This window comes from Oryctolagus cuniculus, chromosome 2 (genome assembly GCF_051225735.1).
Source record: "Oryctolagus cuniculus isolate XC-2025 breed Fujian yellow rabbit chromosome 2, ASM5122573v1, whole genome shotgun sequence".
In the NCBI taxonomy this organism is placed as follows: Eukaryota; Metazoa; Chordata; class Mammalia; order Lagomorpha; family Leporidae; genus Oryctolagus; species Oryctolagus cuniculus.
Genome location: NC_142868.1, coordinates 72,190,926 through 72,252,500, shown reverse-complemented (window position 1 = coordinate 72,252,500; position 61,575 = coordinate 72,190,926). Strand labels below are relative to the sequence as shown.

The 61,575-nt window shown below is 41.2% G+C and overlaps 1 non-coding gene and 1 pseudogene across 1 annotated transcript; one reads left to right on the top strand and one right to left on the bottom strand.

Annotated features, from left to right (window-relative positions):
* The first annotated feature begins 2,474 nt into the window (after positions 1-2,474).
* Positions 2,475-2,579, top strand: LOC127490448 (small nucleolar RNA SNORA31; annotated as a pseudogene).
* Positions 2,580-30,530: 27,951 nt separating this feature from the next.
* Positions 30,531-30,668, bottom strand: LOC127490384 (U4 spliceosomal RNA). The gene has a single exon (XR_007918349.1). It is a non-coding gene; the product is annotated as a U4 spliceosomal RNA (small nuclear RNA).
* Positions 30,669-61,575: the final 30,907 nt, after the last annotated feature.

Genomic DNA, 61,575 nt, shown 5'->3' with positions numbered 1-61,575 from the left:
TGGCCCAAGTCCTTGGACCCCTGCACTCCTGTGGGAGACCTGAATGAAGCTCCAGGCTCCTAATTTTAGCCTGGCCTCATCATAGGCATTATGGCCATCTGGAGAGTGAACCAGCTGATGGAAGATCTCTGTTTCTCCCACTCTCTGTGTAACTCTGCCTTTCAAATAAATAAATGTCTTAAACATACAAACAAAAAAGATGTGGGAAACTTAAGAGATAACTGGGCTTTGAGAGCTCTGTCGGGACCACCACATGGCCTGACTTCTGTTAAAGGCCTAGATTTCGGTGACTAGCAATTGTGCTGAATTCTACCGAGGCATGCTTGGCCAGATTGTAAAGGTGAGGTCAACTTCTGTTAACAATGGCAAAGGTCATCTGACACGATGCTGAAGCAGCTAAGGAAATGCTGTGGGCTCCTCTACATAGCAAGTGGGATTCGCCCCAGTTAATAGTTAGTCCTCCTCAAGACCCCTCCACATTGGGATTGTTCCCTTAATCCCAGCTTCCAAGCAAACACTGTAAACATAGGAACTCCCCATTGTTCCGTTTCACTATGTTTAAACTCCCTCACCATGCAATCCTCTTCTAATTGCACGTTTTTGATGATTAATCAATCACGTCACCATTGATGGTAAGTCCTTGCTGTAACCAGACATCTGGACCTCTGCTGCTGCCTCCACCTTTGGCAGTAGACAGAGTGTCCTCTGGTTTCCCCACATGAAAATCTCTAAGCTGAGTCTGCTTCCATAAACTGTGATGTGATTCCTCTTTCAGGTTAACCTGACAACCTGCCGTGTTGGCCACAGCAGAGCTGTGCTCTGATGAAGGTATCACTCATCATCAGAGAGGGAATGTGCTTGCTGCGAAAGGGCAACCTCAGCCCCACCCCCACACCCCACGCCTGCTTCGCCACCTGATCACACAGCACAAAGTCCTGCTCTAGATGCTGGGCCTTGAGCTTGGACCTTCCAGCCTCCACAGTTATAAGCCAAGAAAGTTTTATTCGTTATAAATTTCTCAGCTTCTTGTATTCCGTCATAGCAACAAAAAACAGACTGACACATATGTATACAGAATCGCATACATATCCACACAAAGAACATAAGAATAAACACTGAACCAATCAGTTTAAAAACAAACAACAGAATATCAGTAGCATCTTAGAAGCTTCCTATGGGCTTCTTCCTCTTCCCCTCAAAAATCCCTATTTTAAATTTTGTATTTATATCAATACATTACTTGTATATTTATGTTGTTGTAATTTCTTGATTTATAAACAGTGTCTATAAAGTAGTCTTTTGTTTATATTATTAGTTGCAGATTATTCTCAGCATTGCTTGTTTTGCTTCTAAAAGTTTTTGCCCTGTAGTTAAATCTGCTGTAATTTTGGAGTTGTGTCCCATGTTTAGAAAAATCTTGGAGCTGGCATTGTAAAGTTGCCACCTGCAATGCCAGCATCCCATATGGGTACCCTTTAGATCCCAGATGCTCCACTTAACAATCCAGCTCTCTGCTGTGGCCTGGGAAAGCAGCAGAAGACGACCCAACTCCTTGGGGCCCTGCACTTGCATGGGAGACGGAGAAGAAGCTCCTGGCTCCTGACTTCGGATTGGCCCAGCTCTGGCCATTGCAGCCATTTGGGAATGAACCAGAGGATGGAAGACCTCTCTCTCTCTCTCTCTCTCTCTCTCTCTCTCTCTCTCTGCCTTTCATGACTCTACATTTCAAGTAAATTAAATAAATAAATCTTTTTTAAAAAAGAAAAGTCTTGGCCGGCGCCGCGGCTCACTAGGCTAATCCTCTGCCTTGGGGCGCCGGCACACTGGGTTCTAGTCCCGGTCGGGGCACCGGATTCTGTCCCGGTTGCCCCTCTTCCAGGCCAGCTCTCTGCTGTGGCCAGGGAGTGCAGTGGAGGATGGCCCAGGTGCTTGGGCCCTGCACCCCATGGGAGACCAGGAAAAGCACCTGGCTCCTGGCTCCTGCCATCGGATCAGCGCGGTTCGCCGGCCGCAACCCGCCGGCCGCTGTGGCCATTGGAGGGTGAACCAACGGCAAAAGGTAGACCTTTCTCTCTGTCTCTCTCTCACTGTCCACTCTGCCTGTCAAAAAAAAAAAAAAAAAAAAAAAAAAAAAAAAAAAAAAGAAAAGTCTTGCCCATTGTGAGGTCGTTTTTAAAACCTGTTTTCTGTGTGTGTGTCACAGTACTCTTTTCCTCTTTTCAGTTGATATCTTCACATAGACCCTTTCTTGAACTGTGTAATTGGTGATACTTCCTTAGCACAACACTTGCAATATTGTTTGGATCCACATGGAGGCTTACACTTTCTCTTTTGCAGAATCTCCATCAATTCACAGGCCCAGTGTTAAATGATTAAACCCTCACCTTGAAATTTCTGGCTTGCTGTTGTTGCACCTATGGATTTTGCAGAAAACAGTTACTAATTCAGAATTTAAAGGATGTCTGGCTTTAAAGGTACACTCTAGGATTTGGATATGCTGTTTTCATTTTTAGAGAGTGCAAAAGAAAAATCCCTGCACTTTCTTTGTGGCAGCCCAGATTGAACTGGGGAATACATCTGTAAATAATAATAATAATAAATGTTAATAACTACTAATATAGAAAATTTGGATTAACATCATCAAATTCTACCTCCTGGAAATAAATTACTATTGTTAACATTTTAATGTATTTCCTTTCAATGTATTTCTGTGTGAATGTGTATTTTTTGTATTAAAAATAAATTAGGGGGAGCCGGCGCTGTGGCGTAGTGGGTAAAGATGCCACCTGCAGTGCCGAGCCAGCATCCCATAAAAGTGACGGTTCGAGTCTGGATGTTCCGCTTCTGATCCAGCTCTCTGCGATGGCCTGGGAGAGCAGTCCTTGGGCCACTGCAGTTGCATGGGAGACCCGGAAGAATCTCCTGGCTCTTGGCTTCAGATTGGTCCAGCTCTAGCTGTTGTCATTTATTTGGGAAGTGAACCAGCACATGGAAGATTCCTACCCTGCCCCAACATACCCTCCCCCAACTCTGCCTTTCAAATAATGAATAAATAAGGTCCTTGAACTTCTGAGTCTCCCACGTGGGCAGCAGGTACTCAAGAACTGGATCCACCATTTGCTGCCTCCCCGGATGCATATCAGCAGGAAGCTGGCACCCCGATGTAGCGTTCTGGCTTCACAAGCAGTGGCTTACGGCTCTCTGCTGCAACAGTTGTCCTAAGGAGTTTACTTCTTAAAAATTAAGCTTACTTCTGGCCAGCGCCACGGCTCACTAGGCTAATCCTCCGCCTTGCGGCGCCAGCACACCAGGTTCTAGTCCCGGTCGGGGCGCCGGATTCTGTCCCGGTTGACCCTCTTCCAGGCCAGCTCTCTGCTGTGGCCAGGGAGTACAGTGGAGGATGGCCCAAATGCTTGGGCCCTGCACCCCATGGGAGACCAGGATAAATACCTGGCTCCTGCCATCGGATCAGTGCGGTGCGCCGGCCATGGCGGCCATTGGAGGGTGAACCAACGGCAAAAGGAAGACCTTTCTGTCTGTCTCTCTCACTGTCCACTCTGCCTGTCTGTCAAAGAAAAAAAAAGAAAGAAAGAAAGAAAGAAAGAAAGAAAGAAAGAAAGAAAGAAAGAAAGAAATTAAGCTTACTTCTTAATAAATTTAAAAAAATGGGGCCAGCGCTGTGGCGCAGCTGGTTAAAGTCCTGGCCTGAAGCACCAGCATCCCATATGGGCACCGGTTCTAGTCCCGGTTGCTCCTCTTCCAATCCAGCTCTCTGCCATGGCCTGGGAAAGCAGTAGAAGATGGCCAAGTCCTTGGGCCCCAGCACCCACGTGGGAAACCCGGAAGAAGCTCCTGGCTTCAGATCAGCGCTCCTCTGGCCATTGCAGCCATCTGGGGAGTGAACCATCGGATGGAAGACCTCTCTCTCTGTCTCTACCTCTCTCTGTAACTCTTTCAAATAAATAAAATAAATCTTTAAAAAAAATTTATGTTGTATAGAATGAATACATCTTAGATGTATTCTTTTTCTCTCTTTTTTAAAAAAAATTTGTTGCCAAAGACACATTTTAAGGATGTGTACATTTATAAGCCAGTGATACCCCCTCTCCACTATCAGGATTCAAAAGAGTGTAATGTTCCACAGGTCATCCAATAACCTTCTTAGACAATACCCAACTTCCTCCTAAGAAGGCCCCATTATTCTTTTACTACAAAATGAGTTTTGTTTGTTCTGGAATTTATATCATGTAACAATTATTTATTTCTGTATATATGAAGTTTCTTTTGCTTAAAGCAATTGTCATGAGATTTTTCCATGATGTTTCTTTTTTTTTATTTGTAAAGAATTTTTTATTAAAAAAAAAAAAGAAGAAAGAAAGAAAATGAGCTCCAGGAAGGCTGTGGCCTCCCTTTAGTATTTATTCTTCCCCAACCCCAGAAACCTTTTATTTAAGGAATACAAACTTCATACATTTCATAATTACAACTTTAGGAACACAGTAATTCTTCCCACGATACCCGCCCTCCCTCCCCTCTTCCTCCTCCCTCTCCTGTTCCCACTCTTTTTTTTCTAAGACCTATTTTCTATTAACTTTATACACATAAGATTAACTCTATGTTAAGTAAAGAGTTCAACAAATAATATAAAAAAAAAAAAACTCTTCCTCAGCAGCTGAGACAAAGATTGTTCAAAGTCATTGCTTCTCAAAGCGTCAATTTCAGTTCCACACATTGCCTATTAGTAATTGTTATGAGATTTTCCCATGTTGTTCGTTTCTTTCTTTATTGACTTATTTTTTACTGCTGTCTGTGTAGTATCCCATTATATTCAAATGACAATTTATCTATTCCTATTGGTAGACATGTATGATGTTTCCAATTTTTAGTTAGTTAGTTAGTGAATGAAAGGCCTATAAATATTCTTTCACATATTTTGGTTGTTACTACATTGATTTTTCTTGAGTAGTGTAGTGGCTGGGCTTTACAGTGCTGAAATTTGTGCAAATGCAATAATGTACCCAAAAGTTTCTGTAAAGTGTACACACACACAAAGATCCACAGTGTGTTGTAGATGTTACCTTAGCAATGACTGAATTAAAGAACAGAATGGCAAAAATGATTAATTCAGTGAAATTTTTAAAAGTCTCACAATTATAAAATGCCTAGAATTAAAAAGAAATATGAAAGATTTATGAGGAAGTTAATATTAAAGGTTATTGAAAAGTTCTCAAAAGTGAAAGACAGACTGTGCTCCTAAATGGAACACTTGGTAATAGACAACGAACAATTCTCTAATTTCTAAAACTATTCCAAATGTAGTCCCTTCAGGATTCTCTTGGAACACAACAAATGGTTCTAAAGTGTATATGGGTTAATAAATGTGTGAAAAGAGCCAATAAATAATATCCAAAAAAATGATGAGTTGGGAACTGTCAACTAGATATAGACAATAAATTATTCAATAAATAGGTTGGGACAGTTGACTCTGCATTTAAGAATAAAAGGTACGTCTTTTTCCTAGTAATAAATTCCAGTTGGATTAAAGACAGAAGTGCAAATAAATTAATCCAGCCCCATGAAAGAAACTATAGAAGAAACAGTTTTATAATTTTGGAATAGAAAAGGCTTTTCCAGGAATGCCATAAACCTTAAATATCATATAGTAAAAGTTGAAATATTTGAAACTACACAAAGTTAGACAAGTGGCAGACGAGGGAAAATGTTCTGCAACATATATGACAAAATATTAATAGTCATAACATAAAGAACAAACCAATAAGGAAAAGCCAGAGTTCAACAGGAAAACAAAGAATATAAAAAGGTATTTCACTGTGGCAGAGATAAAAATAGACAATAAATACGTATTTTCCCTCACTAATAATACTTGGAATACAAATTGAAGCACAAAGAAGATGATTTTTTTTACGTGGGTGAAGTTTTTTTTTTTTTTTTAAGATTTATTTATTTATTTGAAAGGCAGAGTTTCAGAGAGGCAGAGGTAGAGAGAAAGAAAAGGGTCTTCCATCCACTGGTTCATTCCCCAAATGGCTGCAATGGCCAGAGCGAAGCTGATCTGAAGCCAGGAGCTTCTTCTGGGTCTCCTATGTGGGTGCAGGGGCCCAAGAACTTGGGCCATCCTCTACCTCTTTCCCAGGCCATGGCAGAGAGTCGGATCAGAAGTGGAGCAGCCAGGACTCAAACTGGTGCCCATAAGGGATGCAGGCACTGCAGGCAGTGGCTTTACCTGCTATGCCACAGTGCCAGCCCTCGAAGGTTTCTTCTTTTTTTTAAAGATTTTTTTAAAAATTTATTTGAAAGGCAGAGTTTTAGAGATAGAAGGAGAGATGCACACACAGAGAGAGAGAGAGAGAGAGGTCTTCCATCTGTTGGTTCACTCCCCAAATGGCCACAATAGCCAGGGCTAGACCAGGAAGAAGCCAGGAGTTTCTTCCAGGTTCCCACCTGGGTGCAGGGGCCCAACCACTTGTGCCATCCTCCGTTGCATTCCCAGGCATGTTGGCAGGGAGCTGGATTGGAAGTAGCCAGGGCTGGAACTGGCACCCATATGGGATGACAGCTTTGCACGTGGCAGCTTATTTCACTTCACTGGGATGCTGGCCCCCTGGGCAAAGGTTTTGAAAGCCTTCGTGGTATAACTATGGGGAATCAGGCTTTCTCATAACTTCTTGTGTAGGGGAGCACAATGCCTTTGAGGGCAAAGTGGAAAAATGTATTAAATGCACTGGCTTTGACACAGGAGGTCTCTTCTAGGACTAACCTCATGGAAACAGATTCACAAATATGTATTACAAGATATGCAATGTAATATTGTGACAAGAGGGGAAATGTCAGTAGGAGATTGGCTAAATAAATTATGAAACACTATGTAGCTGTTAAAAGCAAATTATGCCTAGATGATAGCTATCGATAGATATAAAATATATATCACTGTATTATATTTTGTCATAAAATCAGCTTCTGGAAAAAAAACATTTTTAGGTTTATATGTGCTGAGAATTCTGCACTAAATAATTTACATGGATCATCTCATTTAATCCCCAGATCCCTGATTGTCTAGTATATCAAAACATTTATTACAAATATGTCTCCTCAATAAGAGCCTGCCTTAAATGCACAATAAAGTAACAGCTGACGCTGTTGTGGAATAATTTCCTTACTTTTATGCTTCAGTTATTTTTCAATCTTTAATGAGTTTATATTCTTTTTATTGTTGTACTTTTATGGAATTTTCAAACATCAAAAGTAGAGAGACAATAAAATGAATCCTCATAACTGGCATTTAGTCTCAGTGAGTAGTAGCTCATTGCTAATCCTGCTTTAGCTCATACCCACTGGAACTTTCTGTATAAATCTCAGGTGCTGTGTCCGTGCACCCACAAATGCTCCAGACAGCAGGGCCAAAAGACAAGCTACATCCCCTGTCATTGTGCCACACCGCCCTCAAAACAATACCTCGTCAATTATTTTTCTGTGCTTTTAAACGTTCTCTGCATTTAACTGCTTCTTAGTATTCTCTAGTGTGGACACAGCACAGATTTTTAAAGACTACTTATTTGAAAGACAGAAAAAGAGATCTCCCTTCCACTGATTCACTCCCCAAATGCTCTTAGGAGCCCAATCTGGGCCAGGCTGAAGCCAGGAGCCAGGAACTCAACCCAGATTTCCTACAGGGGTGGCAGCGACCCAAGTATTTGAGTCATCACCTACTGCATCCCAGGGTGCACATTAGCAGAAAGCTGGAATTGGGAGCAGAGTTGGGATTCAAACCCAGGCACTATGATATGAGATGACAACATCCCAAGCATCGTCCTTTAAAAAGAATGCTTCTAAATCTTTATTTATTAATTGATTGTTTATTGTTTGAAAGGTTGAGAGAGAGAGAGAGAGAGAGAGAGAGAGAGAATCCATGCACTGGTTCATTCTCTAAATGGACGCAACAGCTAGGGCTGGCCAGGCTGAAGCCAAGAGTCAGGAAGTCCATCCTGATCTCCAAGATGGGTGGCAGGAACCCAAGCACTTTAGTCATCTTCTGTTTTCCTAGTAGCATTATCAGAAAACAATCAACGGCAGAGTAGCTGGGACTCCAACTAGCACTACAGCATTGGATGCCGACAACCCATGTGATGGTTTAACCTGCTGTGTCATAACACCCACCCCAGAAGAATTTTTTTTAAGATTTATTTATTTATTTATTTGAAAGTTAGAGTCACACAGAGAGTGAAGGAGAGGCAGAGAGAGAGAGAGAGAGAGAAAGAGAGAGGTCTTCCATCCGCTAGTTCACTCCTCAATTGGCCACAATGGCCGGAGCTTCGCCAGGAGTCAGGAGCTTCTTCCGGGTCACCCATGTGAGTGCAGGGGTTCAAGGAACTGGGCCATCTTCTACTGCTTTCCCAGGCCATAGCACAGAGCTGGGTGGGAACTGGAGCACCCAGGACTTGAACTGGCACCCATATGGGATGCCAACACTGCAGGCAGTGGCTTTACCCACTACGCCACAGTGCTGGCCCCAAGAAGAATATTTTTATAAGACTGCATTGTAGTAGACTGTTCAGACTAATGTAAACTCAAAAATGACAAAAACACAAATTGATGTAACTAAAAACATTTGAAACTTTCTACATGACCAAAAATTAAATAAATAAATAAATAAATAAATAAAAATGAAATACAAAAGACAAATTAGAAAACAACTACATGAGGCTGGCATTGTGGCCTAGTAGTAGGTTAAACCTCCACCTGCATCACTGGCTTCCTATATGGGTTTGAGTCCCAGATGCTCCTGTTCAGATCCAATTCTCTTGCTAATGGCCTGGGAAAGCATTGGAAGTTGATCCAAGTGCCTGGGCCTGGAACTCATGTGGGAGACCCAGAAGAAGCTCCTGGCTCCTGGCTTCAGATTGGACTAGCTCTGGCCATTGTGGCCATTTGTGAACCAGCGGGTGGAAGACCTCTTCTCTCTCTCTCTGTCTCCCTCTGTCTGTTTCTCCCTCTCTCTGTAACTCAACTCCTCAAATAAATAAATAAACAAGTCTTAAAAACAAAAAAGAGGGGCTGGCGCTGTGGCGCAGCCGGTTAATGCCCTGGCCTGAAGCGCCAGCATCCCATATGGGTGCCGGTTCTAATCCTGGCTGTTCTGCTTCCAATCCAGCTCTCTGCTATGGCCTGGGATAGCAGTAGAAGATGGCCCAAGTGCTTGGGCCCCTCCACCCACATGGGAGACCCAGAGGAAGCTCCTGGCTCCTGGCATCGGATGGGCGCAGTTCTGGCCGTTGCAGTCAATTGGGGTGTGAATCATCGGATGGAAGACCTCTCTCTCTGTCTCTACCTCTCCTCTCTCTGTATAACTCTGACTCTCAAGTGAAAAATAAATAAATCTTTTTTTAAAAAAGAAAACAACTACATATCTCATATATAAGAATTTATTTATAGAAAGTTTCTTTAAAAACATGAGTAAACAGGAAAACACACTGTGCGATAATTTATAGAAAAATAAAATTATATAGTTCTTATGCTTATGAAAATAGTTTAATAATAAGGAATGCAAACTGAGTCTACCTTGAGATAACTTTTCTTACTCATGAGATTCACAAAATACTATTTTTAAAAGATTCATTTATTTGAAAGGCGAGAGAAAAAAGACTTCCATCTGCTTGTTCATTCCCCAAATGATTGCAATAGGCAGCGGTGGCCAGGCTGAAGTTAGGATCCAGGAACTCCATTTGGGTCTCCCACACGGATGGCAGGGGCCCAGGTACTTGGGTCATCTGCTGCTTTCCAAGTGCACTAGCACAGAGCTAAACGGGAAGCAGAGCAGCTGGGACTGAAAGGGACACTTCATTATGCTGACATTGCCTTGCTGGCAATAGTTAACCCTTCGAGCCACAAAGCCGGGCACACAAAATTTTGACAACCGGCTCTTGGCAGGGCTGTAGAAACAGACACCTCCTATCATTTTTGCAGGACTGCAGTCTATGACTGGAGTTCATTTGTATCCTTCCTCAGGGTCTCCCCCTGAAGTTTCCGTTGTATAGTGTCAAGTTGATTCCTGTTCACTCCTCAGAGCACAATTTAACATCACCTCCTGGAGGAAGAATTCTCTGCCATTAGCTCCCACCCTTAGTCGTCTCCCTGCTCATAATACCTTTTCATGGCACCGCTCATAAATAGTATTTATTCACCTAGTGTCTGTTTTCCCTGTTCAAACTCAGAATCAGGTATCATTTCCTCCAATATTTGGCTCCTAGTGGATATGATTGTATAGCTATCGAAAAATAAATGAAAGATCTCTGCAAGTGAGATCCCAGTGGAAAGAATGGGCCATCAAAGTCACTGTGCACTTCCTCCCCATGTAGGATCTCTGTACTTAATGTATTGTACAATGTGAATTAATGCTATAACTAGTGCTCAAACAGTATTTTATACTTTGTGCTTCTGTGTGGGTGCAAACTGTTGAAATCTTTACTCAATATATACTAAATTGATCTTCTGTATATAAAGATAATTGAAGGCTGGCACCGCAGCTCACTAGGGTAATCCTCTGCCTTGTGGCGCTGGCACACCGGGTTCTAGTCCCAGTCGGGGCGCCGGATTCTGTCCCGGTTGCCCCTCTTCCAGGCCAGCTCTCTGTTGTGGCCAGGGAGTGCAGGGGAGGATGGTCCAAGTGCTTGGGCCCTGCACCCCAGGATAAGTACCTGGCTCCTGCCATCAGATCAGCACAGTGCGCCAGCCGCAGGGCACCGGCCGCGGTGGCCATTGGAGGGTGAACCAACGGCAAAGGAAGACCTTTCTCTCTGTCTCTCTCTCACTGTCCACTCTGCCTGTCAATAAATAAATAAATAAATAAAGATAATTGAAAATGAATCTTGATGTGAATGGAATGGGAGGAGGAGTGGGAGATGGGAGGGTTGTGGGTGAGAGGGAAGTTATGGGGGAGAAAAACCACTGTAATCCAAAAGCTATACTTTGGAAATTTATATTTACTAAATAAAAGTTTAAAAAAAGGAAAAAATAAGAAAAATAAGGTTTTTAATTGAGTGTGTCATTTATTAACTTCTCTTGGCCTATTTCCTCAAGAAAATACATATCTCTTTGGGATTTTGTAATTATTAGATAAGATACCATAAAGCATGTAACATAATGCTTGATATAGAATAAACCCTCAAAAAGGAAAACTATTTTCATACTTAATTGTAATTGTCATTATAGAGCCAATGTGTATGAAGTTGGAAGTAAGAAAAGCAGCTGTTGCTGTAGTACAGTGGTTAAGCCACCATTGATGACACCTACATTGCATGTCAAAGTGCTGGTTGGAGTCCAAGGTGCTACAGTTACAATCCAGCTCCCTACTAATGTTCCTGGAAAGCAGTGAATGATGGCACAAGTACTTGAGACCATGCCACTCACCCATGAGACCCAGGTGGAGTTCCTGGATCCTGGCTTCAGTGTGGCCCAGCCTGATTGTTGTGGCCATTTGGGGAGTGAACGAGCAGACAAAAAGATCACTCTCTCTCTCTCTCTCTCTGCCTGTCAAAAAGATTTATTTATTTATTTGAAAGTCACAGTTACACAGAGAGAGAAGGAAAGGCAGAGAGACAGAGAGAAAGGTCTTCCATCCACTGGTTCACTCTCCAAATGGCCACAATGGCCAGAGCTGCACTGATCCGAAGCCAGGAGCCAGGAGCCAGGAGCTTCCTTTGGTTCTCTCACATGGATGCAGGGGCCCAAGGACTTGGGCCATCCCCCGCTGCTTTCCCAGGCCACAGCAGAGAGCTGGATTGGAAGAGGAGCAGCCAAGATTCGAACTGGCACCCATATGGGATGCTGGCACTGCAGGCAGCGGCTTTACCTGGTACACCACAGCACCAGCTCCAAATAAATCTTTTTTAAAAGTTGGATTTGGGGTCCAGACTTGTGGCATAGTGGGTAAAGCCACTGCCTGTGACTGCCACCATCCCATATGGGTGCCATTTCTGTCCTGGCTGCTCTACTTAGATCCAGCTCCCTGCTAATGGCCTAGGAAAAGTGGCAGAGGATGGCCTAAGTGTCTGGGCCTCTGCCAACCATGTGGGAGACCCAGATGAAGCTCCTGTCTCCTGGCTTTGGCCTGGTCCAATGCTCGCCATTGTAGCCATCCAACAAGTGAGCCAGCAGACGGAATCTCTCTCTCTCTCTCTCATTCCTCTCTGTCTCTCTGTAACTCTGACTTTCAGAATAAACAAATCAATCTTTAAAAAAAGCTGAATGTCATCATAATTTGTCAAACTTTAGGATCCTGGCTTCGGATCAGCACCGTGTGCTGGCTGCAGCGGCCATTGGAGGGTGAACCAACAGCAAAAGGAAGACCTTTCTCTCTGTCTCTCTCTCTCACTGTCCACTCTGCCTGTCAAAAAAAAAAAAAATTCAGTCATTCTCATCTCCGCTTCATTCTGTTTCAGTGACTATGTTCTATCTGAACTCTTATTTAATATTTTTCTTTACGATGACTGAATATAAACTTGGATGTCTACTTTAACCTCATACTAAATTACTTTCTAGAATTATGAGTTGTAAAATGTATCTTCTGCAATAAGTCATTATCTAATAAAGTTCCTGATGATTACCTAAAATCACTATGAGAGGGTATTACTTGAATCAGTCCTTTGGGAAAGCTAAGATAGATATCACTTGATGTTTATCATTTCTCTTCTGTATGTGCTTCCAACTTGCACCTATTAGAACTATTTATCTCCATGTTTATCTTCATCATTAACTGGGGTCTCTAAGGGCAAGGATGGTTACTGTCAACTCTATTGCCAGTGATTATCAAGATACTTTCCCAGAACAGCAGCTCAATAAATGTTTGCTAAATGAATTAAACTGTTTTTGACCACCTACATTGATTAAGGAATGTGCTAGGCATGTTAGCAGAACTCAAAGAATAATTAGACACAGATTCCCAATCAAGAAGGTAGCAAGCAACAAAAGAAATACTTTCATTTTTCTATAAAACTGGACAAGTTATACAATGTATATACAATATGCAAAGTTAGTATATTTTTATTGGCAATTACCAGTAAAGATAAATTTCAGCTGAAAAATACCCTGAAAGAATGTGAATTGGAAATGTGTGCATGTATTTTCTTGTATATAGGTTACATATGAACTTTGTATAAAATTTAAAAGTACAGAAGGTGTTGCAGTGAAAAGCAGATCTCTTCCAAATCTCTGCTTCCATTTGCTCAATTCTTCCATGCAGAAATGATTCCTATGATCACTTGTTCCACCTCCACAACCATCTGGAGATAGTCTGTGCATGTGGAATTAAGATTGTGATTTTGGATGTATGGAAAGGCTAGAAAAAAGGCATTTCAGGAAGAGAGAATTGTTAGATGCAAAGCCAGTGAGGTAGAAAAATAAGGAAATATGTAATGAACAAAATTATGATAAAGCAGAAAATAGTCATAAAAATCAGTTGATAATTATAAGCGTTCTTTACAGTTATTGAAATGAAATCACTAATGTATTTAGAATATGAGAGTAACATATTTTACTTCATTTCTTTTGTTTAAAGACAAGAACACTGAAATTATAATGTAATATCATTTTCAGCTATAAATTATAATGATTTCAAAATTTACGAACAATGTGAAGGAAAATAGTGGTTTTTTTTTTGTTTTTTTGCGGTTTTTTTTTTTTTTTTTGACAGGCAGAGTGGACAGTGAGAGAGAGAGACAGAGAGAAAGGTCTTCCTTTTGCCGTTGGTTCACCCTCCAATGGCCGGTGTGCTGCGGCTGGCGCACCGCGCTGATCCGATGGCAGGAGCCAGGTACTTATCCTGGTCTCCCATGGGGTGCAGGGCCCAAGCACTTGGGCCATCCTCCACTGCACTCCCTGGCCACAGCAGAGAGCTGGCCTGGAAGAGGGGCAACCGGGAGAGAATCCGGCGCCCTGACTGGGACTAGAACCCGGTGTGCCAGCGCCGCAAGGCAGAGGATTAGCCTAGTGAGCCGCGACGCCGGCTGAAAATAGTGTTCTTACACATTGTTGATGGAAATATAAATTAATACTCTCCACAGAAGATGCCAATATCCATTTACGTTTTAAATGCATTTACTCTTTGATCTAGTGATTCCACTCCTGGGATACTGCTATGATTTGAATGTGTCCCTTCAAAACTTCAGGTGCTGGGGCCAGCATTGTGGCACCGTGGGTTAAGCTCACGTGACACAGCCCCAACTGTCCTGGCCACTGGGGGAGTGAACCAGCAGATGGATGATCTGCTTCTCTCTGTTTCTCCCTCTCTCTGTCACTCTGCCTTTCAAATAAATAAAATAAGTCTTTACAAAAAAAAAAAAAAAAAGCAGCTGTTGATCCTTAGTAGCCAATAAGATAGCATTTAGAAGTGGGGCTTGTAGGGAGTGATTAGGTTATGAAGACTCCTCCCCTTGTGAATGAGATTACATCCTCATGGAAGAAGCTCATGTGCCCTGCCACCCTCTCCCAGGGGAAGACTTGGTGCTCCTTGCCTCTAGATGATGCAGCATCGAGGAGCCTTCCTGAGCAGCCATCATCAAACAAGTGCTCCTGCAGTGTCTTTTTTTAAATATAAAGATTTATTTATTTATTTGAAAGGCAGACTTACAGACAGAGAGAGAAGGACAGAGACAAGGAGAAAGATCTTCCATCCACTGGTTCACTCCCTGAGTGGGCATAAGAGCTGGGAGTGGGCCAGGCTGAAGCCAGGAGCCAGGGGCTTCCTCCACGTCTCCCATGGTGGTGACAAGGGCCCAAGGATCTGGGCCATTTTCTGATGCTTTTTCCTTCACATCTTAGCATGGAGCTGGATTGGAAGTGGAGCAGACAGGACTTAAATCAGTGCCCATATGGGATGCTGGCACTGCAGGCAGTGGCTTAACCCACAGTACCACAGTGCTAGTCCTCCTGCAACGTCTTGAAGACCTTGGATTTCTCCACCTCCAGAACCATGAGAAAATAAATGTATGCTGTTCATATATTTTCCAGTCTCAGGCATTTTTTTGCAGTGGTATAAACAAAGACAGAAATGGTCCTCCAGACACTCACACATATGAACAATAGTATCCAAGCAAGAACATTTACTGAAGCATTATTTAAAATTACAGAATTCTGGAGGCCTAAATGCCACCAATAATAAACTGATTAAATACATTGAGAATATGATTAGACAAGAAATACCATTCCATCTCTGTAAAGAGGAGAGGGTGGGACCAGCATTATGGCACAGAAGGATAGGCTGCTGGCATCTCATATGGGAGTGCCTCTTTAAGTATTGGCTGCTCCACTTCTGATCTAGCTCTCTGCTAATGTGACTGGGAAGGCAGCAAAAGATGGCACAAGTGGTTGGGCCCCACCAGCTATGTAGGAGTCCAAGTTACAGTTCCTGGCTCCTGGCTTTGACCTGGCCCAGTCCCTGTTGTATGAGGGAGAATAAAATGGAAAGCTCAGTTTGGATGCATTCAATTTCAGTTTATTTTAAGACTTAAACTTAGAAATAGCTGAGAACTGTGTGGGCATTGTTGCACAACATGTTAAGTCACTGCTTTGGGATGACCACATCCCATATTGGCAGAGTGCCTATCACTGAGTCCCCCTTCTGCCTCTGCTTCCAATCTACCTTCCTCCTAATGCACTTGGAAGGCAACCGATGATGGTTCAAACACAAAGTCCCTGAGCATCATGTGGGAGGCCTGCACAGAGTTCCTGGATCCTGGCTTCAGCCTGGCCTACCCTGTGCTGTTGCAGGCATTTCAGGAGTGAACCACCAGATGGAATATGTCTCTGTCTCTCTCTTTCTCTCACTCTCACTCTGGCTTCCAAATAATTGAAATATGAATAAATTAACTTTTTTATTAAAGGGATCTTTTCAAAAAGATTTTTATTCATTTATTTATTTGAAAGGCAGAGTTACAAAGGGAGGAAGAGAGACAGAGAGAGAGATCTTCCATCAGCTTGCTACTTCACACGTCAAATGGCCGCAACAGCTGGCAGCTGGGGCTGGGCCAGTCAGAAGCCAGGAACTTCTTGAGAGTCTCCCATGTGGGTGCAGGGGCCCAAGCACTTGGGCCACATTTGGATGCTTTCCCAGGCACATTAGCAGGGAGCTGGACTGGAAGTGGAATAGCATGACATGAACCAGTGCCTATATGGAATGCCTGTGTTGCAGGTGCAGACCTAATCTGCTGTGCCACAGCACCAGCCCCAATCAATTTTTTTTTGTTGTTGTTGAAAAAAGAAAATAGCTGGGGGCAGTGTTGTGGTGTAGCTGCCACCTGGGTCTCTGGCATCCCATCTGAGAACTGGTTCCTTTCTGGTCTGCTTCATTTCTGATCTGGTTCTGTGCTAATGGCCTTGGAAAAGCAGCAGAGGATGGTCCAAGTGTTTGGGCTCCAAACACCCATGTGGGAGACCCAAATAAAGCTCCTGACTCTGGGCTTCAGCCTGGCCCAACCCTGGCTGTTGTAGCCATCTGGGGAGTAAACCAGATGATAGATCTCTTATTCTCTCTCTGTAACTGACTTTCAGTTAAATAAATAGATCTTTTAAAAAGGAAAATGAAGTAGCTGAGAAGAAGAATCAATGAGTAGGAAAAGCAGAAAGGTCTGGGTTTGAAATTAAATTTTTGGAGGTTTGCGAGGTAACTGTGATTACCAAGATACTATCACAGGAAGAAGGCACACCTTTTGGAGTAAAGCCTAGAAGAGGAGTCCTAGAGGTAGGCAATGCATGATTTAAGGGGGAAGAGTTTCTTTCAGAGACAAAGAAACCAGAGAGATGAGATGTTATTTCATCAAGGTTTATTTATTTAAAAGACTGACAGAGAGGAGAGAGATTCATCCTCCATTTGCTCATTAACTTCCTGGGTGCCCACAATAGCCAAAGACTGAGTAAGACCCAAGCCAAGATTCAGGAATCCTATCTGGGTCTCCCACATGGGTGACAGGAACTCAAGTACATCAGGGGCCAGTGCTGTAGCGAAGCAGGTTAACGCCCCAGCCTGAAGCGCCGGCATCCCATATGGGCACCAGTTCGAGTCCCAGCTGCTTCACTTATGATCCAGCTCTCTGCTATGGCTTGAGAAGGCAGTAGAAGATGGCCCAAGTCCTTGGGACCCTGCACCCATGTGGAAGATCCTGAAGAAGCTCCTGGCTCCTGGCTTTGGATCAGCACAGCTCCGGCCGTTGTGGCCAGTTGGGGAGTAAACCGTCGGATGGAAGACCTCTCTCTCTCTACTTCTCCTCTCTCTGTATAACTCTGACTTTCAAATAAATAAACTTTTAAAAAAAGAAAGTACATCAATCATCATTTTCTGCCTCCCAAATGCATTAGCAGGGAGCTGCATCAGAAGGGGAGGGGGCGCTGTGGCACAGTAGTCCTAGGTGCTCCACTTCTAATTCAGCTCCCTGCTAATGCACCTGGAAAGCTGCAGAAGATGACTCAAGTGTTTGGGCCCCTGCTACCCACATGAGGGACCCAGAAGAAGCTCCTAGCTCTTGGCTCAGCCCCAGCCATTGCTGCCATCTGGGGAGTGAGTCAGTGATGGAAGATTCTCTCTTACTGTGTGTCTCCCTCTCTCTCTGTGTGTAACTCTTTCAAATAAATAATCTTACTTTAAAAAAAATACAGGAAAAGGAAAAAGGAAAATCAGACTCAAGTTGTGACAGCATTTTGAAACAATCTAAGTGATAAGCTACAAAGGAAGATATTGTCGCTCCCCCTCTTCATGGGGGAGCAACACTAAACCCTGCCTAGGCTTCATATCCGAGTCACGGCACCATTATGTCGCTCCCCCTCTTTGTGGAGGAACGACACTAAACCCTGCCTAGGCTTCATATCCGAGTCACGGCACCACTATGTCGCTCCCCCTCTTCGTGGAGGAACGACACAGGACCCTGCGCTGTTCTTTCGTCTGCTCGGCCCTCCCCGGGTTTGCTGCTGGTTCTTCCCGGGTTGGCTACTATCCCTTCCACCTCCGTGGAAGGGCAGTTCCCCCTGGCCACATTCCCCACTTCCGCAGGGGAGCGGCACACCGCCGGCCGGCTTTCTCGGGGGCTGCACGGGTGTTCCTTCAGCTAGATGTTCCCCTTAGATGTTCCCGGTGCGTGCCGTCTCTCTCCTCCTTTATAGTCCTCCTCCGCCAATCCTAACTCGGCTGCCCACACGCCGAGTACGCTGCTCTCCAATCAGGAGCAAGTCCTACAGTTTATTAGTTGAACTGGAGGCAGCTGTGTGGAAGCTGTTTACTTCTCTCCCAGTGCCATATTGTGGGAGAGCAGATGCATAGAATAAGTCTTAATTCCAGTAACTCAGTCCAGTCCGGGCTGCTCCCCACAGATATCAAGAAAGTATGGATTTCTATGAAGTCAAAATAGGAATGCCTTAGGGAAGTTTGTTCCACACTTTTCTGGCAGATCAGTTAACTAAAATCATTAATAGATCTTAATTTGAGTATGCTCTGTGGTTCAGCTAAATATTCACAAATGCTGGCATAAGATCCCATACACTATACCCTAGTGCTGTATTTAATGTGATGGTTCGCTTTGTTCAGTTGATTGAATTAAATTTCGTTTTATCTTATTGAGTTAATTTCTCCAATATAGTTTCCATGTATTCCCCTAAAGCCTAGTTTTCTTTTGATTGAAAACAATGGAATAGCCCATAGAGATACGCAAAGTGTAGGCATATTATTCTCTTTTTCATGGAAGTAGAAATCTATTTATTTTGAATTAAAATTGGTTTGGATAGAGAAATGTATTCTATTGAATTAAACCACAAAGAAATTAGATGAGTATGGATGGAGTGCATGTTTGTTAAGTGACTTTCTGACTGCTGAAATTTCAGTGGCACAGATGCAGAGTAAAGTGGCTTCAGGAAGTGCCATGAGGGGGCCTGGGCCACCTGCAGTGTTTCTGAGCCTCAGAGTCCTGGGAAAGCAGGGAATCTGCAGGCACCCATGCAGTTGCGCTAATGTATCACACAATGGGGGTCGGCGTTTGGCATAGCAGGTTAAGCCTTTGCCTTGGATGCCGGCATTCTGTAGGGGTGCCAGTTTGAGATTCGGCTGCTCCACTTCCAATCCAGTTGCCTGCTAATGTGCCTGGGAAGACAGTGGAAGATGGCCCAAGTCCTTGGACCCTTGCACCCATGTAGGAAACAGGGGAAAGCTCTTGGCTCCTGGCTTCAGCCTGGCCCAGCCCCAGCTGTTGCAGCCATTTGGGGAGTGAACCAGAGGATGGAAGATTCTCTCTCTCTCACTCTCCCCCCAACCCCTCCCTCTCCTCCTCTTCATTCTCCTCCTCTCTCTGTAACTCTGGATTTCAAATAAATAAAATGAAATCTTTAAAAGATTATGTAAAATACAAGGAGGGTGCAATTTGGTCTGTTGCTAGGTAAATATCACTGTGAATAAGGAAGATAACTGGGCCGGCGCCATGGCTCACTAGGCTAATCCTCCGCCTGCGGCGCCGGCACCCCAGGTTCTAGTCCTGGTTGGGACGCTGGATTCTGTCCCGTTTGCTCCTCTTCCAGCCCAGCTCTCTGCTGTGGCCCAGGAAGGCAGTGGAGGATGGCCCAAGTGCTTGGGCCCTGCACCTGCATAGGAGACCAGGAGGAAGCACCTGGCTCCTGGCTTCAGATTGCCACGGAGCGCCGGCGGTAGCGGCCATTTGGGGGGTGAACCAACGGAAGGAAGACCTTTCTCTCTGTCTCTTTCACTGTCTTACTCTGCCCGTAAAAAAAAAAAAAAAAAAAAAGAAAGAAAGAAAAAAGAAAAGAAAAGGAAAAAAAAAAGAAAAGAAAAGGAAGACAACTGTGTGTATCTGGAGATAACTTAGTTGTTCAGTTTGAGTAGAGTACATTATCAAACCAGCAATCTTCGAACATAGGAACAGATTTTGCTATCTCAAGAATATCCGTGAAAAAAGAAAAGCTAGCTCCTGTTGAATAAATGTTCACTTTGTGTTTGAGAGATGGAGCCTTCAGTTAATTTGGGAAAGATGACTGAAATCAAAAGGAAACAAACAAATCTCTCTTTAATTAAAGGTGTAGTAAAAACCCAGAACTACAGGCACAGTGGGAGCTCCTCTGTCGGCAGGACCAAAGGCCCTTTTGTGTTCTCTCTTCACTTCCAGGAGTGTATGGCTCATTAAGTGTTTCCCAAAGGGAAGGGCACAAACCAATGCTGGCGCAAGTAAGCAGCAGCAGTGCCTGTAGGCGGAGAGAGCGTGCCACCCAAACAGGAAGGAGGGCTCTCCGAAATTAAACAGTTGTCAGTAGGTGTCAAATTTTGAATTAGAAAATCTTCAGAATAGAATAAAATCACAAAAACCAAAAAAGTAGTATATGCAAGAGATGCTCTCAGCAAACAATATTTTTTATTTTATTTATTTGTTTACTTATTTACTTTGGGAGTGGGTAGGGGGAATACGAATATTTAGCCCATAGGGTGTTCCTAATTTAATTATAATTTTTGTTATTGATGGTGATTATTCACCATAAACCATCCCTCGGAGGAATTGCAGTTCATTTAGTTATCATTGTTAGCTTTTCTATGTTTTTTTTTTCTATTTGTTTTTGTTGTTGTTATTGTGATTTTTGTCTCTGTGGTATCCATGTCTTCTGGTTGTAAAGTTTTCTGATTTCTGACTCAACTTATTTCTGTAACAAGATCAGATATCTTCATCTGTAATGTTAAAGTCATACTTGTATATATGATTTTAAAAGTTAGCTACAAAATAAAGATGTTTTAATTCCATTTTCCAGAACTTTTAAAAAAGATTTATATTATTTATTTGAAAGGCAAAATTACAGTGAGAGAGGGAGAGACAGAGGTAGAGAGATCTCTCTTTCATCCACTGGCTTATCCCCCAAATTCCCACAATGGCTGGGGCTGAGCCAGGCTGAAGCCAGTAGCCAGGAACTGCATTCAGGTCTTCCACGTGGGTTGTAGGGGCCCAAGCACTTGGGCAATCTTCTGATGCTTTCCCAGGAGCATTAGCAGGAAGTGGATCGGAAGCTGAGAACAAGCACTCTGATATGGGAGGCTATAGAGGACAGCTTAACCAGCTCCACTGTAATTCTGGCCCTCCATGAACTTTCTGAAGTATCTTCACATTTGCAGGTCAAATAGATTGACCAGTTGTACATTTCTTTGCTAGCTTTTCTTACATTAAATAAGTAAAACTGAATTCCTCAAAAGCCAGTTCCTTGTTCCTAAAATTTTGGAGTGTCAAACAAGGAGACATCACATAACAGATAATTAAAAATAAAGCAATGGGCTGACGCCGCGGCTCACTAGGCTAATCCTCCACCTGCGGCGCCGGTACCCCAGGTTCTAGTCCCAGGTGGGGTGCCAGATTCTGTCCCGGTTGCTCCTCTTTCAGTCCAGCTCTCTGCTGTGGCCTGGGAAGGCAGTGGAGGATGGCCCAAGTGCTTGGGCCCTGCACTTGCATAGGAGACCAGGAGGAAGCACCTGGCTCCTAGCTTAGGATTGGCATAGTGTGCCGGTCGTAGTGGCCATTTGGGGAGTAAACAAACGGAAGGAAGATCTTTCTCCCTGTCTCTCTCTCTCACTGTCTAACTCTGCCTGTCAATAAATAAATAAATAAATAAATAAATAAAGCAAGCAAGCAAGCAATGGATTGTCATAAGTGAACCTTTAAATGAATCTTCATTTAAAATGGATACTTCTTAAAAAGAAAAGCTTGGGGGCCAGTGCTGTGGCTTAGCCAGTAAAGCCGCCGCCTGCAGGGCTGGCATCCCATATGGGCTGGTTCGAGTCCCGGCTGTTCCACTTCCTATCCAGCTCTCTGCAATGGCCTGCGAAAGCAGTAAAAGATGGCCCAATTCCTTTGGCTTCTGTACTCATGGGAGACCCAGAAAAAGCTCCTGACTGCTGGCTTTGGATTGATCCAGGTCCAGCTGTTGCAGCCAACTGGGGAGTGAACCAGCAGATGGAGGACCTTTCTCTCTCTCTGCCTCTGCCTCTCTGTAATTCTGCTTTTTAAATAATAAATAAATCTTTAAAAAAAAAAGAAAAAGAAAATGGATCAACCACTTTCTTCTTGGCTCCCTTTTTTGCTGCCTTTTCATAAGGAGTTTATTCTTGCCAACCCTCATGGTGGTGCTCAGAGAGCTAAAAGACTATTCTAACATTTTCTTGTGAAATTTTCTGCTATATGCTTCCAGATATTCTCTAATCATTCCTTCAGTCATTTTATACGACTGCACTTTAAACGGGGTTGTGAAACTTTCCTTCCTCACTAGATAATTTTTCCCCAGTATTCTATATCTTTACAGAGATCTACTTGTCTTTATTAGCTGTGTAATAGTTATGTGATGAATATCCAAATTAGGTTTACTAAGACTGCTCCTTTGAAAATTTGTTGTTTCTATATTTTTGTGACTATAAATATTTCTGTCTTGAATATTTTTATATATTATCATTATAAATTTGGCAGATGCCTGTAGAATATTTCTAGAAAAGGAACTGTTAGGGTAAAAGTGAGATACCAAAGTTTTAATTTTTATTTATTTTTATGTTATTTAAAGGGCAGAGAGATAGACACAGGTACAAAAGGAGCTCCAAATATCCACAACAGCCAGGACAGGGAGGATAGGTCAGAACGCGAGAAACCAAAACTCAATATGGGTCTCTTCTAAATGTGGCAGGGACCCAAGTACTTGAGCCACCACCTACAGTTCCTAGGGTGCACATCAACAGGAAGTTGGAATTGGAAGTGGAGCTGGGACTTGAACTCAGCATTCTGATATAAGATGCAGGCCTTCCAAACAGTGTTTTAACCGCAGCAACAAATGCCTGTCCGAAGATCCTAGATTTTAAGAATCTAATTTTCAAAATTAGATGAAGTTTTTTTGTATTAGTAATGTGAGACTGGTCAACATTAAGATACTGCTAACTGTCATAATCATAGCCTTCAGGGTTTTTTGTTCATTTAAAGATTTATTTACTTATTAATTTAAAGGCAGAATTAGAATGACAGAGGGAGAGACAGAGAGAGAATGATCTTCCATTGGTTCACTCCCCAAAATGGCCTCAATGGCTGGGGCTGGGTCAGGCAGAAGCCAGAAACTTATATGGGATGTCAGCATTGCAGGTGGTGGCTCATCTGGCTACGCTACGGCAAGCCTCACCTTTCAGGGTTGTTATTGTTGTTGTTTAGAGATTTTTTTTATTTGGAAGCCAGAGATACAGAGAGAGGGAGATTTATGTATTTATTTGAGAGACAAAGTTGTAGTCAGAGAGGGAGAGACAGAGAGGTCTTCCATCCACTGGTTCAATCGAGCTGGGCAGATTCAATGCCAGGAGCCAGGAGCAGGAGTTTCTTCCAGGTCTCCCACATGGGTGCAAGGGCCCAAGCACCTGGGCCATTTCTGCTGCTTTTCCCAGGCCATTCCAGAGAGCTGCATTGGAAGTGGAACAGCCAGGACATGAACTGTCACTCATATGGGATACCGGCAATGCAAGCTACAGCTTTACCTGTTCTGCCGTATCAGGGACCCCGGCCTTTGGTTTCTTAAAGTGTTTCTATTTTGGGACTTTTGCCTATTACAATTTAGCTTTAAATTAAAATAATATAATTGCATTCATCTTTCATTTCCAATTCCTCCTGATAGTTTTCAGTCCTAAGGCATTTTTTTTTTTATGTCAAGCTGTGATTTGTCAGGTTTTATATCCCCTGAGTATTTTCAGTGTGTGTGGATGGGAAACCTCTGGGGAAAATCCAGCCTTTGCAGAAAAAGGCAGAAGAGACTCAGGAAGCGATGTTCCTTCCTCTGAGTGACCTCAGCATGAGAGGTGATGTCCTTCTGAACGTGACATGAAACAGTCTCACTTCAGCCTGAGACTCACTACGAACCTCAGCAAGCCAATCTAGTTTCGGACTTCATGGGCTGTCTTAAACTTTTTTTCACCTGTTCATAAAGGTTTTAATAGCTCAGAAGATCAGAGGAATCTAAGTTATAAACGTATCTTTATTATCTGATTGTTGTTTCACAATTATTTTTCTGCTTGTTCAAAACATTTTTGAAATGTTCAAAACATTTCAGAAATAAAAGTATAAATGAAGTGAAAACTCATAATACTCCATCTGGAGACAGAATTGTTAGTATTAATCAGTGTATTATTATTATAAGGTCTAAAAATAGGTGAAAAGAATAAAGTATTTATCTGATCTTACTGTATGAACAACACCCCAAGATTACTAAAATGTTCATTTAGGTCAAATCCTTGACTTATATGCCATTAATATTTCTTATTCCCTAATTAATACATTGAAAGTCCTATATTTCCCTGTACATACAGGGTTAGCTGTGATCTACAAACATTAACATGGGCTGTTTTCACAGTGTTTTAATTCTAAATTCTTCACGATGATATTCATTTTGCTCAGGAGTTTCTTAATATCATGTTGCTAATTTCCTAGACACAATATTTTGAATCAACCATCTGTTAATGATTTTAAACTTATTGTATTATCAGCAGATCTAATGTGCTAAAGCTTTCTTTCTATCCTAGTACATGAACATTTTTATCTTACTTTAAAGATTTATTTTATTTACTTGAAAGGTAGAATGACAGAGAGAGAGAGAGAGAAAGAGAGAGGGAGAGAGAGTGAGAGAGACCTTCCATCTATTGATTCACTTCCCAAATGATTGTAATTGCAGAAGCTGGATCAGGCCAAAGGCAGGAGCCCAGAATTCCATCCAGGTCTTCGACATGGGTACCAGAGGCCCAGGTATTTGGGCTATCTTCTGCTACTTCCCTTGGCACATTAGTAAGTAGCTGGATAAGAAGCAGAGTAACCAGGACTCAAATAGGTGCTCTAATATGGGATGCCAGTGTTTCAAAAGGGGCTTAACCAGCTGTGCCACAATGCTGGCCCCAGGACATATTTTATTTTAGTAGCTATATGTGCTCAAAAAGTTAATGTATTTTCCCTAATGGAAACAAAATTTTTTATAGCTGAATTTCAAACATGATTTGTTAGGTATTCCTTTTTAAATTTAAGACTCATCTTAAAATCTTAATTCAAGAAGTGCTTCAGGTTTACATGTAAATAAGAGTAAACTGGCCGGCGCCGCGGCTCACTAGGCTAATCCTCCGCCTTGCAGCACCGGCACACCGGGTTCTAGTCCCGGTCGGGGCGCCGGATTCTGTCCCAGTTGCCCCTCTTCCAGGTCAGCTCTCTGCTGTGGCCCAGGAGGGCAGTGGAGGATGGCCCAAGTACTTAGGCCCTGCACCCCATGGGAGACCAGGAGAAGTACCTGGCTCCTGCCTTCGGATCAGCGCGGTGCGCCGGCTGCAGCACGCTGGCCGCGGCGGCCATTGGAGGGTAAACCAACGGCAAAAGAAGACCTTTCTCTCTGTCTCTCTCTCACTGTCCACTCTGCCTGTCAAAAAAAAAAAAAAAAAAAAAAAAGAGTAAATTATATGCTTTAATGATAAAGTCCCAGTCAGAATGGAGTAAACTCCATATTCATCCTTAATTTATACTTCTTGTATTCCCACCCTTTCTGCTCTTACTTACTGGCTTTCAGAGCTAATTAAGCCTTCAATTTATCGCTTTCCTTAATTTCTTTTTATTTTTTTAAAACTTTTATTTAATAAATATAAATTTCTATAGTACAACTTTTGGATTATAGCGGTTCTTCCCCCCCATAACCACCCTCCAACCCACAAATCATCCCATCTCTTACTCCCTCTCCCATCCCATTCTTCATTAAGATTCATTTTTAATAATCTTTACATTCAGAAGATCAACTTAGAATGTACTAAGTAAAAATTTCAACAGATTGCACCCACACAGCCACACAAAGTATAAAGTACTGTTTGAATACTAGTTTTACTGTTAATTCGCATAGTACAACACATTAAGGACAGAGATCCTACATAGGGAGTAAGTGCAAAGGGACTCCCGTTGTTGATTTAACAATTGACACTCTCATTTATGACATCAGAAATCACCCGAGGCTCTTGTCATGAGCTACCAAGGTTATGGAAGCCTCTTGAGTTCACAAACTCCAACCTTATTTAGACAAGGCCATAATCAAAGTGGAAGTTCTGTCCTCCCTTCAGAGAAAGGTACCTCCTTCTTTGATGGCCCCTTCTTTCCGCTGGGATCTCACTCACAGAGATTTTTCATTTAGGTCATTTTTTTTCCAGAGTGTCTTGGCTTTCCATGCCTGAAAAATTCTCATGGGCTTTTTAGCCAGATCCGAATGCCTTAAGGGCTGATTATTAGGCCAGAGTGCTGTTTAGGACATCTGCCATTCTATGAGTCTGCTGTGTATCCTGCTTCCCGTGTTGGATCTTTCTCTCCTTTTTAGTTCTATCAGTTATTATTAGCAGACACTAGTCTTGTTTATGTGATCCCTTTGACACTTAATCTTTTTTTTTTTTTTTTTGACAGGCAGAGTGGACAGTGAGAGAGAGAGACAGAGAGAAAGGTCTTCCTTTTGCCGTCGGTTCACCCTCCAATGGCCGCTGTGGCTGGCGTGCTGGTAGGAGCCAGGTACTTATCCTGGTTTCCTATGGGGTGCAGGGCCCAAGCACTTGGGCCATCCTCCACTGCACTCCCTGGCCACAGCAGAGAGCTGGCCTGGAAGAGGGGCAACTGGGACAGAATCTGGCGCCCCGACTGGGACTAGAACCCAGTGTGCCAGCGCTGCAAGGCAGAGGATTAGCCTAGTGAGCCGCGGTGCCGGCTGACACTTAATCTTATCTTTATGATCAGTTATGAACTTAGACTGATCACTTTAACTAGTAAGATGGCATTGGTACATGCCCACTTAATGGAATTTGGAGTCCCATGGCAAGTTTCTAGCTCTAGCATTAGGGGTAAGTCCGAGTGAGCATGTGCCCTTAATGAATTCTAACCAGTTTTAACCCTCATGTGAATGAGGGGGGATCCCTCAAATCTAATTTGAACTAGTAAACTCGGGCAAAATTTAGACACCATAGCATGAGAATGATTGAATACCTAGATTTCTGAACCAAAGAGATGTTTAAAACCTGTAAGCCTATAGATTCAACTTATTGTCTAGTAACTAAATGTTTAGTTGTGATTAACTGTTGACTGTTTCTGTATTTGTGGTGGTGGTGATAGAAGTGGGAAAGAATGTACACAAGCCTGGGAAGTAGAACTTTGTGCTTTCATGTTGTTAAAGTAGCACTGATTAACATGACAGTGAACATACTTTTGAGTAACTAGGAACAAGTGGTTAGTGTAGTTGTAAATAGAATCCTTGGTAGTTATCTTTCTAATTTACCAGAGTGGGAAAAGTGATTATGCCCTCACTTTTTGAGAGAAATGAAAGACAGAAGCCCGCTTTTTTCCTTTTATTTACCTTTATGGAGCCAATGTTCCCGCTGCATCTTGGATGTGCTTCCCACCATGAGGTCTGCTGACAACATGATGAGGCATGTTCCTCATGGAGTTCCCCATGAAGAGCTCAGACAATAGTCGACGTAGTGGCAGACATGCTGGAACGAGCAGGAGGCACATACTGGGGAGCCATCCAAACCTCATTTGGTATACGGGCTCCCATCTATTCTGCTCGTAGATTTATTATTATTGGCAGCAGGCAGCCTCTGGTTGCCCTGCTTGCTGCTCCCATGCAACATGTGTTATCAGTAGTCAGATTCTAGTTGTCCTGCATGCCCACTGCTCCCTTGAAGCAGGTTCAATAAATCTAACTGCTCACTCAAAAAAAAAATAAAAATAAAAAAGACTGCTAGTCCATTCCATACCACCAATGCCAATTTCTTGCATCCTGGACTTTTCATTTAAATCTAGTGGACTCAGAGTAGGCCTTGTGTTACTGTCATAGACTTAATAGGGCTGAAATAACATTTACTGAATCACAGAATGGTATATATTTTTCTTTTGAATCTGTGTTTTCTTAAGGGCTGGGAATCAACCTACACACACTCCCCTTTCATTGGGAAGAGTTTTGGTTTTAATATAAGTTAGCTTGACTATTGCAGAGAAAAGTCACGGCATTTTCTTTTTCTAATCATAGTGACCAACTGTGATACTTTAAAGGTCGGAATCACTTGTCATCCAGATTGGGGTCAGCAGAAATATATTTCATCTTTGAAAGAAAACAACCAGATCAATTTCATCACAAAAGAATGATTTGGGAGCATAAAAGCACCCCTACCCACAACACGCACGTACACAATTGTTCAATAATAGTAAGATGGTTACAAGGGGCAATTGTCAGACCGTAAAAATCATCAATCAAGTTCTATAGGAGACTGGGTAGCCAACGAAGAGGCTTTTGGGGATAAGGTAGCAGCTATTGGGAGTATGAAACTTAGGTGAACACCAAATCTACCTTCTCAAAAAACAAAAATTAAACAATCTGCAGAAATAAAACATTATGTCTGAAACTTGAAAAACACTATGTTCCCCTCACCATTCTAAATGTATATGTGACTATCGGTTGTGTATTGCCTTGTAATAAAACATATCAAAAGTTAGCACTTAATACAACAATCGCTTATTAAGTTCATGTTTCTATACAGCATCAGTTTGGGCTGGGCTGATCAGGACATTTCTTTCATTGTTTCATTGAAGTGCACTCATGCATTTATTGTTAGTTGCTAATTCTATGGTGAGTCAGTGAACTATTTGTGGGCTGGTGTATCCAGGTGACCTCACACATCTAGCTGAGAATGAATGTCTATTGGCTAGTATGGCTCATAATGGCTGGGACTGGGCCAGTCTAAAGCCAAGAGCCTGGAACTCCATCCAGGTCTTCCTCGCTGGTGGCAAGGTCCCAAGCATTTAGGCCATCCTTTGCTGCTTTCTCAGAACATTAGCAGGGAGCCTGATAGTGGAACAGCCAGGACTCAAACTGGCACTCATATGGTATACTGGCATCCCAGGCAGTAGCTTAACCTGCTACACCACAATACCAGCCCCAGCTTACAAAATTTTTTAAAGCAGAATTTATTCATTTTCAGTTAGAAACAGTTCTTAAAAAAATGACGGGAAATGATTACAGAAGAATAAGCAGTGACACTAACAAAAGCCATAGAAATATCAGAGAAAGTAACCTCCTTAGGAAAACAGATCAGGTTTGAAAATGATGCCACATTTTCCAGTGATTGTGAGTTTTCAAAAAGTTGCAGAGCAATTAATTAAGAACTGTAAACTGATCTGAATTTACCAAAGTTATATGGACTGGTGAGACTCTGGGTACGTGGGTGATTGATATGGAATTTGCTTTTCATTGCAAATCATTTTGTGTCTCTCAAATCACATGCATTATTTACTCCTAAAATTAATTAACAGTTGGCTGTGTTTGGAAATAACAAATATAGCTAAAACCCTGTATGTGGGTGAAAATCTTCCTCTTTCAGCCAAAAATGACAAGATTGAGCCTGGTAAGCTATACAATCAGTGACCAGGTAAATTAAGCCAGAAAGTGGAATGCCATTTTATGCCTGGCTGAGTTTCAAAATTGACACCACATCAACGTCTGACTCATGCCAAATAATACATCTGAGTTTTAAAAAAATAAAAATGGTAACTGGTATAGTCTAGAAATTTTCCATTGTGGAAATTAAATTTTAACAGAATGAAATGGCAATTTGGTGATATTAATTAGCATGGTCCTCAAGCAATTAAATAAATCTTTAAAAATGTATTTTTATATTCTCAAGACAGAACCTGTCCAAAAATATCACCCTAATGATGGTGGTCTCTGAACACCAGATTAAAATACACCCAGGCTTCATGTGTTTTATAATTACAGAGTTTGGAAATTTTCATTAGCTTTCAGATTAGCAAGGAATGTTATGAACAGAAAGATTTTCCAAATTTCTCTATGTGTGATCATATTTACACAGTTTCCCAAGACCTTGTAGAAAGTCTAGTAATGTGTTGAGCTTTAGCTCTTGTCTTGAGAAGTTTCTAACCATGTAGCTATTTTATCTCCATAGTTTATCACATTCTTTTTTTTAATATTTATTTATTTATTTATTTGAAAGCAGAGTTACAGAGTAAGAGACAGAGAGAGGGAAAGAAGGAGAGAGGTAGAGAGGGAGAAGGAGAAGGAGAGGGAAAGAGTTGGAGAGGGAGAGGAAGAGGAGGGGAGGGAGAGAGAGACAGAGACAGAGACAGAGACAGAGACAATCTTCCATCCACTGGTTCAGTTCCCAAATGGCCACAACCACCAGGGCTGAGCCAGGTCAAAGCCAGGAACCTGGAGCTTTTTCTGAGTCTCCTACATAGGTTCAGGGGCTCAAGAACTTGGGCCATCCTCTGCTGCTTTCCCAGGCATATTAGCAGGGAGTTGGATCGGAAGTGGAGCAGCCACGACTAAAACTGGTACCCATATGGAATGCTGGTACTGCAGGCAGTGGCTTAACCAGCAGCAGCACAGCACTGGCCCATAGTTTGTAACATCCTTATGACGATGATAAGCAAAATCTCTGCTCTCTCATGACTATTTGCACATGAGCAAAATAAGAAAATATTTTAGAAATCTGATCTCCTCCCCCAAAACATGCAGGATACTTGTAGGATTGTGGAGTTTTCAATTAGCAATAATCGCACCTCAGATAAACCTCATTGGCTATGATACTGCCACTGCACAAAGCTAGGATTATGGAGTGGAATGGATTTTAGACATCAGTTTAGTCAAACTCCATTTTTTCATAGATGAAGAATGCTAAGGATCATAGAAGTCAGATGATCGATTCATGAACACTCAGCAAATACTCAGCAAATGGAACCAGACTGCAAGTTTCTTATCAAGTTGCCTCGCAAAGAATATGTATTTTCCTACCATTAAATGCACACTTGTTATTTCCTGATAGTCCCAGTACAGACTTTGACATAAAAATACTGGGGTAGAGAAGTATGAGAAAAGTGAACCACTAAGCCTGCATATGAGAACAGAACCCTCATGATCTCATCTTTGCCCAAAGGCCTCACCTCTTACTACTACTAGTTACCAGCACTGATTTTGGGGGAATGCTTGTATTCAGATGCTAAGAGATGGTTTGAGAACTTCAGTCCCACAAGTTCAAATTTCTCTGATCCCTACCTGAAATACCCTACCTGAAATCATATTTTTGTGCATTAGCTTTGGCTGAAACTTTCTTTATTATCTGTAGTTACCAACAGTATTTGTAAACCACTTCTTTCCAGTGCAGTCTTGCCTGATCATCATTAACTATTTGTCTGCTTTTATGATGTTTTATGCAGAATTATCCTCAAACTTTGGATTTAAAAACACAAATCATGCATTCTATTAATAACTACCTGCATATGTGAAGAATAATTTCTGAATGGAAGATGCTTGCTAAGCATCTCTGTTGTGTTTCTTTGGAACTGTTTTGTTTTGTTTTGTTTTGTTTTTTTTCTTTTAAGGAAAAAGAACTGCCCAGATTTTCTTGTTGCCCTTGCCCTTTAATTCACCAACAGGGAAATAAATGCAACCAACAATTTCTCAATAGCTCCCTACTCCAGTATCCTGCAGTGGCTACCTGACATTTTTGATATAGGCATTTTGATGTTGTCCTTTATATATGTCTATTTTCATTCTGACTAAAAAGCAAACATTAAACTTTCTCACCAGAGATAAAAGCCTTATTTTTTCTCTGCTTATAAGAATAAATGGAAATCTCCCTGTTAAAAATGGGTACTTTAATTTATCTTTTTGTTTTACATATGTTTGCAGAAATGTAACAACAACAAAAAAAAACAAAATGATGGAGAAAGGAGATAAGAGATTTCCACGAATTTTTAGAAAGAAGATAACAATGATTGAGAGCTTGGATCTAGATCTGTATAAAGCAAGGCTTTTTAATTACTCATTATCTTCAAGAAGTTTACCATATAATTGGGGAACAATCTAACAAATTGGGTATAAAAGGCAATTCATAATTAGGCGCTAAGTTGTGCTGGCACTGAGAATGTTCCCAGTTCAAAGTATTGAGGGCAAGATCAGAAAAGAAAGCTTTGTGGTGAGAAGAATGCTTCTCAACTCTCCTTCTTACCCCCTGCCTGTTTCACAGCCATATACATATCTCCAGGAAAATTACTAATTTGTTTTCATAATAGGAGTACATGAGTGTACTACAATTAAAGAAATTAATGAAAGAAGTATTTATAGGAAATTTCATTTGGAATAAATTACTGCAATGTTGCTGGGTGTGACAATGGTATTGATTCTGTTTTTAAATTTTTCTTATAAAGATGCATATTAAAATAGTTATAGATAATTTTTTCATAACAATACTCTACAAAAATTTTTTTGGTGCAATATAAATAAAAGAGCAGAATATTCATCATTAATGAAGCTGGGCAGTTGGTCTGAGAAGATGACTATTCTCTCCCTTTTTCTATGTTTTGATTTCACACAACACAAACAAAAAACCCACAGCAAATATTATACTTGTAGGCAAGATTAAATTTTGAGACAAAAACCTAAAGCCCTCTGTCACTAATACTTCTTTGGCATCTGTTGAGTTTAGCTGTGGAAGAAAACCAGTGGCTTGTGCCAATTCTCTCTCTCTTGCTCTCTCTCTTTTATTAGGTATTATTAGAGAGACAGAGAGAGAGCTCTTTTCTGCTGATTCATTCCCCACATGCCCACAGAAACCAGGAATTGACCAGGGCCAAAGCCAAGAGCTGGGAACTCCATCCAGGTCACCCACATGGATGGCAGAAGCCCAACCACTTGAGCCTCCATTACTTCCTCCAATGGTCTGCACTAGCATGAAGCTGGAGTCAGGAGCCAGAGCTGGGAATCAAACTCAAGCACTCTGATGGGGGGTGCAGGCATCTTAAGTGTAGTCTTAACTGCTAGGCTAACCATCTGCTCCCAAACCTCTGCTTTGTTACATATTGTTTATGTACACAAATGCACAGAACAATGATATAAAATCAAAGAAACATGCCAGGTGTTGAGAAGGCTGCTAACAGATGATCAAATTCCAGTTTCTTTCTTCCATAATGACAGAGGCCCCATCTTGTTAGGTATGCATGGTATTCAGTCGTTCCCACTGAGATGGGAGAGGAAGCCATTGTTGTCAACTGGAAGAAGGAGTTAGTTTTAGATTCGTTTTTCCAGATGTTATAGTTAACTTTTTATGTCAATTTGACGGGGTTAAAAGATGCCTACATAGCTGGTAAAATACTATTTCTAAGTATGTCTGCAAGAGTGTTTCCGGAAAAGTCTAGTATTTGAGTCAGTAGATTGCATAAAGACCTGCCCTGAAATGTGGAGGGACAAGAAAGGCGAATTTACCATCTACTTGAGCTGTGAATCTGTCTTGTCCCGCACTCTACCAGCAGCATTCTTGATTCTCTGGCCTTTGGACTCCTAGACACATACCAATGGACCACTCCACCCTCCCCAGGTATTAGGTCTTTGGCCTTAGACTGAGTTATACTGTCATTTCCTCTGACCTTTGGGACTTGGACTTCGACTGAACCACACAACTGGCTCTCCTGGCTCTCCAGCTTGTAAAAGGCATATTGTGGGACTTCATTGCCTCAGTAATCCCGTCAACCAATTCCCATAGTAAATATTCTCTCACTTTTAACTATATTCATCTAGTCTATTGGTTATGTTTCTATGGATAATATTGACAAACATAATAACTTTAGCAGTGAAGATGATGGAAATTTTAAAAAAAGAAAGTGAAATTTATAGGCTTTAAATATTAATACTTAATCCTTTGAAATGAGCACTCAAATGTGTAGATATATAGTTATAAAATAATTTTAGCTTCCTTTATCCTATAGATTGCAATAATTCTTTTTTATCCAAATATGTTCATGTATACCTATGTTCTTTTACAGGGATAGATACACAAAAAGGTGTTATTAAAAAGAACCCACTGGCTTGTATAAAATATAAAACTTCATTTCTCTTTGTCTATAGTTTCAAAGTAAACTGTCCAGATTATTGTAGCTCTCCTCCATGTGGTCATTCAGAAAAGTAAGATTCCATGTTGTATGTATACAAACATCTTCATATCTGGTTCCAAAGAATTTTAATGTATACCAATTTTTTTTAAAAAGTTCTTTACAATAATTTGGTGCTGGTATTATTCTAATCTTCATTGAATATGGTAAACTTTCAGTCTTTTAGCACTGTAACTGACTTTAGTAGTTAAGTTACAGAAGGAACAAGTAGTCGGTGTAGCAAGATGCTGCTTGGGATGTATGCCTCCCAAATTGGAGTGTCTAGGTTTCAGTTCCAACTCTGATTCTGTTTCCAGCTCTCTGCTAAGCATACTATGAGAGGGAGCAGATGATGACTCAAGTAGTTGGTCGTGTCGACCACATGGGAGACCTGGATTGAAATTCAGGCTCCTGGCTTTACCTGGGTTGGCCCTGGCTGTTGTGGTCATTTATGGCATGAACCAGGGATGAAAGATATCTGTCTTGGTCTCTCTGTATTCTCACCTTTGAATCAAATGAAAATGAATACATTTTTAAGGGCAAGCGTATGGTGCAGTGGTTAAGTTGCCACTTGGGACATCCACATCCCATACTGGAGTGCCTGGTTCAAGTTTCAGCTACTCTGTTTCCCACTCAGCTTCCTGCCATTATGCACTCTGGGAAGGCAGCAGATGATGGCTCAAGTATTTGAGTTTCTGCTACCCATGTGGAAGACTCAGATTGACTTCTGGGCTTCTGATTTCAGCCTGGATTAGCCCTGGCTGTTACACACATTTTGGGAGTAAAACAGCGGATAAAAGGTCTCTATTCATCTGTTTGTCTCTCTCTGTCTTTCTGCCTTTCAAATAAAATGAAAATAAAGAAATTAAAAATAAATAAATGAATTTTTAGAAAAAAGAAATTAAGCACAGGTACTTTGTTTTAATAATCTAATTTGGAATTCAGAAGAAAGATAAACTTCTTTGAAGAAACAATTTTTAATGCTGTGAAACTTAGAAAAATATATGCAAGCTTATTCTGAGCAGATAAACTTAATTGACAAATATTTTATGTTTTCTGCTACAGTGAGTAGACACAGAAAATGAATGATTTAGAAAAAGTAACAAAAAACTTCCATTAGAACATAATTTCAATTGGACTAAAACTAATTAGCCTTGCAACAACTACTTTGAAAATCCTTTTAAATTTCCATTTGTAGTGAGGCACTTTTTATTTTATTCTGTCTCAATACTACTATGAAAAAGTTAATTGTATCATGCTGGTTTTAAGTGATAAATCTACCTTGAATAGATGATAGAATTTTGAATAGAGAAGACAGTTTTACTAAACAAAACTATTTAAAATACTTAGCTAGGAAAAAATTTAAATAGGAAATAGTATTAAACATGCAAGAACCTTTTTCTGTGAACTCTGAATAATATAATTTAAGAAGTTGGAAGTAAATATTTCATGGTTATTGGGAGAAATAATGTCTAAGCCCAAATTTCTATTGGTTGGGGTCTGTTGAGCTGTTATGTATGCCCTCAAAAAGACAGAAAAAGAGGTGGGTGTTTGGGACAGTAGTAAAGACTCTGCCTGTGGTGTTTGTATCCCATATTGGAGGGCTTGGGTTCAAATTCTGGCTCTTCCTCCAATTCCAGCTTTGTGCTAATGCAAACCCCGGGGGCAGAGCGGGTGGGGGTGGGGAGGGGAGGGGTAGAAGCAGGTGATGGTACAAGGGCTCAAGTATTTGGTCCCTTCTATTCACGTGGGAGCCTTGAATGGAGCTCCCTGGCTCCTCACTGCAGCCTGGCCCAGCCACAGCTGTCTCAGGCATGAGAGGGACCAACAGATGGAAGATCTTTGTCTCTCTCTGTCTTTCAAATAACAATGAAAACAGAAAAAAAAATCACAGGATGTAGCTATACAATGAATAAGAATGCTGTCAAGAGACTAATGGCAAACAATTCTAAAACAAATCATTAGGTCAAAAGCAAGGTATAAAACAAAGTACTGAATATGTTGTATTTGTATAAAGAAAAAGAATGGAAAGGATAGTTTTTCCAGCTTTGAAGTACATGAATGAATTACTTTTATACATTAACTTTTTAAAAAACAAGAAACTGAGGGCCAGGGTTGTGGTGCAGAGAGTTAAGCCACTTTTTTTTAAAGATTTATTTTATTTATTTGAAAGACAGTTACAGAGAGAGGTAGAGACGGAGAGGTCTTCCATCCACTGGTTCACTCCCCAAATGGCTGCAACAGCCGGAGCTGCGTGGATCCAAAGACAGGAGCCAGGAGCTTCTTCCAGGTCTCCCACGTGGGTTCAGGGGCCCAAGGACTTGGGCCATTCTGCTATCCCAGGCCATAGCAGAGAGCTGGATGGGAAGAGGAGCAACCGGGACTCGAGCCGGCACCTATATGAGATGCCGGCGCTTCAGGCCAGGGCTTTAACCTGCCTTCCCACAGCGTTGGCCCTTAAGCCACTGTTTACAACACCAGCATCCCATATAAATGCTCTGGTTCAGGACCCAGCTGCTCCACTTTTGACCAAGCTTCCTGCTAAAGTGCCTGAGAAAGAAGTATAAGATAACCCAGATCTTCTGGACCTCTGCCACCCATGAGGGAGACCCAGATGGAGTTTCTGGCTCCTGGCTTCATCCTGACCTAGCCCTGACCATCATGGTCACTTGGGGGAGTGAATCAGTGGATGGAAAATCTCTTTCTGCCTCTCCCTCTCTCTGTCACCTTGCTTTTCCAATCAGTAAAATAAGTGTTTTAAAAAAAGAAAGAAGGAATTGGCTAAGACCCACCTGCAAGACAAACATTAGTTTTATGAAATTATATGTCTATTTTGCTATTGGTATTTGTTCTTTTGTGATCTTATCCAAAAAATCCTTGCCCCTTCCAATGCCCTGAAATGTTTTCCCTATGATTGATTCTAATAGTTTCATAGTTTTAGGTCTTAAATTATGCCTTTAGTTCATTAAAATAGATTTTCTACATGGTGAAAAAGAGAGGGTGTAGTTTCATTCTACTGAATGAGGATATTCAATTTTCCTACTATTGTTCATTGAAGAAACAGCTATTTCCCCAATGTGTATTCTAAGCACCTTTGTCAAAGATCAATTTACTGTTGATCCATGGTTTTATGTCTGGGCTCCTTATTGGTTCAGTGGTCTATGTGTATTCCTTTTTATTTTTTGTAAATATCATCTCTTTTTTAAAAAAAATATTTATTTACTTGAAAGACAGAGAAGAAGAGACAGAGATCATTCATCTGCTGATTCACTCCCAAATGCCTTCAATAGCCAGGGCTGGGACAGGCCAAAACCAGGAGGCAGAAATTCTTCCCAAGTCTCTCATGTCCATGGCAGGAACCCAGGTACTCAGGCCATCATCTGCTGTCTCTCAGGTATGTTAATAGGAAGCTGGATTTGAAGCAGAGTAGCCGGGACTAAACTACAAGGAATTCTAAAATGTGATGTGGTGTCCCAAGAGACAGCTTAACCATCTGTGTCACAACCCTTGCCCCCAACTTCATGCTCTTTAAGTTACCATAGTTTTGTAGTATATTGTATATTTTGAAGTTTGTTTGTTCTTTTTACTCAAGATGGCTTTTTGGTCCTATTGAATCTTAGGCACTCATTTGTAATTCATAGAATGTAGTGGAAGTGATGTTGTATGGTTTACAAGGTCATGGACAGGATAGCTTGTACTTGGCTCTCCTTCTTGCATGGCTCTGGGGAAGCCAGCCACCTTGTCATGAGGACAATCAATCAGTCTGGTAGAGAGGCCCCAGTATGGAAAGGAATCAGCTTCCCAGCACCCACCAACTGGCAGCCATGTGAGTGTGCCAACTTGGAAGCAGATGCTCCAGCCTCAGTCCAGACATTCCAGTCCTTGAATCTTCCAGCTGAGATCCCAGATGTTGTGGAACAAAGACAAAAACCACCATCATTGTGCCCTGTCTGAACTCCTCATCCACAGAAAGTGTGAGATAATGATGATGATGATTATTTTAAGCCAGTAATTTTGGTACAGTTTATTTAGAACTCTTTGTGTTTTTTTTTTAACTTTTATTTAATGAATATAAATTTCCAAAGTACAGCTTATGGATTACAATGGCTTCCCCCCCATAACGTCCCTCCCACTCGCAACCCTCCCCTTTCCCACTCCCTCTCCCCTTCCATTCACATCATGATTCATTTTCGATTCTCTTTATATACAGAAGATCAGTTTAGCATACATTAAGTAAATATTTCAACAGTTTGCTCCCACACAGAAACATAAAGGGAAAAATACTGTTTGAGTACTAGTTATAGCATTAAATCTCAATGTACGGCACACTAAGGACAAAGATCCTACATGAGGAGTAAGTGCACAGTGACTCCTGTTGTTGACTTAACAATTTGACACTCTTGTTTACGGCATCAGTAATCACCCTAGGCTCTTGTCATGAGCTGTCAAGGCTATGGAAGCCCCCTGAGTTCACCGACTCTGATCTTATTTAGACAAGGCCATGGTCAAAGTGGAAGTTCTCTCCTCCCTTCAGAGAAAGGTACCTCCTTCTTTGATGACCCGTTCTTTCCACTGGGATCTCACTCGCGGAGATCTTTCATTTAGGTTGGTTTTTTTTTTTTTTTTTTCCCCAGAGTGTCTTGGCTTTCCATGCCTGAAATACTCTCATGGGCATTTCAGCCAGATCCACATGCCTTAAGGGCTGATTCTGAGGCCAGAGTGCTGTTTAGGACATCTGCCATTCTATGGGTCTGCTGTGTATCTCACTTCCCAAGTTGGATCAGAACTCTTTGTTTTATAGTTTCAGTTTATATCTTATATATTTCATATCTAAGTTATATAACATTATTTTAGATCTTAACCATAAGATTTATTTACTAATTTGAAAGGCAGTGTTACAGAAAGGCAGAGGCAGAGAGAGAGACAGAAAAGTCTTCCATCCACTGGTTCACTCCCCAAATGGCCACAATGGCTGGATCTGGGCTGATTCTAAGCCAGGAGCCTGGAGCTTCTTTTGGGTCTCCCACGTGGGTGCAAGGGCCCAAGTACTTGAGCCATCTTCCACTACTTTCCCAGGCTATAGAAGAGAGCTGGATCAGTTGTGGGGCAGGGGGCCGGTGGTGTGATGTAACAGGTAAAACCGCTGCCTGCAATGCTAGCATCCCATATGGGCGCTGGTTCAAGTCCCAGCTGCTCCAATTTAGATCCAGCTCTCTGGTATGGCCTGGGAGAGCAGTAAAAGATGGTCCAAGTCCTTGGGCTCCTGCACTCACGTGGGAGACCTGGAAGAAGTTCCTGGCTCCTGGCTTCAGATCAGCGCAGCTCTGGCCATTGAGGTCAATTGGGGAGTGAACCAGTGGATGGGGGACATCTCTCTCTCTCTCTCTCTCTCTCTCTGTCTCTCTCTCTGCTTCTCCTTCTCTCTGTGTAACTACGACTTTCAAATAAATAAAACAAATCTTAAAAAAAGGGGGGGAAGGCTGGAGCTGTGGCATAGCAAGTAAAGCTGCCGCCTGCAGTGCCGGCATCCCATATGTCTGCCGGTTCGAGTCCTGGCTGCTCCACTTCTGATCCAGCTCTCTGCTGTGGTCTGGGAAAGCAGTGGAAGATGGCCCAAGTCCTAGGGCCCCTGCACCCGTGTGGGAGACCTGGAATAATCTCTTGTCTCTTGGCTTTGGATCGGCACAGCTCTGGCCATTATGGCCATCTGGGGAGTGAATCAGTGGATGGAAGACCTGTCTCTTGTCTCTACCTCTCTCTGTAACTCTGTCTTTCAAATAAATAAAATAAATCTTCAAAAAAAATCTTAAAAAAAAAAAAAAGAAGTGGAGCAACTGGGACTCAAACTGGCACCTATGTGGGATGCAGGCACTTCAAGAGGTGGCTTTACCTGCTATGCCACAGTGCCAGCCCCAAAACCTTAATTTTAGAAAAAGAAAACTACAAGCATATTTCAAATTTTATGCTAAACCATTTATGTTTAAAAATGTATTATTCTTTAAAAAGTACACATGTCCATTCTAAGAAATGTGTCAAAAGATAAATCTCAAAAAGAGAATAAATACACTCATGACTTTAATACAAATACAAAATAAGCATGAGAAAAGGCTTTATTAACTTACTCATTTAAGTAACAAATGTTAAGATATTACAAACAGCTCAAAGGAGAGTTAAAGTCCTGCCCACATACAAGTATATACAATTTCAAAAACTTTGTACACCAAAATAAACATATTTTTTTAATTTCATTTTTTCCTTTTATGTCAAATAAGGGATGTTGTAATTAATTTAAAAATGGGTTTAAAAATTGGTAGAATTGATCCATATCCATAGACCAAGTGCATCTCAATGGACACAATTTGTATTATTATGGACAAGGATATATTACATTACTATTAGTCCTTTTTTTGTTGGGGAGTAGAAAATGGGAATGACATTGCCATTTTTTGGCTACTGCCTTGTAAAATAGCCTCAAATATGCATTATGCTGATTGCTTCCTCAGGGTTAGATTCAAAATAAACATTTTATTAAAAAGATCCCCAAGCAGGGTTAAAACTAATGTCATTTTGTTGGATGGGTAGGTGGTGTCAAATTTTATACTTTTACGGAAAATGTGTCAATGACTCACAAAGAGATATCTGAACATCTCTTTGGGATAGTAGTTAATTTTAAATGGGAAATTCGTAAGTATCACCGGGGGAGCTTCCTGAAATTGCAAATTACCATCAACTGCAGTTGACACTAGATATACTAATTTAATACATTCTGGGTAGAGTCCAGAACTGTACATTTTCTTATTACTTCTGTAGATTTTTTAGTTAGTGCTGCACATAACAGCATACTAATCAAGAGAAAACTACTAAAGCTGGGCTTGTGGATGAAGGCTTTCAATGCTTTTAACTTTGCATGTTTTATCCAGTCTTCAATTTACCACAAGGCTCCCATTTCCTAAACCACAGCCACAGTTGTTCTTTACATTTATTTCTAATTCACTACTTGTTTTTTGCAATTTGAGTAATATTTTAATTGATTATTTTAATCAATTTTTTTAAAAATTAAAACCTAATATATTGGAATGGGCATTTGGCCCTGCATCCCACACCTGAATGTGTTGGTTTGAGTCCCAGATCCCAATTCCAGCTTCCTGCTAATGTGGATCTTGGGAGACATGAGTAATTGAGTGTTTGCTTGCCACCTATATGGGAGACCTGGATTGTGATTGTAGTTCCTGGCTCTGGCATGGCCCAGCATTGGTCACTGCAGGCATTTAAGAACTGAACCAGTAGATAAGAGCTCACTTGCTTGCTCGCTTTCTCTCTCTCTCTCCCTCACCCCCTCAAATTTTTAAAAAGTAAGTAATCCTTACTATATTATGACTAGACATCATAAAGACTATTCAAATCTATTATTGTACAATATGTCACAGAGTAAATGAATACTTCATGTCATGTCTTTAAAACTTATACTATTCAAATGTGTTAGAATGCTTTTCTTTCTAGACCAAATGGATTTTTTAAATTGGGAATTGTCACGAATCTACATAGACTCAGGTTTCAGGGAGTTGATTGAGGAGTCAGGCCAAGACGAGCTGATAATTGTAGCTAGAAATGCTAACAACACCCGATGGGGTTTAGGACATTGTACCCCAAAATGTGCACCTTGATGCTTGAGAAAACTACAGAAACAGGAATGCCTCTCTGACCTTATATCCCACTGTTACCACCTGAAGCAGGTCATAATACACTCATTGAAGAGGTCCCTTCCCTATACGTGGAGGAAATAAACATCCTTATATCTGAAGACACAGGGACACAGAGAAGAATCTGAAAAAACAGGCCTTGCTAAGTCCCCCCAGCTTACTACCACTGGATCATATCCTACTTGTCCCATAACACTTCTCCATTACTATTCACTACTTCATCAAACCCAATGTAAAAAATACACAGGTTGCCCAGGTTCTTGTTTGTTTGTTTGTTTGTTTGTTTTCCTTCCCAAATATCCAGTGACACAAAAAAGCATGCATTAGGGGCTTGCACTGTGGCATAGTGGGCTAAGCCTTCTCCTGGAGACCCTAAACAAGCTCCTGGATCCTGGCTTTGCATCGACCCGGCTCTGGCCGTTTTTGTGGTCATTTGGAGAGTGAACCAGTGATGGAAGACCTCTTTCTTTGTCTCTCTTTCTCTGTCTGCAACTCTACCTCTCAAATAAATAAATAAAAATCTAAAAAAATATAAAAAAATGTGAATTAAATAAAATTTTATACTCTTGTTAATTTGTCTTTTGTTGTAGAACTCTCAGCAGTGAACCTAAGATGGAAAGAAAAAGTGTTCTTTTCCCTTACACATCTTATTTTACACACGAGCTGGGGATAATCTTCTGACTTATAAATTGTGATTTAAAGGATTTGAGGCACCTTACTGCCTTTCAGTCTTCAATTTCACATTACCCCCAACATACCTCTACCTGTCTCAAATCTCCTATGTATTTGTTTGATGTTTTTTCTGGGCTTAAAATTATAGACTTGAACGTTTCAATGTACTAAGTCAGGTAGGGACTACCAAATTTCCACAAAATGACTTGAATGTTATTAGGTTGTGGGCAAAAATAAAATTTAACTAAATGTGGGGAGCAACTGGGAGCAACTCGGACTAGACTAAGTTACTGGAATTAAGACTTATTCTATGCATCTGCTCTCCCACAATATGGCGCTGAGAAGGGAAACAGCTTCTACACAGCTGCCTCCAGTTCAACCAATAAACTGTAGGACCTGCTCCTGATTGGAGGAGAGCAGCGTACTCGGCGTTGTGGGTAGCAGAGTTGGGATTGGTGGAAGAGGACTATAAAGGAGGAGAGAGACGACATGCACCAGGAACATCTATCTGAAGGAACACCTGTGCAGCCCCCGAGAGAGCCGGCCGGCGGTGTGCCGCTCCCCCGCGGAAGTGGGGAAAGTGGCCAGGGGGAACCGCCCCTCCACGGAGGTGGAAGGGACAGTAGCCAACCCGGGAAGAACCAGCAGCAAACCCGGGAAGGGCCGAGCAGACAAAAGAACAGCGCAGGGTCCTGTGTCGTTCCTCCGCGAAGAGGGGGAGCGACAACTAAAGAGTAAAATATTACTAGGAAAGGGTAAACCTTGGAAAGGCATGACATGGGGTAATCAGAGAGCAGTAGGATTACTCTTGGGACTTTGGAAGTGACAAGAATTGGAAAAATGCTGATGAATGAAAGATACCAAAGATGAACAACCTATTTGGCATCCAGAGACATGGTGCAGAACACAGATTATAGTATTGGCTTTGAAATATATGGCTTTGGAAAGCTTCCTAACTTGTAATTTTCGGTTTCCTGGTTAGTAAGATTGTTAAAGAAAAAAATAAATAATAATAATAAATGCTTTTTAAACAGGCATCTCATATTGCTGGTGGAAACATGACTTGGCACAGCCCTTCTGGAAATTAGTTGATCAATGTATGAGTTCATAAAATTCATATAATACCATGATATTAATTTTCCAGGAGGACATACCACTTTTTATCTTTGCTGTTTATTATTAAGGGTTCAATTTCTGTAACATTTAATGTTACTTTATACATTTGTTTCTAGTAGTAATGTAATGGAGTTCAGGGCACACTACTGCAAAATATGGCACCTTGGCATTTCAGAAAATAGCAGATGCTAGAAGGTCATTCTCCCCTTCCCTTTCCTTTATCCCATGAAGCAGATCATTAAACCTAGCAAGGATTTCCTGAACTTCTCTTCAAACAGAATATCACAAGAACTTCAAGTGAGAGGTAATTGCCATATACCCAAGGAAAGGAACTCCTTATCCGTGGAGACCCAGGAATACACAGAAGAGTCTGAGCAAATAGATCTTACTAAATTTCTACCTGTATTTTACTATTAGACTACAGTCTTTGATCACAGTTCTTCATGATTGTTCACTCTTGAACAAATGCAGCATAAAAACACACAAGCTTAACTATTTCTTCAGGTTTTTTTTTCTTATGAAGGTTCCCAAATAACATAAAAAATATATTTAAGTTTGTATACTTTTTTCTTGTTTGTTATAGGAGCCTCATACAGGAACCTAGGGTAAGAAAGGAAAATATATTTTTTCTCCCCTAAAGATGCTAATGATTTTCATTTAATAAAAGAGATAACTAAAGATTATGATTAATTGCTAATACATTAGCCATATTAAAAAACTAAACTGCCATTCTTATTCTTTCTTATTTATAAATGCCTTGTAAGTACTAAGTTTCTTACCTGCTTTCAGAGCTGCCCTCACAATCTCACTGATTCTCTTACAGAGTTAAATTTTTGATATATGCCCACTTACATGAGTCATGCTTTTAACTTTTTTTTTTTTTTTTTGACAGACAGGCAGAGTGGACAGTGAGAGAGAGAGAGAGAGAGAGAGAGAAAGGTATTCTTTTGCCGTTGGTTCACCCTCCAATGGCCGCCGCGGCCGGCGCACTGCGCTGATCAGATGGCAAGAGCCAGGTACTTCTCCTGGTCTCCCATGCGGGTGCAGGGCCCAAGGACTTGGGCCATCCTCCACTGCACTCCCTGGCCACAGCAGAGAACTGGCCTGGAAGAGGGGCAACCGGGACAGAATCCGGCGCCCCGACCGGGACTAGAACCCTGTGTGCCGGCGCTGCAAGGTTGAGGATTAGCCTAGTGAGCTGCGGAGCCGGCCTGCTTTTAACTTTTGATGATATGTTTATTGACATTTTGACATTAGGTTTATTAAAAATGTTGTTTAATATTTAAATAATAAGACAAAAAAGAAGAGAATATTAGACTAAGATAACGTCATCTCTTCCAAACACAGGAAAAACAAGCAAACTAGCATACTATTATCTCTTTCTTCAACTTCTCTCTACCGAGAATTTTCAGATTTTTTCTATCCCTGAGGTGACCACTCCACATTTACATAGTGCCCAAAGCAATGAATAATTTAAGCTTCCATGATCTAGTGATTTTTTTCCACCTCAGTCTCTTTGAACATTTACCCTTCATTTTTCCTCAATCTCAAAGAAATATTGTTCCTAAGAGATCACTATTCTTTTGTAAGATTAATTTTCATTACACATACGATAAAAAAAAAAAACATAGAATATGGTTCCTTCATATCTTTAGGATAAAATTGCAGCATGATTTGTCCTACCAAGAAATTACAAATTTATTTTTGTTCACCAATGTTTCAATATCGTATAAGATATGAAAATATTTGTTTTATTTATTTGAAAGGCAGAAGGAGAGAGAGGGAGAAATCTTCCTGCTGGTTCATTCTTCAAACAGCCACAGGGGGGCCAGTGTTGTAACACAGAGGGTTTAGCTGCCACATGTGATACTGGCATCCCCTAGGGGTGCTAGTTAATGTCCCAGCTGCCCCACTTCTGATTTAGCTCCCTGCTAATGGCCTGGGAAAAGCTCAAAAACTGGGAGAATGGCTTAGCTTCTGGTTTCAGCCTGGCCTAGCACTGGTTGTTATGGCCATCTGGGGGGTGAACCAGTGGATGGAAGAGCTTTCTTTCTGTCTCTCCCTCCCTCTCTATAACTTTGCGTGTCAAATGAATAAGTAAACTTAAAAAAAAAATAGCCACAACAGTCGAGGCTGAGCCAGGCAGAAGCCAGGAACATGAGGCTCCATCTGGCTCTGCACATTAGCAGAGAGCTGGATTAGAAGTGGAGCACCCGGCCGGCTAATCCTCTGCCTTGCGGCGCCGGCACACAGGGTTCTAGTCCCGGTCGGGGCGCCGGATTCTGTCCCGGTTGCCCCTCTTCCAGGCCAGTTCTCTGCTGTGGCCAGGGAGTGCAGTGGAGGATGGAGGATGGCCCAAGTCCTTGGGCCCTGCACCCCATGGGAGACCAAGAGACCAGGATAAGCACCTGGCTCCTGCCTTCGGATAGGCAGCACACCGGCCGCGGCGGCCATTGGAGGGTGAACCAACAGAAAAAGGAAAACCTTTCTCTCTGTCTCTCTCTCTCACTGTCCACTCTGCCTGTCAAAAAAAAAAAAAAGAAGTGGAGCACCCAGGACTCCTATTGGTGCTCTGATATGGGCCTGAATGTAGGTCACAAGATCCTCTCTCAAGAGCCAAGAAGAATCTGCACAAACAGGCCTTACTAAACTCCAAGCTCATTACCATCAGAATACATCCATTTATCCTCCACGCATATGCTCTGTGACTGTTCCTAAAAATACATGGTTTTCTCTGTTTTCTTTTTTTTAAGATTTTATTTATTTGAAAGACAGAGTTACAGAGAGAGGTAGAGACAGAGAGAAAAAGAGGTCTTCCATCCACTGATTCACTCCCCAAATGGCCACAATGGCCGAGCTGGGCTGATCCAAAGCCAGGATCCAGGAGCTCATTCCAGGTTTCCCATGTGGGTGCAGGGGCCCAAGCATTTGGACAGTCCCTCACTGCTTTCCCAAGCACATTAGCAGGGAGCTGGATTGGAAATGGAGCAGCCAGGACTCTAACAGGCACCGAGGTTTTAACGGACTGTGCCACAGCGCTGACCCGGGTCTTTGGGTCTTCATTTCTGAAGGCTCCTGTCATGTGGGAGTTATTAAATCAATACATTATGCTTTTTTTGTTAATTTGTTCTTTGTCATAGAGATGTCAGTTATGACTCTTGCAATGGTGAAAACAAGGTATTACTTTTTCTTCTACACATGGGATAAAGTAAGAGTACACATTTAAATCATTTGCTTTTCTTGAAAATCAAAATTAATTAATGACATTGAATTTATACCAGTGTTTATCAAACTAAGATGCATTTCATGCATATGTAAGTTTTAAGCTGAGTAAAAGATCATACTTCGTAAATATGGGAAGACTAATCTGAAATTTCTAAACTACATTTTTAGGAAATGAATACAAGTGGTTCAAACATATTTTATTTTCCTAACACATTGAATATTTCACTTAAAATTGCATTTTGGGGCCAGATAAAGCTGCTGCTTACATCCCATACGGGTGCCAATTTGTACCCTCTGCTCCGCTTCCAGTCAAGCTCTCTGCTAATGTGCCTGGGAAAGCAGTAGAAGATGGCCCAAGTGCTTGGCCCCTGCACCGATGTGAGAAACCCAGAAGAAGTTCCTGGCTCCTGGCTTTGGATTGGCCCAACTCTGGCCTTTGCAGCCATTTAGGGAGTGAACCAGCAGATGGAAGACACCCCCGACTCACCGCCTCTGTAACTTTGCCTTTTAAATAAATAAATAAATAAATCTTCCTTAAAAAACTGCATTTCATTCAATCAGTAAACACTCTTCTGGTATAAACATGTACTTACTTTTTCTTACTTCTTAAATCAGGCACTTGGATTTGCCCTTGGCTTTGCTTAGAGCAAAGCTTTGTTAAATAAAACAAAAGCTAGGCAATAGTCATGTTTAGAAAAAGACAGCATTGAAACTTGCACAATAAACACAAAGCAAGGTGTATGACATTTTGTTTCCACTTTATGATAAAATAAATCTTTTTTCCTCTCAATTCAATGTCAGCATAAAAAATGATCTTGAACTGAAGTACATACGTGACTTGAAAATACAAGTGTATAATGTGAAAATCTAAATGATTCACTCATTTTCTCTAATTTTTTTCATTTTCTCTAATTAAGAAAGTAAACAAACAAAAAGCAAATAGATAATCAGAACTTGAAGAAGATAATTTATATACAAAAGTGTTATTTTATTTTCAAAAGTATAAAAATAGTTTAACAGCCAGATTAACCAAAGCATTCATTTACCTTACAAACTATTTCCAACTAAAGCATTGGAATAATGAGTCTTAAAGTAAATATACCAAAAATCATCCTAACACACATATTGAAATGAAGTAGGAACCGGTGCTGTGGAATAGCTGGTAAAGCCACCGCCTGCAGTGCCAGCATCCCATATGGGTGCTGGTTCAAGACCCAGCTGCTCCATTTCTGATCCAGCTCTCTACTATGGCCTGAGAAAGCAGTAGAAGATGGCCCAAGTCCTTGAGCCCCTGAACCCACGCGGGAAACCCGGAAGAAGCTCCTGGCTCGTGGCTTCAGATCCATGCAGTTCCAGCCATTGTGGCCAGCTGGGGTGTGAACCGGCAGATGGAAGACCTCTCTCTCTCTCTCTCTCTGCCTCTCTTTCTCTCTCTAACTCTGACTTTCAAATAAATAAATAAATCTTTAAAAAAATCTATAAAAGAAGAAATGAAGTACAAGACAGCTGTGGTAATTACCAGTAATCATTTCCTACTTGGTAGTTTTGGAATTTAGAACATACATAAATAATAAATAGTTCAGTGCATACATGAGACATGAAAGTCAAAGGGAAGAATATCTTTGAAACTCAAAATATCAACTTGCCATTAATGGGTCTCAAAATTAGGCATTCAATGTAATCTCTGCATTCAAAAATTCATTACCTCACATAAGTCACTGTCACATATTTAATAGCAAGATTAGATGAAACACATATACACATACAAACAATGGTATACTGGTCATAGTAGAACCAGATACTTTAATTTTTAATGAATCTTAGATTAGGACACATAATTTTTAAATTATACAATATAGTTCACTATTGGAAATGGGAGGTGTTGATATTTCATTTGATCATGAGTGTGTACCCACAAGTAAAATAATCTGAATAAGGTAGGTATTGCAGCTCAGCAAGCTGAGTCGCTGCTTCTGTCCCGTATGGGAGCACTTGCATGAGTCCTAGATGCTCTGCTTCTCACCCATTTTCCTATGAACACATTCTGGGAGGCAAAAGATGATAGCCCATATAGTCTATATGCTATCTATATGAGAGACTAGGATGGAGTTACTGGCTCCTGGCTTCAACCAGGCCCAGTCACAGATGTGAGCATATGGAAGTGAATTAACAGATGAAGACCTCGCTCTCTTTTCCGTCTCTGTCTCTGTGTATGTGTGTGTATTGTTCTGCCTTCCAAGTAAATTAAAATAAATTAAAAAGAAATGTAAAAGAAAAAGAATCTAATCGGAGGCAAAGCATTTGGTTTAATAGTTAAGATACCGCTTAGGACACTCCATTCCATAACAGAATGTCTGAGTTTGAACAGCTTCCTGCTGAGGTACATCCTGGGAGGCATCAGTTGATGGTTCATGTAGTTGAGTCCCTGATGCCCATGTGGAAAATGCAGACTGAGTAACCTGCGCTCTGCTTCTGCATGTCTTAGCCCCAGGTTTTGTAGGCATTTCAGGAGTAAAATGGGAAATGTCTCTCTCTCTTTACCTTTCAAATAGTCTTTTTGCTTTAAAAAAAAAATCTGATCAAGTGAAATTGTATTTTTTGTTATCATTAAGATAATTTGCTTGTCATTGGATTTTCAACCAAATCATGGAATATTAGAACAACTGGGGCATATATATGACCAAAAAATGTGGAGAAAATATTATTTGAAATTGTGCCAGGAGATTTGGGTTTTGCTAAAAAGTAATTGAGATGCCACTAGCTATGACCACTCCAGTGCTTTGGTTTCTTGAGTATGCAGACTGAAATTCAATTTAAATCTTTTTTTTTTTTTTTTTTTTGACAGGCAGAGTAGACAGTGAGAGAGAGAGAGACAGAGAGAAAGGTCTTCCTTTGCTATTGGTTCACCCTCCAATGGCCGCCACGGCCGGTGCGCTGCGGCCGGCGCACTGCGCTGTTCTGATGGCAGGAGCCAGGTACTTCTCCTGGTCTCCCATGGGGTTCAGGGCCCAAGCACTTGGGCCATCCTCCACTGCACTCCCTGGCCACAGCAGAGAGCTGGCCTGGAAGAGGGGCAACCAGGACAGAATCCGGCGCCCCGACCAGGACTAGAACCCTGTGTGCCGGCGCCACAAGGCGGAGGATTAGCCTAGTGAGCCACAGCGCCGGCCTAATTTAAATCTTAAGCTTATCAATCAGAAACCACCAACCATCTCTGACTTGGATCTTCCCAGTTTAATCAATCAACTATTTCATTCTCTTCTGTAACATCTTGCAAAAAGCCCCCACCCCTTGGTGGACTCCAACTGCTTGTGTTCTCCCACTGACTGATTTGTGAACAGCTATTTACACAAATATACTTTAAAATGTTAATGTGCTTAAGTTTATCTTTAGCAGTTTCTGCCTAGGTGCCTATGAATATATGCCTCCATCCTTTGGTGCAGAGTGGAGCAGTGATTCACAAAAATATGCACGAAAAGGCCCTTTGTTGTAGATGCCACAGGACAATATGCCAATGATTATAATAAAGCCAACCTTCATGTGAATTACAAATGTATGATCTCAGACTCTTCTCTACTGAAGTAGTCAAGAAATTCTAGTAAAGCATTCAGATTTGCATTTTTGATAATTGATTTGCAGTTTTAAACCTTAGTCAACAGGATAGTATGTCATACATTATGAGAGTTAGACCTTTTGTGTCATTTGAAATGAAAATGTAGAATTGTGTAGCTGGTTGTTTAACGAAATATTTTGTTGCAGGGAAACTTCTCGATTTCATGGTTCACACTTTCCTATAATTATTAAAGAAAAATACAATTGGGGTCATCTGCTGATTTTTGGTAATTCAATTAATTCTCTTTATTCTTTTTCTTAACTGCTTCTTAGCCTAAAGAGCTTGGGAAAGTAGATATAGGTATTTTTATTTCAAATTTGCAATTTTGACTAAATGCAAATAATTTTTAGTTATTACATAAAGTAGAACCAAATTAGCTGAGTGCAAACATTCTCTAGGTTTATTTATTTATTTATTTATTTGGTGATCAGGAGAATAATGATTAATCTCATTGGTCTCCATAAACTCTTAATTCTCTAGAACTGATACTAATAAAAAATAATGAACATATATAGCACTGTTCTAAAGACTTTTATACATGTTGACATTGATTATTCACAAATAGTTTACAATGCAGTTGTGGTTCTTCATTTATTCAGAGAAAACTGAATAGATGGGAAACTTGCTCAGGATCACCAGTCAGGGAATGACAGTCAGAAGTTAACACCACAGAGTCGGGGCTTAAAGCCTTTTCAGCTTTACAGCTCCTCAGATTAAATGGCAATTGGTTTACATTTGGGAAAAGCCAATGTTAAATTTTCAGAAATGGCATGTTGTTCACAGAATTTTCAGGTACTGAAGTGATTACTTTAAGCAACTGGATATAATTTAATAGGAATATGTCTAAAATCCATAGATTTTAATATATCTTGATTTGTTTCATTATCTACTGGATGATCATAGGCAATTTTTGTTTATATTTATATATTATTTGAAAGGCAGAGTGAGAGACAGAGAGTCAGAGAGAGAGAGAGAGAGAGAACTCTTCCCTATGCTCATTCACTCCCTAGATGGCCACAATAGCCAGGGTTGGCCAAACCAAAGCCAGGCACTTCATCTTGGTCTCCTATATGGGTGGCAGGGGCCCATGTATTTGGGCCATATTATGCTGCCTTTCCAGGTGCATTGGGCATTGTAGGCAGCAGCATTCTGCAATTTGTTTCTTTAACCCCATTTCCTTACCTTAGATCTGGATATCTAACCATGATAGTATTAAAGTTAATGATTGAGTTCTTTGATTTCAGAAGTACGTTTTGTAAAGAAGTTAAGTCTGTTTAGAAAAAACTTCCCATCTGTGTGACAACTTTCTTAGACCTTCACACAATGTCCCTAGGGTTTATCCTAAACTCAAACAAATTGAAACAAGGTAGATGTTGTTATTTGTACTTGACAGATGAGAAATTGAAGCACAAAAATGTATTGACCAAGGTCACTCGGCTAGTTAGAGGAAAAGGTCAGTTAGGAACCCAATTCTCTGAGTATCAGTCTCTTTCCATTATTTTCAAAGAACAACTGTCCTTGTTGAATATCTACTGTTGTTCCTTTTCTTTCTTTAGATTCATCTGTAGAAGGATTCTGGAGGACGGCCTTGATTTGATTATTTCTAAGAGTTGTGAGATGAAAGTGCATTCTTGATAGTTTATACAATTACTTCTATATAATTGGGACATATTTTGGTGGAGTGGAACAGAAGACACAGAGCTGTGTGCAGCACTTGAATTTCTTCATGGGCAATTAATAATAACGTGGTTGCCATATTAATTTAGCTAGCCTGAATGTTAAACAGGCAGGCAAGGGCAGAGAGAAGTTTCCCTCAAATCTGACAGGAAACTAATGACAAAAACCTGTAACCAAAGGAAAAATAGCTCTAGAGTCAGTGAAGAGGTCTTAGTTCAGAGTAATTATCATCAGTTAGTGATTAGAGCAGAGCTTTTTACAATGGGTTGATAGACTATTTGCATCTGAATCAAGTAGGAGCATTTGTTAAACTCCAGGTCTCTAATCTAGACCAACTGGATCCGAATCACTGGGCAGGGATCATGAATTTTTAACATCAACTAACTGTGAGGAATCAATAGGATAACATTAAGTAAGAGAACAACTTAACTCCCTGTTCCTTAGTTCTAAACTGCCAGGACTGACTTCCTTCCAAAGAACACAGTATGCAAAATACATTTACAGTCAAGTGACTGGAATATAATCCCCGCAGGCAGTGATCAAGAATAACATCAGCTGTGGTTAAGACCGTGTTTGTATCCTCAATGTGAAATGACAAGAACACTTCCACCTCAGTAATCTTTATCCCTCAAACACACTACCCAAACAAATAGCAGTAGAGGAGGATTCCACAAAATCTAAGACCAGCACTTTGAAAAATAATGTCAAAAAATTTAGAAATCTTAGAAACTTCTCACAATTAAGTGCAATCCAAGGAGACATGAGGACTACACATAATATGGTACTCTGAATGATTTCTTAGAACAGGAAAAAAAAAGGACATTGAGTAAAAACTAAGGAAACCTGAATAATTTATATGTCAGTGTTGGCTTATTAATTCTAACTGTACTAGAGTAATGCTAGAAAAGGAGGAAAGAGTGTGGCATAGATGAGAATACTGTACTATTTCTCAATTTTTCTGTAAATCTAAAACTGCTCCAAAAAATATTGATTTAAAAAAAAATCCAGGTCTGCTTATAGTAACTAGGGTCAATTACAATAACAGATACAGAAAGGAACAAGATTTATCTGGCACCTGTTTTTTTGCCACGGCTGAACCAGTGAGCCAGGCTGAACAGTTGTTGCAGGTACACTGGACATGGTTCAAGAGCCACCAGAGCCAGCATGTTGATGTCAAGGACAGGAAAGTCCAACAGTTGGTCAAACACAGAGTATTCTGTCGTCTCAAGATAAAGCTCTTTATGCTTTCCTTTTAGTAAAAGAAAAGAAAATGAAAAAAAAAAAAAAAGAGCTCCTGTAAATCAGTGTTTCTTGAATCTGATTTTAAGACTGAAGATTTGACACTGATTGAAGGCTTTCTGTATGCCAAACACTGCCCTGAACATTTCATATGCATGAATTCCTTTTACACTTCCATGTAGTCTGCATTAGATTAACCCCATTTACCAAAATGAGGAAGAGGAGGCTGATGGGGATTAGGCGATCAGCAGAATTCTCTCCAGAGAGAGCAGTTATCAGTCTCCAAGTCTGGCCTTTTGACTCCTCGTCTAGAGTGCCACTACATGGATTCTCCCAGTGAATGTACAGTCCTCATCTCAGGTTGAGTAAGAGGGTCTTAACTCTCTTTTTTTCTCATATTCCATATCCAGGCTCTCAGGAGACAACTGTGACTCTACCTTTTAGAGAAGTGTAGAATCTGACCGCTTATCACTGCAACCTCCTTCCACTATCACCCTGGTGCAAGTCTCCATCAAAGCTTGCCTAATTTCAATGAAGTGGGAAAATGCAAAACTTCCTTTATAACAAGAGTCACACTGTAAACAGATCCATCACCCCTCAAACTTTTCTCATGCCCCCTTTCCAGTTAATCTTCTCAGTAATACTATTACTGTCTAGTAAATACCAGTTGATTTTAAATCACTCTAGATTTGCCTTTGCTAGAATTCTTTTTCTCTAAATGGAATCACATAGCATGTATCTTTTCATGTATGGCATCGGCTTTTCAGATTCTTTTGTTTTATGTATCTCACTTTGTTTGATTGCTCCATTCACCAGTTGATGGGCATTTGGATTGTTTCCAGTTGTGGGAAATTTTGAATAAAGCGGCTACGAATGTTTCAGCGCAAGTCTTTGTGTTGTTAAGAGAGAAAATTTCAACAAATCTAGTTTTACAGCTCTTAATTGGCTTTATTGGAGATTCTAGAATTAGGAAGCTATTCAAACCAAAAATAATTCAGGTTATACTTATAGCTAGGGAAAAAGGACAAGAGAACAGTCAATAGCAGCAAGGTACTGAGACAATCCCATTGGTTATAGCTCTCATCTGTTACTGGGACAGGGTTTGAGCAGGTTTTGAGCAGTAATTGGTTGTGACTCAGCTGCCTGTTATAATATTAAGTTACAGTCTGTTTACATCATTAGGTGCAGTTCACTATGTATGGAGAAACTTTTAGGCCAAGCTTTACATATGAAGACAGGGGTGAGGGCTTGGCCTAGTGATTAACACACCTGTCTCCCATGCCTGGGTTCAGTATCTGGCTCTAGCTCTTGATTCAAGCTTCTTACAAATGTAGACTTAGGGAAGCGGCATGCTATGGTTTGAGTGATTGCGTCACTGTCACAAAGCTGGCTTCAACAAACTTGGTCCCAGTCATTTTAGTCATTTAGAAAGAGAGCTGGTGGATGGGTGCTGCCCCAGTCATTGTATCTCACATAAGTATGTTTTTCAAAAATATGGAGGCAACTGAACAATTCAACAGTGTGAACATGTTTTCATTTTGATTGGTTGAATACCTGAGAGTGGGTTTGCCAGATCTTACATGAGGAATTGGGACACTTTTAAAGAAATTGTCCAGGGGCCGGCACTATGTCCAGCGCCTGAAGTGCTGGTATCCCATATGGGTGCCGGTTGGAGACCCGGTTGCTCCACTTCCCATCCAGCTCTCTGCTATAGCCTAGGAAAACAGTAGAAGATGGCCCAAGTCCTTGGGCCCCTGCACCCGTGTGAGAGACCCGGAAGAAGCTCCTGGCTCCTGACTTCGGATCGGTGCAGCTCTGGCCCTTTGCGGCCAAATGGAGAGTGAACCAACAGATGGAAGACCTCTCTCTCTCTCTGTGTAACTCTCTGTGTAACTCTGACTTTCAAATAAATAAATAAATCTAAAAAAAAAGAAATTGTCCAGTGTTCATTTTACATCTGCATTAGCAACAACTTGTGAAAGTTCTGATTTCTTCCTACCCATAACAAAGCTTGATGTGGTCAGTCTTTTTCTTCATTTACTTATTTAAAGTTTTCTTAATTAATTTTCATTTTTATTTGAAAGGCACTGAGAGAGAGTGAGAAATATCTTCCGTTCACTGGTTCACGTCACTCCCTAAATGCCTATAGTATTTTGGCTGGGCCAGACTAAAGCCATGTGACCAGAACTCAATCCCAGTTTCTCACCCGAGTGGCAGAGACCCAAGTACTTGAGCCATCACCTAATGCCTCCCAGGATGTGCATAAACAGAAAGCTGGAATAGGAGGAGGAGCTGGGCCTAGAGCACAGGCACTCTGATATGGGACAAACGTGACCAAAATGCATCTTAACCTCTGCTCCAAACTTCAGCCCTGTAAGTCTTTTAAAATTAAGCCACTGTAATGACTGGGTACTCCTATCTCACTGTGAATTTAATTTGCATTTTCAGGATAACTAATGATGTTGAGCATGTTTTTATGTACTTATTTTCCATTTGCATGTATTCACTTATAAATTGTCTATTCAAATCTTCTGCACACTTTTTAAAAATTAGGTTGACTATTATTTTAGTATTGAGTTACAAGAGCTTTATATATTCTGAATACAAGTCCTATATTAAATTTATATTTTGCATTCTCCCCATTATGGCTTGTCTTTTTAGGTTTTGTGCCTTTTGAATTTTGGTTAGGTGCAATTTATCAGATTTTTTTTATGGCTTGTACTTTTGTTATCATATGTAAGAAGTCTTTGTTAAGAAGTAAATTTTCCCCAAAATTGATCCACAGAGTCAGTGCAACCTGAATCAATATCCCAGAGGTCTGTTTTTTACAGAAATTGACAAGCTGGTACTAAAATTGATATGCAAATGCAAAGAACATAAAATATACAAAGCAATTTTAGATGAAAACAAAGTTAAGGAATTTGGGTTACTTAACCAATGTCAAGACTTTCCATAAAGCTGCAACAATCAAGACAGTGTTGTATTTGTGGAAGAATAGACACAGAAATCAATGGAACAAATCAGAAAGTCCAAAACAGACACAAACACAAACATACAAAGGCACATTCAATTGATTTTTGAAAGATGTGCCATGGTAAAGGTAAAGGATAATCATTTCAACAAATAGTGCTAAACAAGCAGGTATTCACAGATTAAAAATATGCTAAAATAAATTTAAAATGCTAAAAATAGGCATGTGTATATATACATATATGCATATACTCAATTCTTAGCCTACAATAACTAACAACATATACAAAAGTTACTTCAAAATGGGTCATAGACCCAAGCGTAAAAACAAAACTATAAAATTTCTAGAAGAAAACAGAGGGGACGATCTTTACAAGTGAAGCCAAAGCTGCCAAAGCAAACTATGGCCAGCTGCCTGCTTTTGTAAATAAACTTTTATTGGAACACAGCCAATCTTATTCATTTTCATGTTGTATATAGCTTTCATACTACAGAGGCTGAATTGAGAAGAGATCATACGGACTATAAAGTTTAAAATATTCACCATCTGGATCTTTAAATAAAAAGTTATGGATCCCTAGCCCAGAATACTATAAATGGAAGCACAGGTACATAACAACCAGAGAAACCATGTGAAGCGTCTATAATACGTTACATGATCCTCTGTGAACCTCTCCCACCCATACCCCTCACCTCTCTGAATCTATATACTCTATTTCTCACTCCATTCTTCTCATCTCAGGGCTTCAGGCCTGCTTTGGTTATCAAATATAACAGCCAGTTCTTGCCGTAGGGCCTTTGGTCTGGATAATCCTTGCCTGGAATAGTGTTGTTATAGATATCCACTTTCTCCTTACTTCAAGCCTCTGATCAGATGTCACTTACTTTCTTTCTTTCTTTCTTTTTTTAAGATTTTATTTATTTATTTGAGAGGTAGAGTTATAGACAATGAGAGGGAGAGACAGAGAGAAAGGTCTTCCTTCTGTTGGTTCACTCCCCAAATGGCCGCAATGGCCAGAGCTGCACAGATCCGAAGCCAGGAGCCAGGAGCTTCTTCCCAGTTTCCCATGCGGGTGCAGGGGCCCAAGCACTTGGGCCATCTTCTATTGCTTTCCTAGGCCATAGCAGAGAGCTGAATTGGAAGAGGAGCAGCTGAGACTAGAACCGACTCCCATATGGGACGCCGGCGCCACAGGCGGAGGATTAACCTACTGTGCCATGGCGCCAGCCCCAAGTATTGAACTGAAGTACTTGATATGGGACATAGGTGTCTTTTTTTAAAAAAAAAGATTTATTTATTTGTTTATTTGAAAGTCAGAGTTAAACAGAGAGAGAAGAGGCAGAGAGAGAGAGAGAGAGAGAGGTCCCCCATCTGCTGGTTTGCTCCCCAATTGGCCACAATGGCCGGAGTTGTGCCAATCTGAAGCCAGCAGCCAGCAGCTTTCCCCAGTCTCCCATGCAGGTACAGGGGCCCAAGGACCTGGGCCATAGTAGAGAGCTGGATTGGAAGTGGAGCAGCCGGTCTCGAACCAGTGCCCATATGAGATGCTGGCACTGCAGGCAACGGCTTAACCTTCTACGCCACTGTGCTGGCCCCAAGGGGCACAGGTGTCTTAAATGGGGTCTCAACCATTATGTTGAATGCCTGTCCCTAATTTAATTTCTAGAAAGTGTTTTGTGTGGCTAAAATAGATGATCAAAATATTATTTCATGATGGGGCAATTTGGCACAGAGGTTAAGACCATTTAGGACACCTGAATCCAGTATCAGTGTGCTTGGGTTTGAGTCCCATCTCATCTGCTTCTGATCCAATTTTCTGCTAATGTGCACCCTGGCAGTTAGCAAATGATGGCTTAAGTACTTGGGCCCCTGCCACCCACCCAAGTAGGAGACCCAAATTGAGTTCCATGCTGCTAGCTTTGGTCTGGCCCAGCCCTGGCTGTTGCAGGCTTTGAGGGAATGAAGCAGCAAACAGAAGATCTCATTCTTTCTGCCTTTCAAATAAAATTAAGTAAATATGTAAACAGTTCAAAATTAAATTACCTCTTAAAAACAAAAACCAAAATATTATTTCATGAATCACTTGGTTTATTGACAATCAGGTTTTTTCCCAGTGCTCAGAGGTGAAAAATAACACAAAAAAATTCACAGGGAATACATTCTATAGGGAAGATACATTTAGCCATACAATGAGGTCATTCCTTTTGGGTAGAGTTCAATTAAAGTCTACTTGCAGGAGTCAGAGTTGTGGTGCAGTGGGTTAAGGTGCCACCTGTGACACCAGCATCCCATATGACAGCCAGTTCATGTCCTGGCTGCTCCACTTCCAATCCAACTCCCTGGTAATGCTTTTGGAAAAGCAGTATTTGGGCCCCTGCACCTATGTGGGAGAGCCTCATACAGCTCCTGGCTATTGGCTTTGGCCTGTCATAGCTCTGGTTGTTGTGGCCATTTAGGGAATGAACCAGAGGATGAAAGATCACTTTCTGTCTCTCCCTCTCTCTTTAACTGCCTTCCAAATAAATAAATACATTTTTTTAATCTAATTGCTCAATTAGGAAGGAAGCAGCTCTCTGTGGATGTGTAAAGCCTAACCAAAGTTAGAGGTGTACTTTTCTATGAGAAGTTCTTGGAAGAGAAAGTTTGACAAGAACAGCATAGAGCTATGAAAATTCACAGGTGCCTGGATGCTAGTGCACAGCGCTGGTGTCGGCCAGCGAGGCTTGGGGAAACTGCTTGAAGGCTGGCAGAGGAGAGTCCTGCTGCAGCCTTCATCTGCCAAAAGCTCTTGTTTGTGCGTGTTTTGGAGTCCAATAATTGAGTCCAGTAAGTCGAATACAGGGTCTGGTAAAGTGCGAAGTACAAGGGCTGGCAATGTGGTGTAGCAGGTAAAGCCACCACCTGCAGTGCTGGCATCCCATATGAGCGCTGGTTTGAGACCCAGCTGCTCCTCTTCTGAACCAGCTCTCTGCTATGGCCTGGGAAAGCAGTAGAAGATAGCCCAAGTGCTTGTGCCTATGTACGAACGTGGGCAATCCGGAGGAAGTTCCTGGTTCCTGGCTTCAGACTGGCCCAGCTCTGGCCATTGCAGGCATTTGAGGAGTGAACCAGCAAATGGAAAATCTCTCTCTCTCTCTACCTCTGGCTGTCAGTAACTCTGCCTTTCAAATAAATAAATAAATTTTTTAAAAAATTGTGATGTAGCCGGCGCCATGGCTCAATAGGCTAATCCTCTGCCTGCGGCACCAGCACCCCAGGTTCTAGTCCTGGTTGGGGCGCTGGATTCTGTCCTGGTTGCTCCTTTTCCAGTCCAGCTCTCTGCTGTGGCCAGGGAGTGCAGTGGAGGATGGCCCAAGTGCTTGGGCCCTGCACCCCATGGGAGACCAGGAGAAGCACCTGGCTCCTGGCTTCAGATCAGCGCGGTGCGCCGGCCGCAGCACACCGGCCGCAGCGGCCATTGGGGGGTGAACCAACGGCAAAGGAAGACCTTTCTCTCTGTCTCTCTCTCTCTCTCACTGTCCACTCTGCCTGTCAAAAAAAAAAAAAAATTGTGATGGACAGTTTCAAGAGAAAAGGTGATTACACTCCATGTTGTTATTACAGCAAAGTATGTGTCTGTCCATCATAAAGCAAATTTGGAATAATTTAAATCTATGCAACAAAAAGTCGTTCCCTGACTCATACTTTTCCAGAAGCTAAATTATAACTGTAGGGATTGTTATCTCATAAAGCATTAAGGGCATTTTTCATATCAGGTATTTCTTTATATAGTTTAACATATTTAGCACTTATAGAGACATTTATCTAGTCCATATTGTGTGCTTTGATAGGAAAACATGTCCCTCCATATAATTATCTGGCTTAATGATAGCAACCAAGTACCACTTGCCTACCAAGGGGCCAGATGTAAAGACTCACATTATTTCATTATTCAATCCTCACAATAACCTGGAGACATAAACTGTTATCACAGCATTACAGAGTTGCTTGGTAATTCTCTCAGGGTCACATAATTCATTAAATTACAGACAAAAAGATTCAAACTGGATCCCTTATCATGCTCTTGTTTGGTTTAGTGCTTCACGTCCCAGGTACACTAAACTCCAGACCATACTCCAAAGACACTGTTGACACCAGAGGGCCACCACTGGAATTTCAGGCAGATTCTAATAGGAACAACGTAATTACCTCTCAAATATGTGTCGTTTGAGTGACATTTGAGATTCTCCAGCTTTTTTATATTGCTACCTAGAAAATGCAGATGTTGGTTTTAATGGGTATACTAATTTACTGATAATTAATATTAACTAATAATCAATTGCTATATAGATTTTATCAGTTCAGAATCTCTTTTCCGAAATCCTTGAAGACATATGAGGTTCAGAGTACACAGTGGTTTTTATGAATTTAAGGCAATGCATATAACTTATACTGCCTCTCCTGCTGGAATTTTGGGACAGCAGTCCATAATTATAAACATTTTTACATGAAAAGGTACCTATATGTAATGGAATGAGTAACATTGGTAAAGAGCTTCACATACATTTTCCAACCAAATGAAGTCAGAGAAGTTTTAGTTGCAGTTCTTCATCTTGGAAACTTTGCTTTCTTGGGCAAATCATTAAACTCCCCTGTGCCTCAATTTTCCCATCTGTAAAAGTGGTATTTACATCTTAGCATGGTGAAGATGTTTGAGTTACCATGCATACATGGACAGAAAGCATTTAGAATTCAGTAGTTGCACATAGTAAGTGCTCAGTATATGTTGGCTAATGATATATGGGTATGCTTCCAAAAGATCATGGAAAATAGAACTAAAAGTATGACTATTTTGACGCAAAGAAGTTTTGAAATCCATACAACAGCTTTTTTTCATCATATACATCTGCATGTATATGATTTATTATTTATCCACACCAAATTTTTTAAAGACTTACTTGTTTATTTGATAGAGCCACAGGGACAGAGGGAGAGACAGAGAGAAAGATCTTCCTTCCATTGGTTCACTCCCCAAATGGCCGCAATGGCCAGCGCTGTGCCAATCTGAAGCCAGGAGCTAGAAGCTTCATCTGAGTCTCCCACATGGGTGCAGGAGCCTAGACATATGGGCCTTCTTTGCTGCTTTTCCAAGGCCATTAGCAGGGAGCTGAGTTGGAAGTAGAGTAGACAGGACACTACCCTATGCCCAAGTAGGAAGCCAGCGTCGCAGGCAGCAGCTTTACCCATTGTGCTTAAACACCAGCACACCCTTCCCAACTAATTCTTTTTAAAGATTTATTTATTTGGGCCAGCATCATGGCTCACTTAGTCAATCCTCCGCCTGAGGCGCCAGCATCCTATATGGGCGCCGGGTTCTAGTCCCGGTTGCTCCTCTTC